Raw genomic sequence first — 72089 nt, forward strand, 5'->3', positions numbered from 1 at the left:
ATCCTGTCAGATACATATGTATATTTTCATCCAGTATCACAGTTGGTTTCATCTGAGTACTGGATGGGGGATGAACCCTAGAAAAGCAGGACTGTCCAATTTAATACCATATAAGTCACCTGCCCAGAAGCAGCCATCATTTTCCTTTAACTCCATTGTGATATGAAGCCCACAGTAGCGGAGAATGGGAATGAAGGATAGATTATGGGATTTACACTGATGTCATCTCCTCAAAGAACCAAAGTTTCTGTAGGGTAGATAACTGTTCTTTGAGTGTGTGTCAGTGTGGATTCCACCATAGGTGACTGACAAGCAGTGGTGAGCATGGGTATGGTGAGCATGAGGAGTTCCAGTTGTATCAGCTGGACAGCAACTGTAGCACTGTTCTCTCGAACCTGGCATTCAACCACACCGCTAAGCCTAAGGCATAGTACTTGACAAGGCAGTGTGTTACTCCATGTCACCACCTTGCAGATTACTAATATGGGCACATACCTGAAGTAGGCAGAAGTCACTTGAGCTCTGGTGGAATGAGTCTTGGTGTTCAGTGGGAGAAGTACTAACTGGTAACACGAGGAAATGCATTGTGTGATCCATTTTGATCTTTGAGATGAAATAGCTTGACCTATTGAACCCTGGCTATAGCGAGAAATAGGTAGGGTAGCAGTCTGAATGTTCTGTCAATATAATAAAGAAGAATCTCAGATACAGCTTTTGTGTGTGTGTGTAACTTGTTCTCTCCTGGTGCCAAATGTGGTTTTGGGAAGACAGGCAAGTTGATGGATTAGTTCAGTAACTTTCTGAGACCACCTTGGGGATGAATTTCAGGCAAGGTCTTAGCACCACTTTGTTCCTACAGAAGATTACATAGGAAGGTTCACCTATAAGGACCTGAAGCTTACTCTCCTGGACAAAGTAATAGCAACTAGGAAGATCATCTTCACCATCAGGTGGTATAAGGAGCAGTCTGACAGAGGCTCAGATGGAGGTTCCATGAGTCTCAGGAGGACTATACAGAGGTGCCAGGCAGGAATGGGTTAGTGTGTAGTAGCTGGTTAAGAAACTCCAATACCATGGAGCAAGAGAAGATAGATGACAAACTGAAATTGCTGCAGAGGAGACTTTGATAAAGCTGAGTGAGAGACTGGCCTGTTTGAGGTGCATTTTCGTTTGAGGATTATAGTGGAGTCACCATTCACCAGGCATCCCTTTGTGGACAGAGGTGTTTCTGCAGGGGCCTCCCTCTCTTTGGGGACTCTTGAGAGCACTATATAGTCTCCCTCAGGCTATCACCAGCCCTCCTCTGAGACTGTTAGTATCCCAGAGTAATTTAAAATATTCCTCAGTGCCCCAAACACAAAGGTCCATCATAATATCCCCGTAGTTCATACCCATCTCCAACTCTCCTGCCATCCACAGAGACCTTATTCTGCTCAGCTAAAGCCTAGCCTTCTGGCCCAAGCTTTCTTCCTCTGTCTTCACAGGCACTGTTCTGAGAGAGAAGGTGGTATATATACTACCCTCCTTCTGAAAGCTTCTCCTGATTGGCCAGGAGAGAGACGGCCCCTTCCCCACCCTACACTATAGGACTCCTGATCCCAGACCCTTAAAGCGACAATGTTCTGGAATCTTCCCATCCCACTGCTAGCTCCCCAGGACTATCACAACCAGGGCATGGGCAGTCAGGCCTAGTGGCCAGAGTCAGGAACTGGGAGTCAAACTGTGGGTCAGAGCCAGTAACAGGAGCAAGCAGGGAAGCAGGGCTGGAGGAGGACAGGAATAAGGCTGGAGCAAGGCAGGTAACAGAAGTGATTACTACTATGGGCACAAGCGCTGAGCAGCCAGCACCTGCTGCTGCTGCAGTTAAAAGCAGGCCTGCTAGCTCCCTTCAACCAATCAGATTCTCCTACTGTAACCTCGCTGAGCTCATTAATCTGCCTGGATGCTGGGCTATCCAGGCCTTGAGTTCTGTTGAAGGATCTCACTCTTGACAAGGACCACCCCCTTTCTTTTAGTTCCAACCAGTTCCTGAGCCTGCGCTCACAGCAACATCCCTGGAACAGGGTCATCTAGCCCCACTTAGACTTAATGGGCCAGTCCACCCTGTTACAAGGACATTTTGCATTGCTCTTGGCATAAAAGTCTGTTGTGGGGGATGTGGAATTTTATGGGATTTCTCCTGTGTGACCATCCCTTCAATGTCGATAGTCTCTGCTAGATGAACTGAAAAGCCTTAGAGTCATCATTGGTCAGGGCAGATTGAACTGCCTCATCAGGTGATGATGTTGATCCCTTTAGTAGAGGCTGAGGGTGCTGTTGTTCCTTTGCTCCTCTCTGCTCCTGGGCACCGAAGTCAGGTTCCTGGTGGTCAATGTGATGCCACCAGGGGGAGCCAGATTCTCTCTTCCTGGAACTGCAGGAAGGAGATTGCGACAGGACACTTGAGATGCTTGTCCGCAACAGGGCCAGTAAGGCCAGGGTGGAATGTTAAATGGGTACTAGCTCAGTTGTGACTGTTCAGCCTAATGCCATTTGGGCTTGTGCTGGGTTCATGACCTGTGAGAAGGGTTGCCTGCAACAGCCTTAGCACCATTCTCAAAGAGTAATGGAGAGGCATCTTTGCTCAATGTTGGGGAGAACACATAGTGAACAGATGTGATGAGAAGTAGTATTGCTCAAGTGGCAATGGTCTGGGCTTTTGTCTTGATTCCTGGTGGTGCATTGGTACCGATGAAAGGGAACCTGGCAATTCTGTGTGGGCATATCTAGGCGCTGTAATCTGCATAGCAGTTGCCAGTGTTTGTTGCTGCCAATGCTAGTGGAGTCTGCCCACAGCTATCTACCAACAGAGCAGCACACTGAGATACCCTATTCTTGGAGGAGGGATGCCTGCTCCACTCGCTGTGTTTGGAGTGATCTGGCCTCTCCTCGACTCTTCCTTTTTGTTGGCTGTGATGGTGACTTTTTGATACCAGGGGAGCCAGCGCTGATCTCTGTGCCTAGCCAGTCTGTATCAGTTCTGAGGTGGTTGCTTGTGTTAGCTGTGCCAATTGTTCCATTGTCAGGGGAGCAGTGTCAATGTGACCAGTACTAATTTTGACAGGTGTTTCTTCAGTTTTCTCTAGTTGCTGAACCTCAGGGCGCAGTGTCTTCTGGAAGGACATTTATTGAAGATGACCCTTATGGTTCCTTGAACATAGAGGTCTCCTCTGGGTATGAGGCAACATGCATTCATTTTTTGTGCAGCTGACTTCACCCACTCATCCACTGACTTTCAGTCCTCAATTAAAAAGATTTGCACACTGTACACTTGCCCAGGATGTGACTTTCCCCCAGGCAGAATAGGCACTGGCTATGCCCATCAGTCAGGGAGATGAGTGAGTCACAGGTCAGGCAGGGCTGAAATCTTGAAGGTTCAAAGTCTGCCATAGTGGTTGGCACAAAGCTCCTTTCCTCACTATTCAGCGGGATGTATCCTCATTTCCTTTTTGTGGGGAGTGGAACATCTACATTAAAGAACTATGAAGATAAGGAGGCTGAAGAAGCATTTTCTTCACTAAACAAGTTAAGAAGGGGAGTTTGAAGCTGGAGGAAAGTAGCAGGTCAGACAAGGATGAGTCTTATTGCCAAGTAAGAAGGAACTAGGGTTGCAGCCACTCCACTCTTTATACCCTGGCATGAGTGTATTAGGTGACACTGGGTCCTGACATGCATGGTCCTGACAAACTGCTATTAAAAAAAAAATCCAATCCCTTGTGCATTCATACCTATAATGGATCCTTACTGACACTCAAAGATGACCAAATCCATTTATAAAACAATTTTATAGATGTTAAATCATAGATGATTTCTATGAACAAAGCTGAAATAGCAGAATTTTTTCTAGTGACAGCACTTTTTAAGCCATCTCATGAGGCGTTTGGGTGTACTGTGAAGTGCATCAAGGACATGCCCTAATGCTTGAACCATTTGAATGGGAGCAGGGTAAAGATTCCTTTGAAACTATTCTGAATAATATGCTAAAGTAGTCTGTTCTGTGAAAGGCTTGTGTGCCTAGAACACGAACAAATCAGTAAGCTAAGAGAAACTTAATTAGGCATTTTTACAATACAAATGTTATAGGGTCCTGCTCACGTGAGGCCCATGTACACAGAAATGACTCACCAGCCAGCATGCCCTTATGATTGGGTGCAGGATTGCTTGGCCTTCCCTTTGATCACTGCATCCTGTTGATCACCTCTGGCTGAGTTTTCTGTGGTCTAGCCCTCTGGCCAGGTCACTTAAAAATTCAGTCTCCCTTCCAGGGTAAGCAAATGCAGCTGTATTTGGACAGACCCTAAGGTGGCTTCTCCCAGCTGGCCTCTTTAACATCCCTTTGCACAGCCCCCCTTGGGTCAACAGCAAAGTCCCGCCAAATCACCACAGAACTCAAACAAAAAACTAAAAAAAAAAATAATAATAATAAAAAAATCACCCTCTTCTTTCCAGAGTAGCAAGTCCTAGGGTGTTTCCTTGGGCCCCTCAGTAGAGCTCAGAGCTACAAACAAACCAAGCACTACTGAAGCATCCTCTGTTCCTCTCTGAGCTTGAGCCTCTCACCCCTCTTCAGCTCCCGGATCCTTACAGGACATTGGCCATAGGGCTGCCTACCTGAATCCTGGCCACTTGTTCCAGGGGCCTACTGCAGTTGTTCCACTCCTTTGGCTCAGCTCTGTAACCATAACTCAGCTCAACTGCTCTCCTCCACAGCCAGCCCCAAACTGGTGGGCTTCCTCCCTTTTTTAAGTCCTATACACAGCACTAGTGGCCAGTCGGGGCTGATTAAACCAGGCTGGCCAGCCCCTGGACTCTTGGCCTTTAAAGGTGAAGGCCACCCTGTAACAACATGCCAGACATGTCACTTGATAGAAATCATGGGTTCATCTGCCATCCTTTAATCTGAATGGCATAAAACTAATTTTCAAACCACCTTGCTACTATCATTTGAAAGTTAAACTGTTTGATTTTGATATTTAATTGTCACCCAGTAATATTCTCAAGAGATCAGTGACCACGATTTGGTCCATATTGTAACATGATCATTATTATTTATCCATACAAAAATAGTGACAATATTACAGGTGACGAACATATTGAGCTGTAATTCTGAAGTGCACTTTCCTTAGCTAAACTGTGCCCATCCTTCTTACTAACCTATGTAAATCCCCTAACTGCTCTTTCTGTAGTTTAACAATGATAGGATGTAACTAATAGTACTTTTCACTTGTATTAGCACCTTTCATCCAAGCTTTCATACACCTTTGTAAACATTAAGCCTCATAATACTTGTGTGAAGAAGATACTATTTGCATTTTATAAATGGGGAGATTGAGGAAGAGAGTAGTTAGATGGTGAGCCCAAAGACACACAGCAAAACACAGAAGTCCTGGCTCCCAGTTCCTTGCTTTAACCACTGAATCATAATGTCATCGATGGATTTTCATCCTAAAGCTCTGTAGAATTTTGCTTTTTTTTTCCCCTGGTACTCTTATGACTATGCCAAATTTATTGTTTAACTATATTTTTGTGAGATGGAACAGTACTGTTAGCTGAAACAGAATTTCACAATGTAGACCATATACTGATAATCTGTAAAATCTTGAAATTATAGTGATATTCTATACACTGTAGGTTGTCAATGTGATATTTATAGCCTGTATAATGTAGGTAGTCAGTACTTTCCTCTCTAAAAAACAAGAACAATTTAATATTACTGTTTTTGTGTAAACAAACAGGAATTAACAGAATATTTTATAGGATATTGGACTACCAGAAAAGATGTCCCTTTTCTGAAGAGAAATCTACTGAGGCATATATTTCTGTAAGTTATTGCCACCCCAGCTGAACACTAGGGGTCACATTTAGATAACCACTGGCATATTCAAGAACCCATCCATTCCCTCAATTAGCAGAGGAAGAGAACATCAGCATTTCTGCTGTATCTGAAAGCTGATTTGCTAAGCAACTATGCAGGGTTACAACCCTTGTGACTTCAATAGACATTCTGAGTGCAAAAGGAATGAAGGATAAGGCTCACAACATACTGAACATGGGACCAATACTTTAGCCCTTCTGGATCCCTCCTCTATTCTCAGCTCTACATCAGACCACCTGTAACCGTAACTCAGGAAGGTTGGGCACTGCTCTTTCTATTGTCGATCTACAATCCTCCTGAGATAGCTGGCGGGTTCATTGGGAGAAATGTTAAAAAGTAGCAATACATTTTTGACCCAGATATTTGTGTGTTTTATGATTTGTACATTTTTAATCTTTCTAAATTATTTAATGTTGAGAAATGGTTTCTGCACCTTTCATTACTTTTTATACTACACTATGAACAAAGCTGACAATATTTTTCAGTCAAAACAACAACAGTTCCATGATGTTGCAGTGATTTCAATGGACCTCAGGTAATGCCATTGGGGCACTATTTTTTACCATGTTAATTTTTCCATGATCTTCAGATAATGTCACTGGAAAGATTTGAAAGAAGTTTTATTCTTGTGGAGTCACATTCAGTCCTAGTACAAGAAATGCAATTCAACTTAAGTCAATGAAGTTCTGCCCACTTACACTTGGTCTAACTTTATCTTGTAATATTTTATCCCTTGCTCATTCCCTCAGCATTATTCTCTGATCACACTGTCAGGCCTCCATCCAAGTTTAAAGAACAGGAGTCCTTGTGACACCTTAGAGACTAACAAATTTATCTGAGCATAAGCTTTCGTGGGCTACAGCCCACTTCATCAGATGCACAGAATGGAAATACAGTAGGAATATATATATATATATATGCACAGAGAATATGAAACAATGGATGTTACTATACACACTATAAGGAGAGTGATCAGTTAAGATGAGCTATTATCAGCAGGAGAGAAAAAGAACTGTTTGTAGTGGTAATGAAAATGGCCCATTTCCGGCACTCATCCAAGTTTAATTTGTTTCTAAACCCAGTGACAAAGACATTAGAAAAGTTTACGGAACACTGCATTTCCAGTGACCACATGCATTTCTTTCTACCATCTCTCAACCATGGGGGAGGTTAGTTCCAAAACAAAATATAGGATGTTTAAATAATCAGAATATTTTAGATTGCTATAAACGTGGCTTTAGACCAGTTCACAGCTCTGTACTGTGAAAACATATTACAGAAATTAGAGATGGAAATTTTAGGATGACCTAATAATTTTCTCTCTTAATTTCATCTTGATATTTCTAATAATACACTTATGTAAATAATTCCTTCTGACACTTGGGTTTTGATTGTGGCTAGGCTGGCACAAATGTACAAGAGAAGGGAGGAGGGCACAATGGCTCTTCATCAGACCCCATCCTCTTGCATCCTGATGAGGCTTAATCAATCAGGGAGCATAAGCACTGCTTGTACCTTGAAAGGGTGATATTTACCTACAGGCACCAGAGTAAACTGGGAGGACATATAAAATATTCTCAGGAAGCTTATTTCATATTGGGAATCTAGTCCGATTTCAGTTTCAAGCTTAGATTCTGGAGAGCAAATGGATGTCCCAGCTACACAAAATGAAGAGCAAAATGGTGCCTAACAGACACAGAAGAGGGCACAGTGGAGCAGAGCTGGCTGCAGGGTTTTTGCTGCCCCAAGCGGCGGGGGAAAAAAACCCCGCAATCGTGATTGGCAGCAGCTCCACCGCACCGCTTTCTTCTTCAGCGGCAGGTCCTTCCCTCCGGGAGGGACTGAGGGACCCGCTGCTGAATTGCTGAAGAGCCAGACGTGCCACCCCTTCCCCTTGGCTGCCCCAAGCACCCGCCTGCTGAGCTGGTGGCTGGAGCCGGCCCTGCAGTGGAGGTGCATTACTCAAGCAGTATTTTTAGACATTGCACTGGAGCTCTGTGCTAAAATTACAACATCAAATATACATCTTCGGCGATTAAATACAGCAGCACTATCCTGTGCACAAGTTTTCTTTTAACTTATGTCTGAAGCTGCTTTTTCCACCTTAGTTTTCCTCCGTGTCTTGCATAATTCCTTATAAAAAATTCCCAACTGTTTTAGTCTGCTTTTTCCTGTGTGATTGTTACACCAAAACCTTACTGTTGGTTGCTCAGTAGGTGGCAGTCTACTCTATCAACCAACTGAGTAATGATCCAACATGATGGTAGGGGCACTGAGCTTCTGGAGGTGCTGTCTTTTAAATGACATGTTAAGCTGCTGTGATGATTCAAGATCCTAGGGCACATTTTGCAATAATACAAGGGTTAGTCCTGTTATTCTGGTCAAATTCCAATCTGGATATTTACACTCTGCTGTGCTAGCCTATCTTTCCTAAATTTCAAAGTGAATATGTAATTCTTCACTTCCCCTTCCAAACACTGTTGTGCAGCGTTACTAATGCACAGGGTCTGTTGTTTCTCCGCAGAGATAGCTGTGTTTCAGCACTAGGTGAAGCAATTGGTCTCTTGTCAATAAAAGATTTCAGGGCCTGAATCTTCTGCATGAAAGTAGGATTATAATGTAAGACTTTATGAGAAAGCCAGACACTTTAAGAGAAAGCTCTCCCAGAGAAACCAACACCTTTCTCCACACATTGTTACAGATTATAGGCCAAATTCACCCCTGATTTAATTATACTGAAATAAAAGATATCAGTTTAGATCTGAGAGGTCTTTGAACTAAGACACCTAGAACATAGACAAGAACCTACAGAAACAGAGAGGACTTCTTTTTTTAGGAGGAAAAAAATCTGTTTTTTTGTTGTTTTTTTTAACTAAAAGGAAAAGATTTTAAGATGTTCTCAGTTTCTTCAAAATATCTTTCAGCAAAAACTGACGGTTAAAAAAGGATTTTAATTTTTAAAAATAGTCCTTTTGAATGTACAGTTGTACACAACTCCCAACTGTTTAGTCTAGGTTGCTACTACAAAGGTTAGCAGAAAGTGATTTTCTTTTCCATGACATTTCCAGGTAGATCAAAGAGCTTAACATATCCATACCACTGGAGAATTCAAATGAAAATGGCTTCATTAAACTGTACTTCCTTAAACATATGGAAGGATAATAGAGCAAGTAATCAATCTGTAAGCACCTAGAATAAACTAAGGTGATAAGTAACAGTCAACATGGATTTGTCCAGAACAAATCAAGCCAACCTACTATCATTCTTTGACAGGGTAACAAGCCTTGTGAATAGAGGGAAGCAGTAGATGTGATATATTTCAACTTTGATACTCTCGCACATGATCACCTCATAAATAAACCAGAGACAGATAAGCTAGACAAAGCTACTAGAAGACAGGTGCACAAGTGGTAGGAAAAGTGTACTCAGTTTTCAGTGGTTCACAATCAAGCTGGAAGGGTATATTGAGTGGGGTCCTGGAGGGATCTCACATGAGTCTGGTTCTATTCAATATCTTCATAAATGATTGCATAATGGGATAGAGAGTACATTTATAAAGTTTGTGGATGATACCAAGCTGGGAGGGGTTGCAAGACTGACAAATCCAAAGACAGAATTAGAATTCAGAATGATCTTGACAAACTGGAGAAATGGTCTGAAATAAATAAAATGAAATTCAGTAAGGAAAAATGCAAAGTACTCCATTTAGGAAGGAATAATCAGTTGAACAAATACAAAATAAGAAGTGAATGCCTAGGAATACTGCAGAAAAGGATGTGGGGGTTATAGTGGATCACACACCAAATATGAGTCAACAATGTAATATTGTTAAAAAAAGGGGAGAGACAAAATTGTTCTGTGAGATATTGGCAGGATTCAGACAAAACTTCCTAACTGTAAAGATACTGGAATAAATTACCTAGAGAGGAGAGGGTGTAAATCTTCATCCCTGAAGGTTTTTAAGAACAGGTTAGACAGACACCTGTCAAGATTGATCTAGATAATGCTTAGCCCTGGTCTACACTGGGGAGAGGGGGGAAAATTGACCTAAGTTACGCAACTTCAGCTACATGAATAACCTCGCTGAAGTTGACATACTTAGATTGACTTACCATGGTGTCTTTGCCGCGGTGAGTCGACTGCTGCCACTCCCCCGTCAACTCTGCCTGCGCCTCTCACAGTGCTGTAGTACAGAAGTCAACGAGAGAGGGCGAGGGGGTCGATTTATCGCATCTAGACTAGACAATCCAGCGGGTAGTGAAGACTTACTCTTAGTCCTCGGTGCAGGGGACTGGACTAGATGACAGAGTTAGGTCCTTTCCACACCTATATTTCTAAGTCTGTGAATAGGTTCAGTCAATCAGGTGCACAGTAAGATAACATGCAACTTGTGCCACATGAGCAATCACAGCAAATCAATTTTGAATTTGAAGTACACCAGATCAGCAGCCCAATAAAATTTGTAGGCACTGGGATAGTGCAAGGGTGTCTAGTTTGTGGCTTGGAAGAGTCTTAAGAAGAAAATTTTCATTTGATTATGAATTGGACGCGTGGTACTTGAGCTGCAGAAGTGTTCAAATTAGCCCTGTTGCTATGGCAGAGGAGCAAAGGGGGAACCACTTCCCCTGCCAACCTTGGAACATCTTGGCTAGAAAACAGGAGCAATCAGCACAGCTGTTGTCCCTTCCCTGTTGGCTGCCTGGTACATCACAGTGCGGGGAGGAGAATATTACTGGTTCCCCTGCTAGTCTGTGGGAGCAGTGGTGCTGGAACAATTTTTACAGTGGCAGTGCTGAGAGCCATTGAACCAAACTGTAAACCCTGTATATGATGGAAAGCACTTCAAGCTAGTGGGTGTAGCAGCACCCTGAGTTTCAGCACTTATGTGTGGGAGTCCCAGTTTCACCGTCTCTGCCTAAGCCTAGGAGAACAGCTAGCATGGAAAGGTTCATTTTCCTGAGTCACTTGTATACATAAAGCAAAAAGTATTTGCTAGAAGCTTCTATGAATAGTTTCTGGAAATAAAAAATTTAGCAAACCCCTGTTGGTTTACAGACACATTTTAAATCTGAACCCAGGTAAACATTTCACACAGCTTAATCCTAAATTAGTGAATGACTTTGTATAATTCATCTTAGCGCAGGAAAATACTTGTTAGTGAGGTTTGTTTCTTATTTTTGGTCAGGCATGAGAGCATTTGGGGGTTGCTTCTCTTGTCATTTGGAAGTCGGCCTAAAGAAGTTGCTAGACTGACCTATCTGGGAGACTTGTCTGCCACTGCTGCCATTATATTATGCATGACTCTTCCCTCTTTCTTTAGGTCATCAGCAAAAAAATCTGTCACTCCTTCCTCCTAGCTTCCTCTACTTCAGCAGACTCGAGACATGTTGTGCAAGACAAATAAAATATTGTGTTCTTCCTATAGCACTCGGTTGCTCTCAGAGCCAGCTCCTCTTGTGTTTCTTGCACATATTGGCACAATTCACAAAGCCTTATTGTTAGTATTTTCATACTAATGGGATTAAGATAATTTATTGCATATCAGTATGACTCATTGTGAAACTCTGAGTGGTGCCTTTTTTAATTCTATAAAATGTGCTGCTGAAGAGGGGACAGTTCCGTGTTTATTTAGGACCAGTACATACTGGCAATTAACAAACATTTTGTTTTGTTAGTCTCCAAACTAAGAGCTAAGCTTCCAAATGAGAGGAGGATTTCGCACCCCCTCCCCTTACTTTATTATAGACAATGATTTTGCACTAAGTGTTCTGTTTATTTCAGTGCAGTCTGCTACTGGGAGTGGAGGTTATGAAAGAAGGATAAATATTAAAAGTCTTAACATTCCCACTCAAAAGCAAGAGGGAAAAAATTCTATACATACTGTATGTAGCTTTGAAAGAGAAAAGGGGACCATAGCAGAAGCCATTTACTCAGAATCAAAAATGGACAGTTTTACAAAGACTCCTTGGGGATAATTAACAGAGGGGCCTTCCCAAGTAATCTAAATTCTATATTTTTGTGTGCCTAAAAGCCAACTTGGTCACATAAAGAGCATTTATGTGCCTAAAGGCCAATTCAACATCCCAAATCAGGGTTTGGCCATCTTTCTATGCCCCGCCCCCACTCCCATTTGAAAACTGGGCTCATCACATAAAACATAGGTGACCTGTTGCCATTCTGAAACCTATCCTATGGCCAGAGGGACTGATCCTACAGTCATTATTTATACAAACATTTAAGAAAGGAATGAATATTTTGCATGAGGAAAGACTTCAGGATTGAACCCAGAAAGAAATAATTTGAACAACAACATCCATTTACCTTATCATGCCGGGGGCTCATTCCCAGCTGCAATGTAGACTTACCCTTTCAGCATCCAGTATGATCCTAGCCTCAGTGCACCTTCTTTCAGGCACTCGCTGGCTATCAACTGGGCCCCAGCCAGCTACCAGCGAACTGGGTTTTGCACCTTTTACTGCTCCCTCCAAGCTTGATCCTTCTTGCAGGTGTAGCAGGGAAGGACTGACTGGGTACACAGGCTCACATTAACCCCTTCCTGACTAGTGTGGTTTGTGTACCACATCATGCCTTCTAGTATGTGTTACTTACTGCACTTGTGATGTCGATGCAATTTGAAGACAGAGGGAACACTGTACTAGATCTTTGTAAGTGATAGTCCCATACCTGACAGCTGCATAATGAGCGACCACTACATAAATTAAAACTGTATTTCCTAATTTACCACTAAGGCCAATATAATAAGATCATGGACTGAAAGAAATTAGAGATGGGAAAGATGTGTTAGGTCATCTAGTCCAATTCCCTGCCAGTGCAGAAGTGTTTCAGCAGAATATTCTTTTCAGTATAAATTTTAAGAGTCTCAAGCAGTGGCATTTTCACCAGCTAATAGGCACAATTGTTAGGATACTTTCTGATTTTCCTGAAGTTTGTCCCCACAGTTTCACCACATAACTTCTAGTAATATCCCCCTGGGAACACTAAACTATCCAACTTTCTCCATGCTGTTCCTGCCCTGAAATGAACAAGCTATTACAATCCCTTAGGGATCTATTTGCATAAAGAAGCAATTGTAGTCATTACAGAGAGCACAATCCGGCAAACATGATTTGTTCAAGTGGATGTCAATCATCCAACACATTTTGAAGTTCATATGCATACATTAAGTTCTGCTGTGTTCTCTATTATGCTACAGAGAGGGCTCAGTCCATGGAAGAGTCATGGTGGGGTCATACAGAGAGAAAGTATCTATATCAGATTATAAGGAGGGAAACTGATTAAGCCTAAATTGGGAGGATTTGTGCCTTAATTTTTCACCTTTATTTATACATTTCCAGACAGAATCATTGTCGCTCCTCTCTCTTTTATATACCGAAATTCTTATAAAACAGAATAGATAGGAGCCCAAGTCACCAAGTTCCAGGGTACCAGGAAGCTCTTCTCCACTTAACAATGATCATCTCAATCTCTGGACAGGAATTATACAACTTGGGCCTTTGCTCACTTTCTTTTAAAATATCTTTCCATGCTGCATATTCATTATCTTTCTTCCAATCAGCATAAAGCATTGTGTCTCAGACAACTTCAGGTGGAGTGAGCGGTGACACCAGGCAGCAGTGCTTGGGGACAGAGTGCTTGGGCCTTTGAGACAGGCTGGGTGGCCTGCTGATGTGACTTAAGGGGTGGAGGTTGCACTTGCACCCCAAGCTGCACTATGTGGGGCCAGTCCAAGCTGCCTGGCATTGCCACTAGCCCCCCCAAGTGTTCCTCTCCCCTCCGCACATTTTGAAAACCTCTGTTCTAGATCCTGAGGCAAAGTGTGGGGTGGTCACGTGCCACCCCATAACCTCTAAACTGTGCCCCCCTCCACTATCAGTTACATGTCACCTCTGAATGACTGAACAGGCTGACTCACCACTGGCAGTTCCTTATTGCCAGGCATAGCATAGCAGCTTTTTCCCCATTGGGTGGCTCCTGCCAATGGCTGTTCTGTCTCTGTAGTGACCTACCTCCTCCTGTGACTTGGCCCTCCAACCAGGTCACTATAAGTATCTCCCTTTCCACGCTAGTCCATGAACAAAAATCAAGGGGAATTAACACAAATAAAGTGGGGTTTGTAAAGCCCCTCACCACAGCCCTTTTTTTTCCCCCATGTGAGTAGGAAAGTTATGGAGCACAACATGCCCCCATGTCAGCATATTCTGCTCTTTTCCAAAGATGGGTTTTCGGGGGGACTTTTCACTTGAAGTTTTGCCCCCAGCTTATAGATCATTAAAAAGTCTTCTCAGTCATTTGGCCTGTTGCATTTTGAGATGCTTCATGCAGTTTAGGGCGTATATGTTTAGTTGTTCCCCAACAAGATGCTCCCTACCCTCCATAAAACATGCTGCATGGAAGAAGAGGATGGGCTCATGAGTGAAGGGGCGAGGGCAGAGAGGAGATGTACTGAATGGTAGGCTCCATTTCCAACGGTGGCTGATCCACAGGTACATCTGCAGAAAGCTAGTGCTGTTTGAGCCAGCATTAATTCCCAGTGCACCAGCTGTAACTTCCCTATGTCATGGCTAGACAGTATGAAGCAGAACTCCCTCTGCATAGTTGGCCAGCATTAATGGGCCTGGGGGCCCAGATCCCCATACATCGCAGATTCTCCACCGTCTTCTGATGACCCATCCCTTACCACTGTAGTGGAACTGTGGAGTCTTAGCTCAGGCCTCAGGATCAGAGGGAGCTGCAGAATTTTTGTATTAATTTGTTCTCTTTATGAAAAGTTGTTCTAGACATCCCTTTTGCTGAAGTATAATATATAGCAAAACTTTAATTTCCAGTAACTTCAAAGGAAGTAGGATGGGAATCCTCAAAGCCAGAAATAGTATAGCAATAAACAACCAGCCAAACAAAAACAGCACATTTTTGGTCTCTACTAGCAATGTGAGAGGTCTTTATGAAGTGCTTAGCTTCTGCTTTATTTTCTAATCTGATATGATCTGTTTTATAACTGCAGAGTATTACAAGTCTTATCCTTTGGTGGCACAGTATTTTCATTAAGCTTGAGAAGAAGAGGGGATTCACACCAGAGAGAAAGAGAGACTAAGAGGACTGTTTATTTAGGGGATTATAGCAGCAAGTTATTGAGTGTTAACACTCTAGAGGATCTTTGTTTTAGTGATTTCTTCATCCAGCTGGATTCATTTCTGCTGCTGTAAGAGGGGAAGAAAAGTAAATCTACCCTGTAAACAAACTATAGGGAAAAATGTTTGGCCTTGTATTTAGCTGTGACACTCTGATTGCTTCTCTCATACCCCAAGCACTCTGTGTAACTCAAAAGCTTGTCTCTCTCACCAACAGAAATTAGTCCAATAAAAGACATCATTACCTCACCCATCTTGTCTCTTCATATCCTGAGACTGACAAAGCTATAACACTGCATGTAACAGCTGATGCAGCAATTTCCTATCAAATGTAATCAATTCAATATGCATAGGAAACCCAGCTATATGTAAAATTTATTATTGTATTTCAGATCTGCAATCTAAAAGCTGTCTCTACCTTTACGTAATCTTATTGTCCATATACTCAGATATAAGTATTCCTTTATACACTATATTTTAATTACTGTAGCTTTTCTGGTGTCTGGTCCAGTGTTTGAGAACACCATTACAGAAGAAATAGGAATAATGATGAATCTTATGTTCAGTAAGACATAAAACTCCTCTCTGCTCCACAGTATTCCTAGATTAATAATGATAACAAAAGTGAGGTATGTTCTTGGAAGGTGAAGAAAATCAAAGACCTTGTTGGTGATTTGTCATTTTGGCAAGGCTCAGATACCACAGTCCTTTCTGACCAGCTTCTGATCTCAAATACATTGATGTACATCCAAAATAACTCAATTAACTTAAATGAATTTACACTTGCACAACTGAAATAAGTATCTAGCTCATAGTTAGAAGTACAGAGAGTATGCTGGAATTATTCTTCTCATGTATTATAAAAATCTAAATCCATCAGGATTTAATATGTTTAAAATTAAAGAGGCAGTAAGGTACTCTAGAGCAAAAACTTAATTCACTACCAGTTGCAGCTATTTACAGTATTTCCTTAAGCAAAAACTGATTCACTTACTACCCCACAAAAGTGAATCAGTTAACTTTGGAGATGTCTATAAAAACCACTTATTTTTTGTTTTTTTAACCACTTAATTGGAACCATCTGGATTTGTTCTCATCTCAATGTGCAGATGCAACTCTTGTTAATGAGGATGCTTGTCAAGAACTGAAGCTTTTCTCTCTTTTCATGTTCACTCTCTGCTAAGTGTAAGTTTCCTTGTTATATAAGCTAACAATCTTTCCAATGTGGGCAATTTCACTGGAGCAGAATAGTGACAAATAGATCTGAAATGTGACCAACATGCTTGTCTGATAGCATGTGCTGCCATAAAGGAAGGATGAGATTTGGGAGCCCATTTTGGACCCCTTAAGCTAGTACAAAACAATTTCATTATAGAAATGACAAACTTAAAAGCCTAACAGTCCAATTATCTATTGCCCTGCTGCTTGTGCAGTCATTTACACTGGTGCAAAATGAATATGAAGTGTATGTAAAAGGCTGCCATTCTGATTTGGACTGGTGTAAATGACTCAAGATGCAAAGCAATGGAGAAGCAGACTTATGGCACCATGACCAATGAAGTTTTAATAGTGGTAGATTATCTCTTAAAAATAAAGGGCCAGTGAAAATCTTCCTTGTTAGCAGTTGCCCAATCCTATAACACGCTATTGGGCTTGTAGGGCCATATCCTATGAACACTTGTGTTTAGTGCCACTCACAAACTGTGTGTGTTTTAAGAAAAAAAAGCACAAGAGCCTTTACAAACAAACTAACCCTGTAACCCTTCCCCCTTCCACCACAATTTCTTCAGAAATGCCCATGTATTTTGTCAAATTAGTAGGCAACAATAAAATAAATCAGTTTATATGAATTCCTGTTTCTGAGTGTTAATGCCCTGGAATATTCTGGAGTTGCATATAAAGAGGATGGTCACCAATAAAGTTGACTAATCTCAGATTAATACCATTTAGGACACGCTTTGTCCTGACAATAAAGGGGAAACGTACAGCTGAAGAAATCCCAATGGCAAGACTTCTAGGCTAGTCTGAGGTTTTTCCTGTAAATGAGGGGTTTTCCTGTGCTTTAAGTTGTAATCAGTTGCTCTTCTACTAAACAATACTAGTCTAAGCAAAAGTTTTCCCTTTTTAAAAAAAAAAAAACCAAATAAACCACAATCTTTTTTTTTTTTTTGGTAGAACAGAGGAAATTTAACAGTTCTGCTTTTCTTTTCACCTAAGTAATTATTTTTGGCTAGTTAGCTTTCTTGATGCTCACTCTTTATTCACTGATAACTGCTTTGAACCACAAACCATATACTCTGCCACAAGCAAGTGTTAAATTTAAATGATCTGACAACAAAAAACTTTAAAATACATTGAGCCTAGTGCTGCAGTCTTTACTCAGGAAAAAGTTTTGTTGGAGTTAATGGTACTACTGATTGAGTATGGACCGTCCTTTGTTTAAATTGTCTGCTGTGTTCAACATTCTCCCATAGGTGACAGAACCATAGCATTTATTATTGACACTGAAAGACTTAACATTGAGCACTACATGACAGTGAAATGGTAGGTGCTCTACATAGCCAAAAAGGAGAAAATGAAGGGAATCCTCCTTTCTCTAAAGCTACTTATCTAGGAATTTGAAAAAGACAAAGAAGCATGGTCTGTTCTCGTTAACACGTGTACAGTAATGCCACTGGATTTTCAAAAGTGGAACATGGTCCCAAGTATGTGACCTATGATTATAATAAACCAGAGGTTATATTGTTAATTCAATATTTAGTAACATTAAAGGTGGGATTTTGAAAAGAAATCTCCATTAGCCCATCTCTGCTCCTACTGAATGGTAAAACTTGGACTGATTTCAGTGGGAGCAGAATTAGGCCAATGCTGAGTGGTTCTGAACATCACATCCTAACGTTTTACCAACTGAGGTCCAGAAACATTTACTGCAAAATCATAAACTAGTAGGCAAGCGTGTAATAAGACTCCACATTAGTCAGATTATCTGATTGAGGGACTAAATGAATGAATTGAAGATTAAAAGAATTTACCTAAATTCTTAACTTTGAAATTTACTGTCAAATGAAACTTCTGGGAGAAAATGCAGAAATATTTTATGACTTATGGCACAAACCAGAGAAAATTATAGTAATGCTGGAAAGTGTAGAAGGTATCATTGCACAGGATAAACATGCTTAGTAATGATCATTTGCATAAATTTCTCAGGGACACCACCTTTTACAATATTACATTTCTATACTATGTGGTAGGTAGATGGGAGAACTTCATGTTATAGTACATTGTGAACATGTCAGTAAAGAAAAATGTAGAGTGGTCACCATTGAAATATCAATGTTTATGAAGAGTGACCACTCCAGATGCACATTAATTTCTGAGTCTAACTGTACAGCAAAACTGCAGTATGCATATCAGATATTTTGGTTGTAACTGTTGATTTTTAAATGGAGAGCAACTTATAAAACTTCCAGAGAGTTTGGCAAATTTCCATGTGCTATAGATCTGCAAACACTGCAGTGAATTCAGACATATTGAACAAAACCATGTTTTCTTTCATTGTGGACCTCAGTGAGGCTCATTATCCTGTGCATATGCAGTGTGTAATGAATTCATTCATGTTACACTTGAAAACACATCCATCATACCATCTTTGTAAAGTAAGCTTGTGGTGCTATTGCTGTAATAAAGGTAATTGTAGTGACTATATAAAAGGTCTAGGAAGTCTGTCTTTGAAATGACTATAGTTAATGGAATTCACAAGAAATTAATTTGATCCTGAATGAGGGCACCTTTAAATTACTACAAGGCATTTATTTCCAGGAAATGCATCTCTTTAATAGTTTTGAGTATTTATTTCCACTCACCTCACCCCAAGAGAGTAAATTAAACTGTGGGTGCCTTGAAGGTTCAACTTGAATACCCTATTACATGCTATTAGATGTTACCTTTCCTCAAATATAAAAAGGATTTACATCGCAAGGTATTATATCTGTCAATACATATATAGTAGTGAGAATACTTTGATCATACGATTATGAGAGATAGATAGGTGGAATGAAAACTTTTCAAATATTTTTCTTTATGAGAGCTGTTCAGATAAACAAACTAAAATATTTACAGAATAGCTCTGATAACTAGATCATATTATTATCCAAAATACATTATGTATGCATATAGTATGCAGACAATGCAAGAGTCGTAATTAGACTTAACTGTCTTGATATTAATATTAGCATAAGCCTCAACGTGACATTCTTCATGCACCGGAATTTTAGAAGGGAAGTCCTTTGGATTCAAGTCTAAGTCTGTGTTCGTATTCACATTCTGATAGCTCACTCCTGAACAGCCTAAAGCAAACATTTAAACCAAATAAAAGTGAGAGAGGCATATCTGACACTGACTTACAAGAAACAATTAGATTTTTTTATGGTAGTTAGGGGAAAGGTTTATTATGTATAAATCCATGTGGTCTCCCCATCTCAAAAAAGGTATATTGGAATTGGAAAAGGTTCTGAAAAGGGCAACAAAAATGATTCACATCATATGGAAGGCATTCCATATCCCTAGATTAATAGAACTGGGACTTTTCAGCTTGGAAAAGAGACTGCTAAGGGGAGATATGATAGAGGTCTGTAAAATCATGACTGGTGTGGAGAAAGTAAATAAGGAAGTGTTGTTTACTCCTTCTCATAACACAAGAACTAGGAGTCACCAAATGAAATTAATAGGCAGCAGGTTTAAAACAAACAAAAGGAAGTATTTCTTCACACAGTGCACGGTCAACCTGTGGAACTCTTTGCCATAGGATGTTGTGAAGGCCAAGACTATAACAGGGTTCAAAAAAGAACTAGATAAATTCATGGAGGATAGGTCCATCAATGACTATTAGCCAGGATGGACAAGGATGGTGTTCCTAGCCTCTGTTTGCCAGAAGCTGGGAATGGGCGATGGGATGGATCATTTGATGATTACCTGTTCCGTTCATTCCCTCTGGGGTACCTGGCATTGGCCACTGTCAGAAGACAGGATACTGGGCTAGATGGACCTTTGGCCATTCTGGGTCAGACCATTCTTATGTTCTTATTAAGAATTACTTAAATAGTGCTTTCAGCATATATGAGGCTGGGAGGAAAGTGTTCTGATGCACTTGGCACAGGCAACTAAGACATCTAATTTTATTGTCCAACAAGATAATGTGATTGTCCAAATTTGTCGCCTGTGGTCTCATGCTGTCAAATTAAGATGAAATTGTTGCTGGTGAGATTATCTAAAGGCATTGCTCTACAGTCTGCTTGTTTTGTTGTGGACTGTTGAGACAAGGTTTCATATTTTAATTTTTTGTTGTTTTCAGCATGTCTGACTCATGCTTGGTCTGATATATTAAATTGTGTGCTCACTTTAGTGTAAGTTAAAATGTACCTGCTACCACCAGACTGAGGCTTGATCAGCATTAACAATCCTCAAAAATTTATTTCAAATTCAAGCAAAATAAATCCAATACCCAATTAATCATAGTTAGTGCCCATCTGGTTCAAATCTAGATCTGATCATACAGAACAGCATTAGTCAAGTCCTCCATTCATGCTGGCTGCAGTTGAGTGCTCATTCTGTCTCTGTCCATGAATATATTTTGTCTCCGATTCCCATTCAGGTTTATAGAGAATAGGCTGACGGGCCAGGAGCTTCTACTTTGCTGCATATATGTGAATGGTTTGTTTTGATAAATTAATTGTGGAAAGATGCATTCCACTACTGCAGCACTACAGGACAATGATAGAGTATTTCCACGGCCAGTAATATATCCTAAAAGACAGCTGCACATGGTAGTGAAAAGCTTTGTTAACTACGTATGCACATTGCCATTTGTTGTGGATTTGATTGGATCATCGTGTAATTTAAGAGGCAACCACTGAAGTAGGACATTCTCTTCTTCCTCACTCAGAAACCAAAGTATAAAGTAGTCTAGTAGACTGTCAATTTACATATTAACATAATGAGTCTTATTTTTCAGTCACTGTCTGAAGACAAAGTACGGAAGCTACGCTGTAGCCTGGTGAATCTGGAATCCTTATATTCAGTGATGGCACATAGATCTGATTTTTCTTAAGCTTCATTTCTAAAAGCATCACAAACATAGGTTTTGTCCATCCCTACGGAAATGTTTTGATAGAAGGGCCAGATTCTCTTTCACTGCTGTGGGTTACAGCACATTTTAGCTTTTGTAAAGCCTCCAAAGAAGAAAAATAAATAAATAAATCCTCTTTGAAAATTAAGACTTCAGTCACAATGAAGTTTAAGTCCATCATGAATTACAATGTGACTCATATGCCTGTCTTGACCTCTGTGAGAATGCTCCTAATAGCGTATATCAGCTCTTGACTAAGTTCTGCACTATGTTCCAAATGGGAGACAACCAAATGATTATATTTGATCACGGTCTTCAGTAGCCTGGGCTGCCTAGCAATCCTGTATAGAAGGTGGATCTCCATGAAATAACTCGGTAACAGTTTGAAAAGCTGGAAATTGTCATCATATTTTGGGACTTATACAGGACTATTGGGAAATGTTTTTCAAAATAAATATGAATTTTACTCCAACTGCTAAACTGGTGCATAATATGCCTCCATCCTCTCTTAACACACTCTCCAACATTCCTCATGCTCAGTATTTGGCGGAAATGCCATTTGGCTGAATACTCTTTCCCTGAAGACAGACTAAATACTTCTGCAACGGCACATATATTTAAAAAGTTAACCCTTGCATCCTTTGTTTTTTTATTTGCCCCCTCATTACTCTTTCATCCTTTTCACATACATCAGGAAACAACTGGTTGCATCATACTTCCAAACATCACATCTAGCACCTGCCCAGTTGTGTCAAAGCCTGACTTCCATAACTAAAGGTTTAAGTGGTTCAGAATACAAATTGAAGGTCTTTACAATCAAGTCACTGGTTGACCTCCACTACTTCTCCTGGAAATAGTACTAGTGTCATTCTGCGCATGAAGAACTGTTGCATGTCGAGAGTGCACAGTCTCAGATAGTCTGTCTACCACTTCTCATTATTGTACTGAGAAGGAAATAGCGATTTATTATTAATATAGGACTATTTACCAAATTCTACTCTCACTAGCAATGGATTTACACCACTATAACTCCATTAACTTTAATAAGGTTCATTTAAATGTATGCCCTTATAGCTGAATACAACCTTGTGTTTTTCTCTGAGAAGCCATTTGAAGCAGCATTTTGTTTTCATCTTTCATGGAGAAAGACATGTAAATGTTCATCCAAGAGCCTTCCACATTTGGCTATCACATGAGTAAACTAACAGGGCACAGAGATTACTTTTGTCCTCAATGCTTGAAGACACAGTCCAAGTAAAGACCTGAAACTCTTAATGGCATCAACATTTGTACTAGATAAACTAAAAATGTTGATAAATTCACAAATCTGTGAAAGAAAGGTAATTTTCTATTGTTTGTTATTGAGATTGGAGTTTGATAAAAGTAAGCAGCTATAAAAAATGTAAAGCGGGTCGTAGTGAGTTGACTTATATGTATGGTCATTCACTGGCTGGAATGAACTTGATTCTGCTTTTTTCCCAGTTAAGAAGCATGAAAATATATCTAGATCATGATAAATAATTCTAATTTTGATATATTAAGGTGCACTCTACATCAATCCTATGCTTTTCCATTCTTGGAAAAGCCAAATTAATCTCTGGTGTAATTCTGACTTCCGATAAATATAACCCCTACACTTTATCTATGAGACTCAAAAAGTATTTCATTTCTATAACATTCTGTAGAAGTTAAATTTGTTGATTCTTTTTAAGACACCAAGAGATTTTTCCTTTTTTTTTTTTGCATGTGTATTGTTTTTATTGTGACGTAAGATTTCTCCTTGTCTGAAGTGTAGGATTATGTTATCTGTACTTTTTTGGTTAATGGAGTTCAACATGAGATATGGGCATTTTAATCCTAGACACTACTTTTAGAAGTTTATTTGTTTTGTTGTAGTTGCACACAGAGAGCTATAAGTTAGTCCTCATGAAGCCAATAATTCAGATATAATACTTGAGGAATTCCTTTTGGTTCAATTATATTTATTTTCCCAAACATTTTGTTTGAGCAAAAATGAGATGGCTATCTACTGTTTCCTTATTTTTTTGCAGGAAAGCAAAGGGTTGTTGACTTCCTCTCCCCTCCCTTCCTTCCTTCTTTCTGAAGGTACTGTACTCATCTGAAAAAAGAGAACGAAGTGATTGTTCCTGTTCTCTTTCTTAAGTCATTTGAAACATTGTCCTTGCTAGTTTTCTAAGTTTACTGCAATCTCTACACAGGGAGCAAGAGAGATTGCCAACAGGAAAGCAGGTAGAGAGCTTAGCTCATTCCAACTTCAACAATTGGTAAGTTAACCAAGACAGCATTTTACTTAAATCTGTTATTTTTATATATATATATATACACACACACACACCTTTAAATACAGGACAGACATTTATCAGCTACCAGACAAAAGATAATGACTGTATGAATTGGCATGCAGTATATATTTTTTTTAAATATCTATAGTCAGCTTTTTAGATACTGCTATTAGTAGTATCTAGTCCATGAGGTTTAACCAATATTGAGGAATGGTTTCTCAGCGAGGTTGATAATGTCTGCAGTATTCAGTGTTGTGAATTCTTTCATATGAAGCTGAGTAGTTGACTTTACCTTTCCAGCAGGAACTGTAGCTTGTTTTAGACTTCACTGACTTTATATTGAGAGTTTCAGCAAGGTTTACTGTGACCTTCCAAAGACAGAGATAGGATAAGCAGGTTCATAATTGATAGGCTAGTATAGTTTGTTCATCTCTGACCATTACTTCAGAGATATTCAAGTGTTACATTAAGCAACTGAGCTGTCATCAACCTGTGCCATAAAAGAGAAAGAATTACTAGGGTTTTTTTTTTGGTTTTTTTTTTTAAAATGGAGCCATGTAGTGTGTGTGAGAGAGAGGGAGAGCGCGCGCGCAAGTGTTTGTATCTCAGTGCCTGTGGTATACGCAAAGCAGTGACATTTGACCAGTTAATTGAGATCCAGTTTCACTTTAAAAAGACTAAATTAAAAGGTATGTCACAAATACTAAGATTAATCACCAGTGTCAGTAAAATGATAAAATGCTGGCTACTTATTTATATTCCTTATCAGCCAGTGGCTGGTCAGCTACAGTTTCCAAGTATCAGATACAACACCTTAAGCTAGCAAAGTTTGACTGCACTGTCAGCAGGGTATGATCTAAGAATGCATTTTATTTTTATAAGGCAACTCAACAGAAATAGCAACTTTTTACACAGGAAGGTGCAGTGCGGATGAGGAGTAGAAAAGGTCATATTTCTACATAAGAGAAGCCTGAACATCTCGAGCCCACATTAACTTGCAAGTGAAACCTTCTGAGCTTTAGAGTGTTCTGTGGGACATTCGAGTCCCTGGCAGCACAGCTCCAAATGCAGGGAACCCCAGAGCTGTTATAGACAACTCTGGCTGTTGGTGGATCCTCTGAAATCCATGGATTCTGAAGGTTGAGCCTCCTTCTCAGAAGTGGGGATATATCTTTCTACAATGACTGAACAAATACATTTTTCCTCTTTGTGGCTCCTTTCTATAGCTTCCTCCCACCCTCGGTAGGGAGTGATCTCTCCTAAATTAGGAAGTTTTCTGATAAAATTATATGTTTCTCCAGCACTTTATAACTGCTAATAAATAGAAGGAGCTAATCAATTTATTGTTTAATGTGGTTTTAAGTGAACTGTATCAAGTTTGTCTAGTTTGGTGCTATGAGCATTGGTTGATAATGTTTTGTAGGTGAAGTATTTAAGGTTACCACTGTAGAGAGACCAGTTCTCAAATGCACACAGGAAAATGAGGTGTACTTTTTTATTTGGATACCCAGTTTGGCACTTAGCTGGACAAAAGGTCATTTTATGTGACCAAGTACTGATTCAGACAACCAAATGTGGGCTTTGAACATCTATGTAGCTGACTACATTTGAAAACTGGGCTCCCATTCATATGCCAAATAAGATAAACAGAGAAGTCGTTTTGTTAATTTAGCTTGTAAAGTATGCAATTTGCTCAGTCTACAGCTTCTGAGGCCACGGAATTTCTCTATTACACTGCTGTTACCACAGTAAAGATTAGCTCAAGCTGCAAATTTTGATCTGGATTGCAAACATCCCAAAGTTCTGGGAAGGTTGGATCCAGCATTTAGGTTCAATCTACAATTAAGACAGGAGCCAATTGCAAAATGTAGCTCCAGACTTCAGTTTTGACAATCTCTACAAATTCATGTATGCTTGAAATCTGGGCCCATGTTTACACATATCCTTTCTTTGAGAGCTCTGAAAAGAGGGGATTCTATGATCCTGAGGCAAAAGAGTGTGTATACTTGCTATTATAGTAGCTAATCAAAAAATAAAGTGCCGGTTCTAAACTCAGTTCCCTATTAATGTTTAAATAAAATAGCAATGCAGAATGATAGTTTATAATTTATTGTAAATATAGACCCTGAGCTTTGTACTTCATTCTCGGATTACACCTTTCAGTTACTTTATTTTTTGGTCGTTTGCAAGGTCTTTTACATTGTGCATTTTTTGTTAAAAATCAATACAACATGATTTTATATAATACAGTTGTAACAAACTAACTTTTCTTTGAGAGTTTAGGAAATCAAGTTTTGTCCTTGTCTTGTATGGCTGTGAAAAAAAATTATAGGCAGAGTAACAGGTTATGAATGCCAGCCTCCTTAAATTTATAGTATTTGTTACTTTATAGCATAAGCTTAATGTTTGTGAAATATATTTTAGTGATTAATTACTATATTATTTGAAACATTTTGTTTTCATGAAGGCAATAAAACAGGTATTTACCAGAGAGACTTTTTAAATCTTACTTAAAAGCTTATTGGTGCTTGTGTTAAAAAAAAAAAAAGACAGTTACAGAGTAGTTTTGAATTGAGCTGTTTGGCTCCCCAATTCCTATTCCACAAGCTATTTTGAATATATTTTTTAAAGTGTTCCAAAATTAGAAAGAAAGTTTGCAATTTCCCATGAAATGAAAATATTTAATTTCAATAAGGTGAAACTTTTTTTTTTAAAATGTCAACCTTTCATTTCAAGTTTAACCAACTTGACTTTTATATAACAAGTCAAGATTTCAACTTTTTTATATTACATTGTTATCTTATAAGTTATAAGAGACCATAACAAAAGTTGAAGCAAAGTTGAAATGAAATATTTCAACCTTATCTAAATGAATCATTGAGAAATTTTCAATGGAAGTTTCAACAAAAAGTGTTTAACAGAACATTTTTTGATCAGCAGTAATTTTGAACTATTATGTACTAACTAGCTAATATATGAGTTAGTATAAGGGTAAGGGCCCAGTCCTGCGGCCTTACTTCTACAAGTAGACCCATGGAAGTCACAGGAGAAAGGTTCTGATCCAAAGCCCATTGAAGTCAATGAGATTCTTTCGATAGACGATCTTCTGCTTGTAAAAATTTGTGCAAGTGGAGCCATGGTCATATACACCAGCTGAGATTTGGCTCTTGGGTTCTAAATGTTTTTTCTCTCACATTTTGGCTTATTGGGAGAACAACTCTTATAGCTGTTGTGTTGTTTGTATTTTTTGGCAATGGGAGAATTTTTACCTTGAATTATCAGGTATTTTACATACAAACCTTGAAAAATCTTGGCCTAAGTGTTCTTAAGGCAATTTGGGCATAATGTGGATACAGATAAGTTTAAGCTGTACCCACAATACTGCATATTTTGAGGCACTGCAGAATGTATATCCAGAAGATAGACGTGTTGGCACACCTATTAATTGTTTAGAATTAGAATGGAAGAAAAAACTTCTTGGCAACCTCAAACCAGTAACGCAAGATAAACCCAAAGTAGAGTGGAGACCACCACATTCCTGGAAGTAGTCCTAGACAGACCCTAAGTAGGTTGGAGAATTGATTATCCCAGGCAGATCATACTGAAATTATTACTGGGGCTCCAATACAGCAAAGGAAACTTCATGAATAGACCATTTAACCCATGCAGATCCCTTTGCAGGTTGATCCCTTAAATACAATAGCAATAGTCCTATATAAAAGATGATAATGTAGACAAAGATGAATTTATTCTTTATCGGACAGACGTTTAACAATTCTGCGTTCTGAACATTTGCATTAAGGACCTTTTTGAAAAGTGTTGTTAAATCAAATGAACCATGTATTTTTAAAACCTAGTAGCTTCTCCACTCCCACTTCCCATCCAAGAGGACAAACTGAGCATGGAGAAGTGAGATCAGAGAAGAAAAGTGTCTCAGAGAAAGGATTTTAGAAGGAAAAAATAAATGTAAGCCTTTAAAAATAAGGCAAAAGGCAGAAAAGTTTGCTTGAGAGGAAACAGACACTGGAAAAGCCTGATGTCACCCTCATTTTCATGTTGAGAAGATGACAGTTATGAAACTCAGCCTGCAGCTGTCTGCTGCTGGAAAAGGTACAATATCAATTTAAAAAAATAGATAACATTCAGCATGAGGGTTAAGAATGTTCATCCAGTCAAAAGCTCTGACTAGATGTTCACCTAATAGTTATGCAATATGTTTTGCAAGTTACATATGAATAAGATGTCTGACTTGCCTTTGTATCCATTTAGCAGGAATCACTCCTTCTTGCCTTGTATATAAAATACTAATGATTCTAGGAAAGAATCCTATATTTTTGAAAGAAAATAATGCTTTCATTTGATGCCCAGGGAACTTATACCTATGCAGTAACAGAAATGGAACTACACAGGTGTTAGTGTGATTTTTGTACAGGATGGATAGCTCAGTGGTTTGAGGATTAGCTTACTAAACTCAATGCTGTGAGTTCAGTCATTGAGGGGGCCAGTTAGATCTGGGGCAAAAATCTGTCAGGGACAGTACTTAGTCCTGCTGTGAAGGCAGGAGATTGGACTCTAATGACCTTTCAAGGTCCCTACTAGTTCTATTTATTATATGGAGATATACCTAACTCATAAATACAGTCACAACAAAGCAATTTTGCCTCTAAATTGAGAACTATAAAGATCCTGCAAGAGGGTTACATTAAATAAGTTGTATACTAAAAGAAATTGGGATACTTCTACTAAAGGTTTTTAAACTGCAGTGATATTCCCTATCTGGTGATTTAATTTCCCCTCTTCCACCATTTGCTCCTGGTTTCTTGCTGCATGGTTTAGAAGCTTATATTATACTTGAATCAGGCAGCAGTTAGTTATTATTCTGTTTCCCCAACTACCCTGAAAAACAAAAGATGCAAATACCTTTTGCTTTCACCTTTCAGAAAAGACTAGATGAAAGCCAGCAAATAGTTTGATCCCAACTGTGAAAATTCCACTGTATAAAAGATTTAGGAAAACTGTTTTTCATTAATTGGATAACAAATTTGTTTCTTTCTGGCAATTTTTGTAAATAACTAAAATTAAAACTGCCCTAGTTTTCAATGGCCTATGCTTATTGTGAATGTAGGGCACTGCTTCACATAAGCAGGATTTTGGAAGCTGTAAAAGGAATGAAATGTTTAAATGTTCATTGGACCTGAAAGTTCACAATGCTGAATTTACAAAAGCAGTCAGAGGATTTCAGTTAGTATGTAAGTTGATACTTTTCAGTGAAAAAAACTACCCTCCACTTTTCTATATTGGATTAGAAAGAAGTGCCATTGATTTGAAATCAGAAGCAAAGTGATAGTGAGATCATACATGGGTTATTTTGTGAGGCTGTACTAAAGAAGTACACTAACATTAGCAATGAGGTATCCATTGTCTGATCTTTCGCTTTGGAGAAATTGCTCCTTATTCATTGATCAAGGATGGAAACTGTATAATTTATCTGGGTTAGATTGTAATTTTACAGTCTTCTCTGAATAATGGGGTAGCACATAGCTGCACTATGCCAGGCGCAGAAAAGAGAATGATTTATGAGCCATCAAATGTCCCATTTCCTTTCCTGCTTTCTCCTTACTCTATGACGGGAGTAAATTACTTCATCCCTTTTCACAGAGCAATTTACGCCTCCCTACCCAGATACCTGAATGATTACTTTAGCTGGCAACCAAGGAGGGGTAAGGGAAGCTATGACTACTCCTATGCCTCTTCTCGCTACCCACTTGCTTGTGGGGGAGGGAGGGGAATATTGGCTAAGCAGTCTCTGCTTTTCACCCCATGACCAAAGTTGTAATTTGATGGAGTTTGTGGGCCCTAGTCGGTCATAAAATATGTTCTTGATATCTCACACTGGACCTGCTCATGCTCCTATTGAAGTAAATGGTAAAAAAAAACAAAAAAAAAACAAAACCACTGACTTCCCTTCTGGCCTTAAAGTCTATGGAACCAGGACTGGGCCCATCTGAATGAGTAAATTTGCCCTTACATAAATACTGCAAATTTAGCTATTTCACAATATTTTCTCCACACAAAGTTGTAATAGGAACATTTAAATAGTATAAATCTAGCACATTAAAAATGCACATATTTACTGCAACACCCATTCCTTTGGTATCTTGGCACCAGATAAAATCATGAGGAAGCATAAAATTTTAAAAGGATGTACTCCTCATGGCAGGTCTCCCAGAAGGTAGGTGTACCTCTTTCTACATGTGGAGATGTTTCATAAATGGATTTATTGATGCACTCTGTAGCTTTAATGAAAATATGTACTATTGAAAAATAATTTAGATTTATGGATCTCTTTTTGGAAGGCAACATTTCCCCTCTTTCTAATTAAATAAATAACTTGTTAGAACAACTTTGTGTAGGCCACCCACCCCATATTGCAATTCACTAATGCGGATTTCTGCTGTGTCTACTGAAGCCAATGCAGAATAGAGTTCTCCTGTGGAAATTGAAGCAAACCACAGGGAAGTCACTAGTAGAAGATGAATTATCTAATTGCTCCTACGTTTAAGAGATGCTCATCACAGTAAATATTTATGGAAGTGAAGGAAAAAGAACTCTGGCCACACGTGTTGTCCCTTCAAAACAGACTCAGAATACCATGCAAATTATCACCAAGTATCTCTGATTAACGCTGAACCCAAAACATTAAGTTGTTCCAGTTATGAGAAGCAGTACAGATCTGAAGGCAGAATTTTACCTGCAATCACACAGATAGCAGCACCACCTACCTATTGTCACTGGGAACAGGTTTCAAAACTTCTGAATCCCAGTATACAGGATGCCATTCTCCTATCCTAGGAGATAAGAAACACCTCTCAACTTAAATAAATCACAAATCAAGAAATTTAATTCAATGGGAGTTATTCTCTACCCACAGGATAGAATCCTGGATCATGACTTGTATCTGATGACCTTAATGAACAAGTTCACTAGTCATCCACTACGGGTAACAACGATACACATGAGCAACAGTAACATACTAGTTTGGGCATGTTGCACCACTGCACAAAGTCAGTCAAAATAATCCATGAGAGTTCTGTCTATCCTGGGTTTTATACAGATGTCCATCACTGTAGAGGATGTGCACCTTCCACATAAATGCAGTCGCAACAGTGAAGTCCCCAGTGGACTTCATGGAATTTCTGGCACTTTTCCATTCCAGGAACAAAAAAAAAACAAACAAAAACTCTGCATGGGGAAAGGTTTTTGGTTTTAACTTTATTAAGTTATTTTTGTTGTTGTTTGCTTTGTCTTTTTCAAGGTTTGTTTGTTTTAGCAGTCAGTTGTTTGATTGGATTTTTTTGGTTGGATGGAGGTTCGAGTATAAGGGTGTGTCACTTTGACCATTGTTCTTGTGATGGGAAGCACTTTTTAAATGAGGCCTTTGGGATGACTGATTAAAAGTGATTAATAGAAGGTTTAAATAATTATTAGAGCTGCTTGAAAATTGAAACTGATTAAAAACTGGATGCAATTTGTGAATATTTTTTCAAAAACCACATCCCCTTTGACAACTTCTAGTCATTATTATACTACAATGTTTGTGATGCTAAGCTAAGAGAAAGTCACCATTACCATTCTGGGCTTCATTTTTTTCCCCCAGAGTTTTGTAACAACGCCATTTAAAATTGGATTGGATTGAAACTTGTCAGCAATAGTGCATTTCTGCCCTATGATTGGATTAAAATGATGAAGCTGAATTTTAGTTCTGAAATGATAATGAAATAAAAAAACCACCACCAACAACCACGTTCCCCAAACCAACTATGGTGCCAATTTCAGATGCTTTTTGACCTGTTGCAACTAACTATTGCTTATTTTTAAAACCTTAATTTTTGCAATCACTAAAGTTAATAAAATTAAATGTTGTATGTGGGATGTACATTGGTGGATCAGAAGGAGGAAATAGCCTGTTACTCAACCAGTTACAGGATTCAACTTTGGGATCACAGGGGAAGGGAAACCACCAGTGAGGAAGTTATATTAAATTACTTTCTTGTGAGCGCTTGACCTGGTCAGTCAGAAACATTGTTCTGAGGTGGAGCTAAAGCACCGAGGATGTTGCCCTTCACCTTCACAGATGAGGGAAGAATCTGGTAGTGTAAGTTCTTCTGATAAAACTGCTTCAAATAAGAATTTTTTCTGTACATTTGTAGCCTGTATTTCTTACACCTACTTAAAGAAGAAAGAAACAATAGGATGGGAGCAAGGCCACTTTGGGATGAATCCAATATGGCTGCATACTCATCACATCTCTTGCAGCCACATTTTTGTTTACTTGCATTGAGAATTAGGCAGCACACTCTGCTGATAAATAGAAAACTCCAAGTTCAAATTTCAGGGCCAGAGTCTGCCCTCAGATATGCATGTCTCTGGAAGCACATGGACCAGAAGTTAGGAGGAGAATACAGCTCTTAACTTTCTATTTTAGTTTTCTTATATTCTATGAAGGAATTATGATTTTTAAACATGGTTTCAGTGTGGTCTTATCATGATATATGCTTGGCTTAGGGAAGTATTTCCCCTTAAAAATGGGAGAAAAGAAAGTTTAGTTAAGCTCTGGGGTAAGGCTTGCATACAATGCACCCAATTCTGGAGGGCTCTCTCTGAACTGAGAGAACAGCTAAACTACTGTACTATTGGACTGAGATCACCACTACACATTTGTTTAAAGGGTAATTGACTAAGTCACTGTTGGCCCAGGCTGAACATAGAAGTTAAAAGTAATTAGTGTTCTCAACAAAGCAGTTTCTCCAGCAAAAAGCATTTTCAAAATTAAGCAGCTTTTTCTTTTTAGAACCCTGATCAGACTCCCCACTATTTAATACCCCTTTCCTCTGCTGATGATTTCAAGATGACAACACATTGAACACTATTCTGTTAATGTCTGTGTGGACAAGTGGGATTCCAAGGTGATTCAGGAAAAAACTAATCATTGGTTCAATGTTTACACTCAATTGTACACATACCAATAGTCATATTTTTTAACAGCACCTTGGAGTACTGTAGCTCTCACCAAAATGTAGGCAACTAACAAGTGCTCACCTGAGAGGAATCCACAAAATACTGACAGACTCTCTCCATATCATTTTATTTTAAAGTGAAAGTGACATTTTCTCAATAATCATGCTTTTCAAATGAGTTAGTTTCAATAAATCATTTTAAGGATCAATTTAAGGCAGCCTTTAGTGAACCTGTTCAAGTATATTTATTGTATCTCTACTTTTCAAAATAGTTGACCATAATTGTTTTGGGGAGTTTTTAATTGCTGAGGGGCAGTATCGTCTTGCAGTTACAGTACCAGACTGGGTCTCAGGATATCTGGGTTCTGTCATTGTTCTGCCACCATGCAAAATGTTATTTTTAAAAGGTAAAGGGTTTGATTTCTATACACTAAATGTAAGACAATGGTAACTTCACTGACTTCAGTGGGAACTGAAGGCAGTTAACCGCTCACAATCAGATCTGAAGTGAGTCATGTATCCAATTGAAATAGACAGGGAAATGTAGGTAACTACCTAGATAAAAATTTGGCCAACACACTGTATTTAAGAACCTCTTATACAAAGTCAATGGGCTATTTAGCAATTGCAATATATTAAATAAAAAAATTTTAGACCTTCCAGAAGAGATTGAAGCAAACTTCAGCAACATGTTCATAACTGAAAGTGTACGCAACTAAATCCACCTAAGCTTCATAATGAAGACAGACGCATAATTTGTAAACTATTTTTAAGGAACTGGATATGAGACAGACGTGAGCAGTAGATAGGTTATATCTCCTGCTTGTCAGTATCTGGAGTTGAGTCCTCCTGTTTCAGTTCACACAAGTTCCACAGAATCTTAGTAGTAGATTGGTTCCCATCGTTTCAGCACCTCTGAATTTCACTTTGAGTTGCGTGAACCCAAAAATTCAAAGCAAAACTTTAAAAAAGGTGAAATCCTGGCAATGTTGAAGTAAATGGCAAAAAACTCCCACTGACTTCCATAGGGCCAGGTTTTCGTCTAAAAATCTCGTTTTGGAGGTGATATATGGAAACTGATCAAAGTCAGCTGAGTATCCCCACAGTAGTTTCTCTTCTCTTCACATGACTTCCCTCCACACATCCGTGCACACACACGCACACTTTACCTGGAGATCTCTTCTTTTAGGCACCTGTTTATGTGCAAATGAAGCATTCAGGAGATGGACTGTCTGGGCCAACTGGTTGGCTAGCTTGCAGACCAAGGACAGGAGTCCCCATCTACCAGCTTCTAAGACTTGGGGAGATGGGAGGTTACCAGGCCACTCCCTGGCTCTCTATCGGATAGTAGCAGGAGTGAAACTATGGTGGGAAGGAAGGATCTTAAGCCAACCTAAGTGCCCTTGAAAGGGTCCATAAGTAGCAGTGAAAGGTTGACTTTTGCAACAAAGCCCTGAAGCAGAAGTGTTTAGCCAAGGTTAGTTTTTCATTCTGGACTCTCTGCAGCGCTCCATTATTTATCTAAAAATTCAAAATGCTAAAACAGTCTAAGAAGATTTTGTAAGTGGAATTTCACATATATAGTATGTAATTGTTATGTCTGGTAAGTTACACTATTCTGTCTGAAGTCTTCCTTTGAGGAAACCACAGGAACTGCACTCAACTGATGCAATTTTATCACTGAAGTCCTTTTCCTTCAAAAGTTAAAGTCATTTATTTGCCCTCAATTTATCTCCACTAACTTTAGTTCCTGGAGAAAAGTTTCCTAAAAAGTTGTTAACTTAATTTGATAATATTCCAAAGGAAAACTGTTTGGTATGTACAATGATCTGATGCCAAAAGTGTGATATTTTCAGTTGCCAGTGATATATATGGAAGTAGGCAGGAAATAAGGATGGAATGAGATGAGCAGTGATTTAAAATCATAAGCAGTGATTTAAAAAACTATTTTGTACATTTTATAAAGGTGGTGACAAACTCCTTGTTCCAGATTTTGACATGAGTACTGTTATGATTCTTTATGTAAGAGTCTGAAGGAATGTATCTTTTTGACATCAGATCATAGCTTGATCTCAAAGCCCAGATAATGCCCTCAGTTACAGCTATACTAGTCCACTAATTGTGTAAACAGATGTAACTGAGGGCAAAATTTGGTCCATTACACATTAGTGATTGTATAGGCTTTTCACACATACACACAAAGTTTGTTTGACACGATATAAATCTTCATAAGGAAAAATACTGCAATGTGTCCAAGCAGATTTTAACAACAAAAGTTAATGAAAGATGGTGTGACAAAGTTCCTCCTCTACCTTGGTGGGTCCTGAGCTTATTAGGAGATTTGCTCGCCTCAGAGATTCACCATGTGGGTCAGAAAACAGCCCAGAGACCTTCCCTTCTGGTAGAAGCCACAGTCCAGGTCAAATCCTCCTGTGTTTGATCAGGAGTTGGGAGGTTTGGGGGAGGGGAAACCCAGGCCAACTCCCTACTCCAGGTTCCAGCCTAGGGCCCTGTGGACTACAGCTGTCTAGAGTGCCTCCTTTACAGCTGCTTGACAGCTACAACTCCCTGGGCTACTTCCCCATGGCCTCCTCCCAACAGCTTCTTTATGCTCACCACAGGACTTTTCTCCTGGTGTCTGATAATGTTTGTACTCCTCAGTCCTCCAGCAATACGTCTTCTCACTCTCAGCTCCTCTTGCTCCCAGCTCCTCACATACATGCTACAAACTGAAGTGAGGTCCTTTTTAACTCAGGTGCCCTGATTAGCCAGCCTGTCCTAATTGATTCTAGCAGTTTCTTCTTAAATGGCTCCAGGTGTCGTAATTAGCCTGCCTGCCTTAGTTGGTTCCAGCAAGTTCCTGCTTGTTCTGGAACTGCCCCTGTTACCTTATCCAGGGGAAAGGGATCTACTTAATCTGGGACTAATGTATGTGCCTTCTAACACTCTCCTGTAGCCATCTGGCCTGACCCTGTCACAATGGACAGATCCCACACAGCAGAAAGGCTGCAGTATTGGTACATATGGGAAAGCATAGTAAAGAATATACATGGGGCCAAATTTTCCCTAGAGTATTTTCATTTATTTTAAATGAGCTATATATAGGGTGATGAATTTGTATAACTGTTTAATAAAGTACTTCATCCTGATACCTGGATCCATATTTATACTAATAATTTTGATTAATAGATATAAATGTGGATTAAGCTATTAAGAATAAGTATTATAGTACTAGATCAGAGATGTTCTCTCTCTCTCTCCCCCTCCCTCGGACTACTAGCTTGTAGGCTAGCCCTCCTCTCCTGATGACCATCTCCAAAGACATCCTTCTCCCCACAAGAGCTTTCTCAAAAATGTAAATAAATATCCAGAAAATGCAGAAGTGCCAAACACTGTATTCAGCCTACTTGAGGTACAACTATGGCCTGCACGACATATTCAGATGGTGCATAATTTAAGCTTTTATTTAATAAAACAAAGTTTCTAGCCCTCATATTTGTGAAGAAAACCTACCAAATGTGATCTAGGTGTAACTATCTTTCTGAGTCTGCAGACAGGCTGAAACAATAGTTCTGAGACTGAACTGCCTGATCCCCTATAGCGGAGTGTCCGCTATAAAGCCCAGTGATGACACTTCACTATCAACATTAATTATTTTAATTGCTGATCATTTTAACAGATAAAATGGGGAAGGGGTTAGAAGTGAACCCTTTGGGGAAGAATATGCAGAGGGAAGAACAGAGGAAACAAACAAAGAGGAAGAAAAAGCAGAGAAAGAAGGATGTGGAAAAGGAGAGAAACAAAGGGCAAAAACAGCAGTGGACCTAAACTGAATGCAAAGGCCACTTTGTGTCACTGACACATTAAAGTGGCTGGAGATGGTCAGTTAAGGATCTCCCAATAAGGGGTAGAGGCATGGTAAGAGGTGCACTGGGGATAAGATTACAAAGCTCAATGTAAGCTTGACATAGAAGTCCACAGCACCCTGTTCACTGAACCAAACTACACTGCACAGTGTCCTGTACCCAGTTGCCTTGGGAAACAATGTAAAAGTGTAATAGGAATGATAATGAATCATTCTGCCAAATTAAGGGCAAACTACTCATCTCTGGAGGAAAGGAACTGCAACATAGACCAGGAGAAAAACACAAAACGAATAAAAAAGCAGAAAAGCAGTGATAACACATAAAGACCTGCACACCTAGCCATCCATCTAAACAATTTTCTTTTAACATATTCACTAGCACCATCCATGTCCAAATTATGCCATAACCATGTTTTCTGGCAAGGTCAAGGCATCAGATTCAGCCCATAGACTACCTGAATTCTGACAGTGAAACAACAGATTTATTCCAGATATGCACCTGTGGGAATGATCTCAGAATCTGGCTCTACATCTTTAATAATTATTTAAAAATATATGAAAATAATGGTACATTGATTTATTTCAGAGTAGATTTTTTAAAATTCCCTGGTATAGAGAGTGACAAAAATAAATGTACTCTGCAAAGTGTTTTAAGCAAATATCTGTCTGCCAGGGTATGAAAAACAAATAATGGACATGCATGCCCAAAATGACTCAGAAACCTTACAATCTGTATAGCCAGATAGTATAGTGCAAATAGACTATTTCCCAAACATAGTGAGAGGTGATTGATTGGCATAAAACAAATATTTTTAAAGCCACAGTGAAACAACAGAGATGTGGCTCAAGTAATGAAAACCTATCTGCTTTTCCGTTTGACTAGAGATGACCTGTCTCTCATTCTTAGCATCATTTTCACAGGTGAGACAAATGCAGATGTGCTGCTTTGGGAAACTCAGACTATGGAGATAGCTCTGAGAGCCTGAGGAATAACTTAAAAGCTTAAGCATCAATCCTGAAGTGAGTCAGGTATGTGCTAAAAACAGATCCAGTGAAACTAACATGGAATACAGTATTGTTACTTAACCCAAGAAACCAATATTATTTAATTGCGTACAACTATCAGTGAAAACCACGTGTTTCTATTAGAGCTGTTTTACTGTGTTGTGTTAAACAGTTCAAATCCTTCAGAAAATAAAATTTTTCAGCAGAGTGGCTTATACATGTAACTGATAAAAAATTATTGGAGGCTCTTCTTCTGCATAAAAAGTGTTAAGTGACATGTTAAGTGACATGTCAAGAATGCCACCTGTTAAATCTAAATCACAGTGAATCAAGTGAATGTAAAAAGAAAAAAGTTACCAGTGGAGAACCAGCCTTGTGGCAAATTACATGGAAAATCATAAAGGATCTAACCCATTAGAGTCCTTCCATTGACTTCAATGAGTTTTGGATCAAGCTCTAGAAGAGCTGTCAAATCATCAGTTCCACTTTACAGGATAATGCTGATGAGAAATGTTTCTTGCTGGAAAGAAGAAGTTTTATCCTGCAGCCCTTAATCAGCACATGAAGGTAATTTCCCAGGCAGAAGTGAAAAGACAGCAAACCTCTCAACAGTATCATGTTCATGCAGGGAGAGAAACCTGATCCTGTCCACTTCCTGATTTCAAATCATTCCAGATCATGTTCATGAGCAACTGTTTACATGTTTCCAATTCCAATGCCATTAACAGCAAACAGAAAAAGGGAAGAGAGATAAACTAGCTAAGGTGACCACCTGTCTTGTGTCTTAAAGATATCCATAATTTAGCAAGACACTTAGGGTATGGCTACACTTGGAATTTCAAGCGTGAGTGTGGTCGGAGCGGCAGCGCTGGGAGAGAGCTCTCCCAGTGCTGCATGTAAACCACATCCTTTATGAGTGTAGCGTGCAGCGCTGGGAGCACTTGACGCTTTACAGCGCTGTATCTTTCAGCGCTCAGGGGGGTGTTTTTTCACACCCCGGAGCGCGAAAGTTGCAGTGCTGTAAAGTGTGAGTGTAGCCGTACCCTTAGGTTCAATTCATGAAAACAGCCCTCTTCAACAAAGCACTTAAGCACCTGGTTAAATTTAAGCTGTTGCTCAAGTCCTATAGACTTTCCTGTAGACAAAGGAGGGGGTGTGTGTGAGAGAGAGGGCGAGAGTGAAAGGGCGGTTGGTACTAAAAGAAGAGATTTATTAAAGCTCCAGAAAGTTTACATTTCTCAACTCTGCCCTTTCATTCCCCCAGGTCTCCCATTTTATGACTCCCTAATGCATCTCTACGTCCAACGTTTTTTGAGGAGTTTCCTACCCCCATCCTCACCTCTGCCTGATGTTAGCACAATTTCTCTCTCACACACACCCCTGCCAAGTGTAGGACAAAATGCTTTTGTTCTACATTAAAGATCTCTCTTCTGGATTCAGTCCACATGGTGCAGGTTTACACCACAAGTGTTTTAGGGTGAAATGGGACACACTCAGCAATAAGGCTGCCACAGCCCATTTTCCATATTCATGTGCTTGCATGTGTGGTTACTTCAGCAAGGACAGCATAGACGGAAAGTGCATCCTGCTGTACCTTCCACGCATATGAAATAATGTGACATCAGGGGTGAAAAAGAGATAGTTGGCATAAAAGGAAAGGGAATTAGCCTGGCAGCAGCAAGAAGATCTGAGATACCACACAAAGGACTGGGAAACTGGAGCTACAGTTGCTCCTTGTCCTCTCCAGTGAGTGGCATATCTGAAGCCCACACAGTGGCATATCTGAAGCCCACACCATCATTTTTTCACAGCTTTGTGCTTTAAGGGGACGAGAAAGAGCAATGGTTTGATAATCTGGCATTTGGGTACCAAACAGTGAGATGAGCTGCCTCCACATTAGCTAGGTGCAAATTGCACCTGTGTCTGTTTGTACATCAAGGGAGATGATTGGGAGGTGGGGGAGAAATACTGAACACATGACATTTACAAAGTTACAGCTAGAGAGGGGTCTGACGTGGCACATCAGATGAGACCATCCTCAGACTTTAGGGAAGTTCAGATCTGGATCTAAATTTGAACTTTGCACCTCAGACCTATCTCTGCTTACTACATCTCCCTCAAGCATGCAGCAGAAATGAAGGAAATAGTACATCTAATAGAGCTTGAGGAATGGGGAAACAGCCAAGTATTGAGCAAGACGTGCAGTGAGAAATAATACTAAACATCAAATCCTGAAATTATTCTCTTTAGTTAAGTATTGAAAATGTGTTCCATTTTTGTTCCAATTGTGGTCTTTACAGAAGAAGTGGGGCTTTAGGAGAGATCTGAATGAAGAGAGGCACACATGGGAGTGGGAGGTTAATCCATGCATAGGAGGCAGCATGAAGGTAGGAATGGGAGAAGGAAATGAAGAGGTCATTGTTGCTGAAGCAAAGGAGAAGTGGGAAATGTGAGGCGAGATCAGATATATAGGCTCAGGCAGAGCTTTGCAAATTCATTCACATTAATTAAATGAAAGCTTGTAGCCAATGGTAATACGCAAATTCAAATTTGTCTGAATATTCTTAATACTTTCACTGATTCAAATTGTACTCAGCAAAATATTTTGCTAATATTCTGTAGGGAACAATTCTACATGGGCCTGAATGACCAAATGGGTCTTTTACAGGTCTAATTTCTAATCAATCGAATCCTAAGGTCGATAGAAGATTTGCCCAAACTAGGAATGATTAAAAACTAGTAAGGACTTCAGGGTTTGGCCCAAACAAAACAAAACTTAGGGGCAAGTTATGTAAAGGAAAGTCTCATGAAACCTACTGAGTCAGCAATAACTTGGTCATTAAAATAATTGCTTTCAAATGTCCACTGTTGAAAAGCAGATGTGTGCACAGTGAGATCTGAGAAGCTTTCACCTGCTCAGCTGGAGTGAAGGAGAATAGTAGTATTTTATTTGTGGGTTGACTCTCTTCATAATGTACCCAAAACAAAGTAATTAAATAAAAGAAATGCAGTTACAATTAATTCTTTCCTCCCAAATCCCAGCATCAGTATTTCAACCCCCACAGGGAGAAGAGGAATGAATTGATAGGGTACATTCAGCTATGTTTTTGAATCAGATGTGGTTGTTTAAACACACAGTTCCTATTAGTGCTAACCAGGGGCGGCTCTAGACATTTCACCGCCCCAAGCACGGCATCATGCTGCAGGGAGTGCTCTGCCGGTCGCCAGTACCGCGGCTCCGGTGAACCTCCCGCAGGCGTGCCTGTGGAGGGTGCGCTGGTCCCGCGGCTTCAGTGGAGGCTTCGTCCATGCCACCGAAGGCACCCTGCCTGCCACCTTCCTGGTGACCGGCAGAGCGCCCCTCATGCTAACAGGAGCTGTGCCCAAATCTACCACCTTTATATTCTCCATGCTAGCCTCCGTTTCGTGCTTGTTTCCAGATCTTTGACCCAAGCTCCACTCGAACATCAAACTAGTATGGGTTTCCTATCTTAAAGGGTTTTTAATTGTTCAGTTCTCACTCATTCTGGTCTCATTTCTATTTTTATCGTCTCTGTCAGTAGTAGCAGTAGCAGAACAATTGTGAAGCAAAGGGGTAGTTATAGTCTAAGCTGGAGCTACTTGGAACACTCGCATTTATACTGGTGTCCTTATGCCTCTCCAAATAATTGGTGATGGCTTCCATATATGGAGTTTTGCCATTGACTTCAATAGGATCAGGATCTCACCGATGGGACTCTGAAGATATATACGCTGGTACAATGAGTTGCATGATATATGTACAAGTTTGGTTTTTTTCTTCTGGGGAAATATTATGCCTGGAGATGAGAAAATAAGAGGTAATTCATTTTCTGTGTTAAAGACTCTCTTCCTCTTTCAAGGAAGTTCATTCAATAACAACGTTACTTACAAATAGCAGTACAGAAGCTTTGTTCGGGAAGAATCTCAACAGCTTTCCCAACTCACTGTAGAGATGCTTTACGTGGTTCTATTTTGGATCTAATACATCATATTCCAATATATTCATGTATAGAAATTAAAAACAGAAATTAAGGAGACATACGTTTGTATTCCATTGGTGATGGGCAGACTATTTGGGAAAATAAGAATCCCTAGAAACTCTCTACTCATTTCTAGACTCTAACTGAAATGGAATCTTTTTTAAGCTATGAAGTGTCTTGATATATGTTTTTTAAAACTTTCAAGTGCCAAGATAGCATGAGAAGTTCTGTCCTGGTGAGATTTCCAGACTGTGTTTTCAAACTCAAGAAGCTTAGATAGCTCAGATAAATACTCAGGCTTTTAGATGTTTATCCAGACTTAAACCAAAATAATTTGTAAAGCTTATTGATCACTATTATGCATAGAACACAAATATTTAGGTGAAGAGTGAGGAAAGGAGATATGCTGTGATTATGTGCTAAAAATGATAGACATCTATGAAATAATTAAGGTGAGGGTGATAAAAAATGTATTTAAGCTGCTGAGGGATCTTCTAAAGAGAAATAAAGTAAAGTAATGAGGAAATATGTTTTTTAAAGGTACTGTAACATGATGTCTTCTAGCACAGTTATTTAAAGCAGAAGGCACTACACCTTATGTCTGTGAAGGAATTAATCCTTAAATCTGTTATCAAGTCTGGAGTCCCTTCTATAATTTGGTTATCCATTGAAAGGTTTAGCAATATTTTATTGAGTGAGATTATGACCAAGGGCAGATCATGCTCCCACTGAGTTAATGGGAGTTTTGCCATTGACTTCAGAGGCAGTAGGAGCAGGCCCCAGGTTTGTCACTTGTCTTGAACAACAAAAATGTTTGATTTCTATAGTATAAGACTTGACAGAACTATAATAACGAGCCAGAAATGACAAGATGATCCATAGCAAAACTTGGATTGCAAATTTATACAGTCAGGGGTGTGTCTCCCCCTATGTTTGTACAGAGTCTAAGAGTCACAGAGCCTGATTTGGGGCCCTTAGATGCTATTTTATTATTTATGAGAAGTGGTACTGCAGGTATATTCTATTTGATTTTCTTTTATTCTCCCTCTCATCTCAGATCCTTCATTCACCTCAGTCTGACTGCACCCAACCTCTGTGTTAATGGTGGTTCTTGAATAATTGAACTCCCTATTTCCCAGGTATACCTGATCCAATGATTTATATGGTAATCCATTATAGGATAATATGACATAAGCTTTTTGTGCAAGTGACTAATGCTTTTGTTGAGTAATAAAAGGATTCCTCTCCAGTAATGCTCCTTTTACCTCAAGGAAAAGACTCTCAAACATTCTGCCACTACTTCAGTCTCAGGATGGTTTGAAATCCTCAGACACCAATGAAGATAATACAAGCTGAGAGAAGCAGGCAACACAGAGACAAAAGAGCAATGAGCACCTATCAAGGCACTTACTCATTGTAACTTCTATAGATTCTTGACAGCATTACAATAATGACAACAGGGCCTAATTTGCTACTGCCTGGCACTTGTTTAACATTTTATGTACTTCACACAGATGTAAATGACTATACAAGGAGCAGGACAATGGAAAGTTGGGCCCACAATGTTGAGGGAAGACTTATATTTTGAGACCTAAGTGGATTTCAAATTAAAAGTACATACATTTAGAATAACTTAAAATAAGTTCAAATTTGCCTGACATTTACCCCTTGAAAATGTGGGGAGAGGGAGTCATCTAAGTCCCTCTTGGGTCTCAAAGGATTTCCCATTTTTATAAACCAAACCATTGTGTGTTCCCAAAAGAGGGACTGGATTTGGGTGGGAGTTCAGCTCTAGGTGATGATAGCCCCTATAATTCCTGTCTTAATGAGTTTTTTCAGGCTAGAACATTAGATTCTGCTATTACTATTCTGTTTTTACTAAATATAAGTCTAGAGGCCCCAGGACTTGTTCCTCCTTCATGCACTGAGGCATTCCCATTAGTTCTACTACCATCATTGAGGATTCTTATCCTAAAAGTTTGTCTGTTTTATCTGCCGGGTGTCTGAAAAGTAGCATCACCTAGCCTTTTGCCTCAGAGATCTCCCCGGAACTCCTCAGATTTTGCTCCTGTATATTCTAAAAAGATTTGACTTATCTGCTTGCGACCAAGTCTTTTAGATGACTTCTGCTTGCCACACCCTCTCTAGGCCATGTACAGGTTCTTCCATCTATTTTTACAAGCAAGTTTCTCCAAACTGGAGCTTCTGGATAAAGAAACTGGAGCTTCTTTAGCACTGTTTGATCATCTCCATGCCTCCCAAGAATAGGGTTATTAATAGCTATCAACAAATTAACTTCCCTCAGCATGTAATAGGTGGAAAAGCGAAAATGTGTCTGGTTCTTTCTTTTAACCTCACCCTGGACAGACAGCAGTACTCCAAAAAAGCATGTACCATTGTAAGGTCAATATGAAATCCCAGTGATCTAATTTAAATAGATCAAATTCTGAAATCCTTGATATTTTACTGTATCTTTATTCAGGCGAAACTCCCACTGGAGACAATAGCATAAAATCTGCATGTGGATTTCGGGATTTTGCCTAATGACTTTATTGCATGAAAAGGCAGTGAAATGTTGCCAAAGTAGAGCTGGCAAACTCAGGTTGTCAGCTGCTTTGGAAAGCTGAAGGGGTAGTTGATATTATTCTAAGTTAAATATGTTTTCTTTGTTTAAACGCTGCCATACTTACCTGACAATCTTCAGGTAAAAAAACAATATATATATTGCCCACATGAATTCCATTCAACATTTTAGCTTTTTTTTCTTTTTAAAAAACAGAAGACCACTTCACTCCCTAACCACATATACAATGTTTATCTCCACCTTTTGGGAACCAGGAAATCCAGTGTGAAAGCTGATGGTACACAGTGTTCTGAACTCACTTTGCCATTGTTTTCTCCACTGCAGCATGAGTTAATGATATAAAGAAGTTCAAACTTCAAACATTTTGGCTTTGAATTTTTATGTCACAACGATACTGCAATATATGCATTCTTGTTTGTATTGTTGTATCCTTTAGTTACAGAGTTAAACTCTAGTGCCTGTGCATGCACATTTAAGGAAAGGATTTGGCCCACAAGTGGGTTGGCTGAATTACACAGCAATATTACAATATATGCTGAACAATGTATCCAAGTACAGTACCATTAGATCATAAAGCTAATGTTTGATCTGAGCTTGATTTAAAGCATTAATTTCAAAGCTTCTTATTTTCCACTAACAGACAGATTTTGTATAGCTGAAGTAAATTGGTATCTTATTTGGTCATGAGACTATTTTATAAATGCTTAATTTTTTAAAAAAATATAAACTACACAATAAAATACAGGCCTTAGGAGAACATGAGAAAAAATAAAGGAATTTCTTTATTATTATTTTTCAAGGCAGGCAGACAATGCAGAAGGAATTAAATGCGATGAAAAATGAGGATGTATGTTTCAATGTTGACAAAACACACACATCACACTGCCTGCAGCCAATGGACCCTGATGTGAAGTCTCACAGAACTGCACCACTCAGTGAAGAATTCAGGGCACAGCTTGCACAGTTCCAGTATGGTCCTTCCCTAAGGGATATAGAAACCTTTCACGGATCCTTTGAAGGAGGTTCCCGGAAACGCAAAAGCATGCCCACAAAAATGCCTCACACTATCCCCACAGGAGATCCTACGTCACCATCACACAGATCTGAAAACAACAACGTATGCTCCCCCAGTCTTTCTTTGATGTACCAACAACCCACACAGTCCAAATACAACTCCCAAATGATTGATCTATGTAACATTAGCTTTCAGTTCTACAGAAATCTGGAGCATTTTGGAGCCAAGCCCATTAAACAAGAACCAATAAAGCCCAACATGATGTGGCCCAACACTCCTGCATTTGTGCAAACTCCATACTCTTATTACCCAAAAGTCCACCCTGGCCTGATGTTTCCTTTTATTATGCCCTCAAACTTCCATTTCAGGAATTCCTTCCAACTGAAAAGACCCCCGGAGCCAGGATTCAGGAGGACTGAACCAAGGGAAAGTGGTGACAATAAACAGAAGGTGGAAAGAGTGGATGTCAACCTCCAGATTGATGACAGCTATTATGTTGATGTAGGGGGAGAACAAAAACGATGGCAATGCCCAATGTGTGAAAAGTCCTACACTTCCAAGTACAACCTCGTCACCCACATCTTGGGACATAGTGGCATCAAACCTCATGCTTGCACTCGGTGTGGCAAGCTTTTCAAGCAGTTGAGTCACTTGCACACTCATATGTTGACACACCAGGGCACTCGACCACATAAGTGCCAGGTCTGTCACAAGGCTTTCACCCAAACCAGTCACCTGAAGAGACATATGATGCAACACAGTGACATCAAGCCCTACAACTGTAGGATTTGTGGCAGAGGTTTTGCCTATCCAAGTGAGCTGAAAGCCCACGAGTCCAAGCATGAGAGTGGCCGAGATAACATTTGTGTGGAGTGTGGTCTTGACTTTCCAACCCTGGCCCAGCTGAAGAGACATTTAACAACCCATCGAGGTCCTATACAATACAATTGCACAGAATGTGATAAAACTTTCCAGTACCCAAGCCAGCTGCAAAATCACATGATGAAGCACAAAGACATCCGTCCATACATCTGTACTGAATGTGGCATGGAGTTTGTGCAGCCCCACCATCTCAAGCAACACTCTTTAACCCACAAGGTAAGACACTAATGATTAAATTTGCCCAGGCTCTGAAGGCCAGCACAAGGATTATGCACCATTAAAGTCTCATTTAAGTCCCCCAAAAGAACTGACATGGTATACAGGCCCTTGTAGAGGCCCTTTGTATGGGTCTGAATTTTATGCAAAGAGAACCAGAACAGTCTGGCCACTAACAGAAACTGGCTCTAGTCTTAACAAAGGCAATGCAAGAAAAAGACCATAACCAGGAGTTCAATCAAGTAGTTTGTATTGCTTCCCAAATTTCAGTTCAGATCCTCTTCTCCAGTTTGGTTTTTATCTTCATGAAAACCACAGTTTTGTATAATAATCTTTAGCAGTGAAACTGCTACAGAACTTTTTTTATACCTGTGCATAGGCAAGTATATTACTGCTTGGCAGATTTTGTATAAGCAGCTTTTGCCCTATATTTAGAAAAACCAAACCAACCTCGACCATGTTATGTAGAAATAATCCAGAGTACAAGTAACTAGAGCTGGGCAAAAAAGGACCTGATCCAAAGTCCTTTGCACTGGGTGTCTTTGCACTGGCATCATTAGGTTTTGGATTAGGTCTATAATTTGGAATGAATAACTGAAAATTGTTCTAAAACAGAAAAGAGTTTTCAACGTGATGCGTAACAAGTGAAATCAGAATTATCCCATCATCACAAACATATTGTAAAGATCAATTTTAATCTAACAATCAAAATGCATTTTAATAAACTAGTGCTGATAAACTAATGAACACACACATATGTTTTATGAATAATTGCTTTCAGATTTGTGTTTTTTCTCCCCACGGGTCTACTTTGGGTTAACGTTTAAATTTAAACATTAAGAACAGAGAAAATTGCAAAATTTAAGAATTATAAGATAATTTTTTAAAGAATAATCTCTGTTTTCACTTCTGATTTTCTTCCCAATTCCCCTGCTGTCGCTTCTGTAGAATCAACCCTTCTTTGGATTTACTCTATAATTTTAAACTTACCTAAAAGTCTAATAAAAACTTGCAACTGAAAAATGCAACACCCTCTTGTCCAAGAAAGAGCCTCTACTTTTCACTCACAGTTAGTCAGGTGTGGTCAGTTGTGAGCACAGTTTAAGTACTTAGCTGTCTAGCTGCCTGAGTGCAGCTCAGATCAAGCAGTTGGGTATCTCAAAGCTATCATTTGTATCCACAGTTAATGTCTTATGCCCAGGGAGAGTCAATAATCCCCATGAAATGCCCAGTGCCACTAATATTATTGCTTAATTGCATGACTCTTTGCTTCTTACAAAAATTCAGCAGGTACTATTTTTCCATATTTTTCTTCAAAATAGAGGCAGGCTCTTTCTTTGTAACATAGGGCTTGATTCAATACCCACTGAAGTCAAAGTCTTACCATTGACTTCAACAGGGATTATCCCAGGCTCAATGTTATCAGATGTTGGCAAGTTATTTTATATCTCACTTAATAAGTTTATACATGTTTGACATGCTATTTGTATACATGCAATTGGTAGTTAAGCTATACAGTGGGGTAGCAGAATGTTGCCATTGGTTTGTCATTTGGGTGTCCTAGTGATATTAATATAGTCACCTGAAGAGACATATGATGCAACACAGTGACAGGGTAAAATTTTCAAAAGCAAGTGAAAGGCTACTACAACCCATTTTCTAAAAGGACTTAGATCAGGGGTTCTCAGACTGGAGGTCGGGACCTCTCAGGGGGTCGCAAGGATATTACTTGGAGGGTCGTGACCTGTCAGCCTCCACCCCAAACCTCGCTTTGCCTCCAGCATTTATAATGGCATTAAATATATTTAAAAAGTATTTTTAATTTATAAGGGGGGGGGTCATACTAAGAGGCTGGCTATGTGAAAGGCGTTACTAGCAGAAAAATTTGAGAACCACTGAGTTAGATACTTCTGAAAATTTTTGCCACAGTGTTGTATAATCATTTCTCACCACTAATAAAATCATATGATGCTCTTGTAGCCTACAGGATGGTCTTGTGCCTAAGGCACAGAACAGAAATCAGGAGACCTGGGTTCAGTTTAATGACTCTGCCACAGACTTCCTGTGGGACCTTGGGAAAGTGATTTCACTTCCCCATGTTTTGGTTTTCCCCCCATGTGTGAAATGGAGAACATGCTCCCCTACATTAATGTTCATAAAGTGCTCTGTGATCCTTGGATGAAAGCACCATAGAAATGCAAAAGATTAGCTAAACAGAGTTTGAAAGCTGAGGCAGAATAACCTGATATGACTGCTCTGTAAAACTTATTGAGGGAAGTGACACTTATTGTTCCTCAGTGCTATTTATACTGTTTTGTGATATAAACATTTTATGGTTTCTTTTTCCACTTTTTTAGAATCTTACAGAAATTGACCAGAAGAAAAAAAATATCCAAATGTCTACCACTTCAGCAGGGTGATATTAACAAGAATTGAATTTATTCATTGCTTCACTAGCACAGCTTGAATATATATTCATATAATGGCTTTGAAAATAAATGACTGACACAGGCACACCTATTCAGTTTTCTGACTCTCTGTTTCCATAAGGGTGTGAAAGAGCACAAATGTGGGATCTGTGGCCGGGAGTTTACTCTGCTAGCCAACATGAAGAGACATGTGTTGATCCACACCAATATCCGAGCCTACCAGTGTCACCTGTGCTTCAAAAGCTTTGTGCAGAAACAGACTCTGAAGGCACACATGATTGTTCACTCTGATGTCAAGCCCTTTAAATGCAAGGTAAGCATTTCTCATGAGTTTGCAGAGGTACATCATCAGTGAATTCTCCCAAGATTTCATTACGTGTGGCCGGATGCAATTGGAAAAGCAATGCCTAAAAGAATATTACATCTTTTTTCAAATTCACTTTTCAAAATAATTGTTTGGTTTCTTTTCTTAAGCCAAGTAGTTTCAGGGCAGGAATAACACTCAAAAAAAGGGGCAGGAGAACTTCCAGATTATTTTTCATTCTCCCCGACACACACACACCCCCTTAAATATTATCCTTATTCTCAATCTTGAAATTGTAGTTTTGACTTAGTGAGTACTGAACGTAGTTGCTAGTCTGATAATAATAAAAATACCTGACATTTATCTGGCATATTTCATTCTAAAGGAAGACAAAGTGCTCAACAACCTGATGCACCTATTAAACACACAGATCAAGGCATTGACCCTGGGAGTCACAGAAATGTACCAACAGTAACAGTGCACCATAATTCTACACCATAGCTGGTGCAGGACACAAAATACATCATAGCAAAACAGAACTACAGGGAGATTTTGAATAGGCCAAATGTAATTGCCTCAAACTGAAATTTGGCCAGGACATTAGTATGCTAACAAAACAGACTTCTGAAAAATACTTGTCTGCCTATTCATGGTGTCAACCAAATAACATAGGATCATCTTAGGCAGGACTGCTACCTCCATCAAGACAGCACACAGGAAATTAAAGGGATGTAAAACACACCTGGATCTGAACTTCCCCTAAGTTTGGAGGCATTTAGATTTGTGGTTCTGGTTTACACCCACCTCTAATTCATAGGGAAGATGTTATTCAAGTTTCTTTTCCTGCTTAAGGCTGGCCTGTACAATCATCCTTTTCGATTCTTTTATGTATTACTTCTTTTAACTGACCACATGGCTTAGTAATACAGATTTATCTTGAAATGCCCAAACTTGCATGTTTCCTTCTCACTTCTCACTAATGGGTAGCTATTAAAACACACAGTAACTGAGTGCAGCATAAATGCCTAGCAAGCAATATTTTCCAGTTTCTGCATAAACACTTGGAGATTGATCTGGATGCAATCTCTGTAAATTCTTCATTCAACAGTCTGGAATTAGATTGGTTCTTAAGGGAAATCGAGAGTAGAGCTAATCAAAAAAATTTCAATTAAATAGTTTTCTGTTGGAAACTGCAATTTTGTCAAAATCAAAATGTTTAACAGGAATATAATCATTTCAATTAAAATTTTAAAAGGGAAAAGGTCTAAACAAATTGTTTAAACTTTCTTGTTTTGTTTCAATAATGTTGAAACATTTTGTTTTGACTTTATCATTTCATTTCTGCTTGTTCATATTTTTATATATTATTTCATTTTATTACAGTGATATTTAACATTATAGCATATTGTATTTAATGTTATATTCCACTGTCCTGATATTACCAAAACAAAATGTTTTTTACCTTATCAAAACAAAATATTTTGATGGCACCAAATCATTAATTTCTAAATTTTTGACCTATGGGAAATTTCAAAACTTTCAGCCTTTAGTTCTGATTCAGAACAAACTGGAGTAGTAAGCAACATGTTTTTCAGATAGTAGCAAAATCTTCAGTGGAACACTTGTTTTTTTCCTATCTCCACCCAATGTCCCCTCTCAGAACAGAAACAAGTATGTGGACCAGATTCTTCCCACAACACTGGTGAGAATAAGAAGTAATGCCTCTGAAATCAAATGGAGTTGTACTGCTATAAGTGAGGGGTATAGCAGGACCCTAGCTTTTGGGATCTACCTTGCCTGTCTGGCAGAATCTCCAAAGGAAACTTGGATTAGTCAAGCCCTTTTGGATGGTATTCAGAGGGTTAAGGCAATGACCAGATAGCAGCCTTTTGGCACCAAGCTCCTCCTCAGCAGAAGGAAGGATATAGCTGCATGAACTGCCTGCTTAACAATGGCTCATATGTCCCTAGGGAACCGCCTGCAAATAGATTTCATCTTGCTTTCTCTTGTACTTTTCAAAGTTTCCTGTTTTCTCACGGTCCTTTTGGACAGTTTACAGTCTTTCTCCCTCTCCCTCTCTCTCTCTCTGTGAGGAAAGGAACACCCTTCTTATGAAGAAAAAAAAATAAAAGAAGAAGAATGTAAGGGAAGGACAGCAGAGCAGTGGCCTTTCTATCTCACTGCAGGCTGCAATTTTCATGGCTTTTTTCTCATAGCAAAAGAAAACAAGGCTTTCCTATATGTCTAATCACAGCCACACACAGACTATGTGGTGCTAGGGAGTAGAAAATAGCTGTGCCTTGTGTTTCCTCACCCAGCTGCAGCTTGTAATCTCATTTGGCTCGCTCTCTGAAGGGTGAAGATCCTTGCAGCTTTTAAAAAATAAAGTCTAGGCTTCCTTATTAGCAAAAAAAATACTACAGTAATCTACAGCAATTGCTCCCGCTGATACACTATTGCTATAGTAAAATGTGAGGACTGCTTCTACTGAAATTAATAGGAGGTTTGTCATTGGCACTGAAATCAATAGCATTTGGACCTTTAATATAGAACAATACGGTTTTCTCTCCAATACTGCCAAGTACACTTGGTAGCTTCCATCTCGGAGTAAGAGATTAATTCATGCTCATTCAGTCCTTGGCTTCTCTTCCAGGACTGCCCACAAGGGTGCTAGTGTGTACAAGCTTCCCCATTACATCCAAGAGCATTGTTTCAAACCAGTATCCAATGACAATGAAATAATGCTATAAAAACTTCTCAAAGACTCATAAAATGTTTGAGAGATTCTAATAGCAAGACTTTGGAGGGTGGTGCTTTCTGCTATGGGTTACTGCACAGCATGAGCAAATGGCTCAGCTTACTCTAAGTTTTGTAATGAAGTACCTGTAAATCAGTGGGCCAAACTCGCTGGCCAGTGCATCAAAGCAGCAGCTCTCTCAGCAGCTATAGGAGTTCAGTTCCTTTTTGTCAGGGACAGAGTTTTATTTCTCACAAATAAACCAGTTTAACATAAGTTCCACATGTAAACCATGTCCTTTCCCCTGACCTGGGATCTCTCACAGTAAACTGTCTGCTCCCTGTTGATCTCACTGCCTGGGAATTAAAAGCCTCTTAACTATATTCCGCTGGAGTTTTCTTCCAACAGACTGGCTTCCAGCCTTCCTACCCAGCTCCCAGCAGGCATCCATTCTCAGGCTGTCTGCCTGGGACTTAAGGAGAGCCTCTTTGATCCCTTTTTCTCTCTGGCCTCCTCCCTGAACTCAAGCTGTCATTTATATCCCCACAGACCTGACTCTGAGTCACAATCTTCTACCATGTGACCCTGGAACTTATTCCTTTCAGTTGAGAAGGTAGGCTAAACCTGGCAGAGAGTGGAACTGAGCCCGAAACCCCACAGACGACCAGTTCATCCTGTAATAGTGCCCCTCACTGCCACCCTCTCTCCCCAAAAGATATAATTTTATTTCCCTTGTTTTATTTTCCTGTAGCACCTCTCCCATGGGTTTTCTCTTGGCATCACTTCCCCCCGCTCCCATCACAGATTCAGTTCCAACTACATTCCTCAGCGCTTGCGAAAAGTGGCTTTAGGGTCAGTAGCAAATTTAGCTGTATTCCATCCCTGAAACTGTGAATGATTCAAGGAAATGGAAATCCTGCTCTCTTTGTCCAGAAACTAAAACCCATGTTGTGCCACATCGTATGTCCTTTTGTTTCCTCCAGAGTAAAGAAAAAGAAATATGTACTACTGGCCAAAAAGGCTCTTACAGAACTCATTTTTATACCCAATACCCTATAAAGATTCCTAGATAAAATAACTACTTTCATTATTCAGACTAGTGTTTTACTTCCATTTCTTTGGTTAGTGTTTTAGATGTATAGGTACTAATATCTACCAGGCTGAGAAACAGATTAGCCATAACACGAACAATAGATGAGCTCATGCTAAAAAATATCTGTTTGGCAAAACACAGTTCATCACTATAAAGGGTTTTTAAATTCAGAGAATCATCGATATATCATAGGCCATTCCAGCTGCTGTCAAGAGCAGCTATTGCCCTTCACGGACTTTACTATGCTAATCAACACTCCTTTGCCTCTCCATTCCCCTCCCAACATATTTAGGATCCTTTTTGCAGCATTGATTTCAATAGGGATTGCTCACTGAATGTGAATGAGAGCAGAGTTTGATCCTGTAGTATTTGATCACACAGATTATGGTAAGTCAATTGCTGCAGTCACTGCCACTACAAAAGATTAGCAAAAAACTAAATTAAAAAAGCATCAGATAGCAATCTGAGGATGGAAGGGATCTAGATCATGGTGAAATCTGCGTATGTTGTTATTTCCATATACTGTCTGCTGTGAATAGAGGTGGTCAAGTAGTGGGCAACTATTCAACTGACAAAACAAGATTTCACAAGCAGAAAATGAGTCAGTTGTCTATGAACAGTTTATAATTCTCGAATGTATAGGTCTGAAATGATTTGTCACAATTTCTACAAATAATTCTTGACCGATAAATGGTGCATAGCCTGTTCATTGCAAATATTCAATAATCAACATTTGAAATATAACCCATGAGGTTTATTACCTTTCTTGGATGCACAGTACATCCTAATTGGATGAATAACTCTTAGAATCAAGTGTCCTGTGTGAATACTCACAGTTACAAACTAATAATTCATTTTCTGTGAGTATTCTGAAGTATTTAGTTAAAACTGTTTTTTTCTGTGAACACTTTTGCCAATAAATTTGCTAGCATATTTGCAGAAGGCAAAACAAGGACTAACACAGCAGAGGCAAATCATTTAAAAATGCAAGTGACTATTTTCAGATTTTTTTCAATATTCATTCAACTCTGTCATCGTAGATTTTAAAATACTCAGATATCATGCAGTTTTTAATAGTCCAGTTAACTTTTCTGTGAGGAAAGTGGGGAGCAGTTATAGTGTCTAAAAAAAGGGGAGGGCCAAGAGAGGGAAGAGTATTCTACCCAAGATCAACTCACAAATTTAAACTTCCCCCACAACAGCAGGTATTCTGGTAGACAGCTTGACAAATTTGAATAATCCCTCAAACAATGGTATAGCAGATTTCCCAAAACTGTGTTAAATATCTTAATTCAAATTCAAATGAAACCAAAGTTTCTAGTTTAAATCTAGTGAAATGCTCTTTTAGCATTTTCTCCCTATAGAAAGCACTATATTTAGCTAAGGAGTCCCTGGGCTCATGTAATATGAGGATGCTGATTAATCAGTTCAACTGGGAAAAGTCTTTGGCTAAAATTCTTCCAAAAAGGAGTTCAAATGGACAGCATGCAGCAGGTTGTACAGCTGCTGGAAACATTCCTGACGGGGGGAGACACCAATCCAAAAGAAAGAAATAAAGTTACTTTTACATCCTTATCAGGAAGTAGAAGTCTATAACAGGGTTAACAAATGCCTGTGTGTTTGAGAGCACATTTTGTTTATAGGGGAAGAGGTAATGAAAGGAGACATCTAGAAACAAAACAAAAACACAACATATTGTTTCATCAGATGGAAACCTGCTGGATCAATGGCTGGTGTTGGCACTAACATGCTCCAGGGAAACCTGAGTCATTGTTGCAGCCACAAGACTGTATAAACTCCAGCTTACTCATCACAGGCATAAAATACAGAAGCTAGTACACAGAAGAGGAGAGGATCAGAGAAGAATGGAGGGGATAGGGAGGGAAGGAATTGCTTTTACTATCTTTCAGCTAAAAGCTTCTGTTATTTGAAGTCCATGGATATGGAAGCTATACACTGGTTCACTGCTTTACTGATACCTTTCACCTTTCTGATCTTTCATCAGAAGTTCTCCACATTCCATCATGGAATGGTGTTGTTCCTGATTAAGGTCTAGATTTAAAAAGCAGAAAGGACATGCCCTGACTGAACAGAATTTTGCACTTGTGATTTGTCTAGGCCTATAGAACTGAGCCTCTTATCTCCATTCTATGGGTTTTTTGATTCTGAAGGGGCCTTGATTTTGATTCTTACATCATTAAAAAAAACCCAAAATCAAAGTCTTTGCTTAGCTGCGTCTGAATGTGTTTGGACAAAATAAGCCCAAGCACACATTCGTATAGTGACAGTTTGTTTTTGTTCTTCGGACACAGTTTGGAATGATAAAATGACGTTCCTGGCAGAAGCTGTCTGAGCTGCAGTACATTCTCATCTCAAGGGGAGATTGTATTTACCTGCTTGCCTTGTAGGTACATCTACAAAATAAATCATTTTAATTTCCATTATTCTTGACAGTTGTGCGGAAAGGAATTTAACAGAATGCACAATTTAATGGGACACATGCACTTGCATTCAGACAGCAAACCATTCAAGTGTCTCTACTGTCCCAGCAAATTCACCTTGAAGGGAAACCTCACCAGACACATGAAGGTCAAACACGGGGTCATGGAAAGAGGATTTCATTCTCAAGGTAATAACTAGCAAGAAGGTTGTTCTTGCAATGTTTTGAATGCACAGAACAACACTGTAAAAGGCACAGTAACATAGATCTCAGAAGATACAGTTCTTTCTCTGCTTTTGATATTAGAAGTTACTGAACCTCATATTGCTGGGAGATTATATTAAAGTGAGAGAGATTTATTGAACCACATCAATAATTTCTAAATATTACCACCAGCCTGACCTGTCACTGTTCCCCAATACCCACCATCCTTGTATCTCCATCTTATCGAGCCTGGACAGTGCAGTAGATTTTCTCCCTCACTAATAAGTTTGGGCCATGGATGGGAGAGAGTTGGTTGGGAGTCAATCCTGATAAAACCAAGGTGATCATGGCGGGGTTGAAGAAACAATTGTAGGACATAGCTGAGATTAGATTGACCCTCCTGATTGAAGGTGTAGTTCCATTATTTTTGAGTATAATTTGCAACTTCATTTGGTGGGATTCCCAGCTGTTTTTAAACATGCAGTGGCCAGGAGGACTTTGTTCCAGCTTCATCTGGTCAGGAGATTACAACTTTTTCCTCTCGGATTTTGACCATGCTGTTATGAGCCGTATCCTTCAGAGGCTCAAAGCTGGTACAAGATATAGCAGATTTCTTGTTGCAGTATCTCACAGGGAAGCATTGGGCACCAGCACCCCATGATCCTCACTGACTGCTTATTGGCTTCCAAAGTGTCGGTTTGACATATAAAGCCCCAAATATTCTGGAATCTTCCCACCTGAGAGATAGCTGGATCAAGCTGGGCAGAGATCAGAGGAGGAGCTCAAGCTAGAGCTCTCTCAGTTTACAGGGAAATGAACATTCATGAGAGTTTTCTCCATTAGGGCCCATACCTTTGAAATCTACTCCCCATCGTGGTCTGAACAATCTACATTTGTTAACCCTTGAAGAATATGCTGCAAAGCCCGTTTCTTCAAACAGGCATTTGGGCAGAATTGAGGTGGTTGGGACGTGGGTTTCATTTGGGAAGCTGGGTGGCAGAGAGATTTTATTAAGTTAGATTTTCTTAATAACTGGCTTTTTTAGCCAGGTGGAATTTGTTGGTGTGTTTTTAATAGTTGCTAGGATGCCTATAGCCTGTAATACATGATTTTAATAATGTCTTAAAATGAAACAGAAGTGGATCATAACATGTAACAGTTTAGCTGACCTGATATTTACAGTACAGGGTTTTCTCCCCCATGTTTGTCTCTTACACTACAATGGAGTTTAGTTTACCCATAACTATAAGCAGGTTATGTGCATTTCAGTGCATACAGATTCTTCACCCCCTCTGGCTTATCAGCCATGAAACAGATGAATTTATAAGAGTTGCTGCCAGGCAATAAACCCTTTCAACAAACACAACCTGTCACACAGTAACTGCTGCATGCATTCTGTGGAAGTTGTTGCCAGGTACAGAGGAAATAGAACCAATGGGTGAAATACTGGCCCCACTGAAGTCAATGGAAGTTTTGCTATTGACTTCAGTCGGACTAGGATTTCACTCAATGATTTAAAAAAAAAAGATGGGCCCCAACTGCAAAGTTGGAATCCTGATTTGAGCTTCCTCACAGTTGGAGGGTTTTGGGATCTGAGGTTATAGTCTGGGCTCACTTCTGTTTTCAAACAAGCAGAAGAGAAACACACAGAGCAGACACTCAGGCAAATATCGAGACAAGACAATATGAGTATTGTTATGGAGAGAAAGAAACTAAGACAGTTCAAAAATATCAAATGATTATGATTTCCCCAGTAACTTAGCAGAAGTACTGAATAATGCATAGCAGGTTCTCAGCACCACTAAATGAGGAAGAGCAAACTAAATGGAGATGTATTATTTAGAAATGATCAGGTCTACCATTTTAATAACATTGCCTTGGAAACAGAGTAGCCACAAAATGTGTTAACAGGTTTTTATACCCTTTTTTCCTCCCTGCAAATGGGCAGATATTAGAACTTTGATTGTGATGTAGACAATCAAGATCAAGGTGTACATAAAAATATGAAAGGGGAAAGAAGTGGGTAAATCTAGTAGCAAAAGTAGTCAACTGGAGGTCAGGACTACTGGTTTTTGTTCCTAGCTGTGTTACTAAGTGACTGTGACTAGTTCAATAATCTATTGTGTGCTTCAGTTTACTCATCTGTAAAAGGGTACAATAGTGCTTTTCTACAGTAACTCTTGGGCTGCCAAGAGACAAATGTTTATTAAGTGCTTGGAGTTAATTGGGTGAAGGATACTCTGTAAGGGCCCTCAATGTTTAAATATTCTGCCATCTCACACAAATTGCATTATTTTATTTTTTTAAATCTAAGCCCAAGCCATGCTTTGACTAGAAAGGCAGTATTAAATAAACTTGTTATGTATAAATTGTAACTTTTTTTTTTTAAAAAACCATCATAAGGTTTTGGAAGAGGAAGAATTACACTGTCCCAAACAGGTGTCTTGAGAAACTTGGAACAGGAAGAACCTTTTGACCTTTCCCAGAAAAGCCAAGGGAAAGGAATTTCATTTCATTCTGATGGTGAGAGTGCCAAGGGAAGCTCATGTCAGGAGGAAGAGGAGGACAACTGCTATGAAGCAGAGCAGTACAGTCCTGTCATGTACCATCATGAAAACAACAAGCTGTATATGCCCCGAGATCTATCTAGCAAACCAGACTACGTGATGAAAGATTTCAAAGAGTCCTACTGTGATGAGAAGGAGGAAATGTTGAGAGAAGGAGGACTGGAGACGGGGAAAGGAAATCAAGACAAAGAAGAGAACCAAGAGGAGAGAGGCTTTGAGAATAACAAGGAATGCCTGAGCTTTAGACCCTTTGAAAAGGCCAGACTCAGCCATTCTCTCTCTGATTACCTATACTTCAAACACAGGAAGAAGAGTTTAAAAGAATTATTGGAAAGGAAAATGGAAAAACAAGCAATGCTTATAGGCATCTAAATTGACCACTTTTAAGTTACACTTGGAAACTGAAAACTAGGCAGTACTGTTGTGGCTCTTAACATGAATTGTGATTGCCAAAGATTGGCAGCTTGTAAAAGTCTTTCAGGATGAACAAGCAAAATCAATACAGATCATTTTAAGGTAAAAAAATATAAAATGTTGTATTTTCTGGTGTAATTTGACTGCTTTGTTCTTCTGATGTACATCAACATTTTCATATGTATTCATTTGATATATAAGCAGACAATAGGGTTGGAACCGAGGTTTTATTTCCTTTATCTAGGACAGTGGTTCCCAAACTGGGGTTCATAAAATGTTACAGGGGGTTCTAATGGCGGACACAGCTGTCCCTAGGAACTCCAGGCGCCATGAGGCCAGCAGCCTGGAGCCCCTGGACTTCCAAAAGCTAAGCAGATCAAAGCAAGCATATCACACTTAGGCGTAGGGTGACCAGATACCCTGATTTTATAGGGATAGTCCTGATTTTGGGGGCTTTTTCTTACATAGGCACCTATTACTCCCCACCCCCTGTTCTGATTTTTTATACTTGCTGTCTGGTCACCCTACTGAGGAGATTTAAACTTCAAGACTCCTTATAAGAAATGGAAAGGGAGATGGATATTTTGCTGTTTTTAAAATTAAATAGGCAGCTAATATTGTTTTTTAAATTATTATGATGAACAAGTTTAAGCTTTGTTGTAACCTGCGTTGTTTGCCTGGACTGCTCAAGACCTGAATGCTTGTGTAGGAGGAACTTTTTGAGTTGGCTTCTTAAATACTTTCATGCTGGGGGTTTCACATGATACTCCTTGATGAAACATATTAAGACAAGGCTCCTAACAGGCTTAATCAAAGTGATACAAGCTATGAAAGTGAGATCTTGGAAGAGTGTTGCAGTTTTCATACTGTAATAAAAATACTGTAATGATTATTAGTGTGTAATAAGCATGTCATAAAAACAATTTTTATATTTCCATGATCACTGCTTTTTTAATTTATACTCAGGTAAAGGAGAAAATCCCTGGCAATATTCATTTTTAGAAGGGGATTCGTGAGACTTGACAGTTTAGTGAAAGGGGTTCACAGGTTGTTAAGGTTTGGGAACCACTGATCTAGGACAATACCAACTTATACACAATTTTCTAGTTATCAAAAAGCAGTGTACTGTAGTGTTTGAGGTATTAGCTGACTAAAGAATAAATAAGAACACTTATTTCTGCAGGTTTTAAAAGCTCAAAATATGCTAAGTATTTTACAGCATATGCATGATGAAAATACTACCTGTCACTGATCTCAGAACTAACACAACCAAGAGGTTCTGAGTTATTGGAAATGATTGCTTTAATGCATCTGTTTACAATGGGAAATGGGAAACAAAATAAAATGAAACTCTAATGTCTTGTCAGATGGACAACAACTTTATAATTCACACTCTTGTGAAAGGACTAGAATTGGTTTAGAGGTAGGGTGATCAGTTATCCTGATTTTATAGGAACGGTCCCAATTTTTGGATCTTTTTCTTATATAGGCTCCTATTACCCCCCATCCCGTCCCGATTTTTCACACTTGCTGTCTGGTCACCTTATTTAGAGGCCTTTTTTCTGTGACATAGGGTATAGTAATGCTTTGCTGCATCTCTATCAGCATGGGAGCATTTAACAATTCTTGACATTAAATAGCATGGACTAAGCGGACATTTTATTTTATTGTTTGTTCAGGCCAATACATATGAGAAGCAGCAGCACATTGTATTTGCAAGTTTTGCTATAATGGCACATAAGCAATAAGAATGAGAGAGAATTAATTTAGCTGACCGCAATGGTAAATTTTTCCCATTCATCTCTCACCTTGATTTTGGAGAGCTGTGCTAATTTGAAATCCAATATCTGAACTGCTTTTGGTTTAAAAGAAACATCAAAAAAAAATACCCATCACCCTGCCCAAAAACACCCCACAAAAACACTGGGGTCTTGTTGTACTTCAAATATCCCTTGATTTGACACATAAACTTTCTCCTATTAATATAACTGACCAATAGGATCCAACCCTTTCAAGTGATTAATAGAAAACAGAGCGCTACTCAGGCTATTCTTAATACCTCAGTCCCAAATTTTCATCCTTGGACTCATGCCTTATTATATTGTATCAGGTCCCAGACAGGGAGCACATTATTTTTAAGCAGTATTAGTAGGTATTCATGTAGTCTACGTGGAATATTTTGACAGAGCACCCTATGTCCTTTTTTCTGGCCACTAGTAAAAGCATTTCTCAAAGCACATTCCTTTAAAAGTAGATTTCTTTTTTCAATCAGTGCCCTGTAATTTTGAGAGATATGGCAAAGAGCGCAAAGCCATACTCTCATTTGAAAAGGAAATGATAATGTTCTAATACATTTTTAATTAACTGTGTCCTTTTGAGTTTCAAAATCAATAACCTAATATGTTTAGATTTACATATGGATACATATATTTTGAAAAATGTATGAAAATGATATTCCCTTATCTACCTGACAAGCCCTCAATTTAGGATTGTGTTTTACTCCTGCAATATTTCATGCCTACAGCACATGAATTTGTTACAAGAGACACAACTATTATAGAAAATATGTTCTTGGGTTATTAGGAACACATGCTGATTGCGTCTGCTTCAAAATCTCAGTCTTCTACTACTAAAGGAAACCCTCTTGGCTCACGGAAGTAGTTCTCACATCCTTTCTGTTGGCCACCCACTACAGGGAAATACCACTCATTTATGGTGTAGCATGCTGGGTTTGTGCAGTTTGACTCCATCTGAAAAGATATGCTGTCATTTCTGTCCACCTCCCAAGGCCCATATATGGGACACAATATATAACAAAGATTCTGAATGAGGAGCACAAAAATATTACTCCTCCAGGAAACTTAAGGATGGCGGATCCATTTCTATAGTGTAATTAACTCTTTCTGATGTGAATAATTTTGACAATAAAAGCCAGGGTACACCAAATTTGTGTGGCATGCAGGTAACTTTGGGACTAAAATGAATGATGCCACCCAAAATGAGGTACATTTGAAAGAACATAAGAATGGCCACATTGGGTCAGACCAAAGGTCTATCTAGCCCAGTATCCTGTCTTCCGACAGCAGCCAATGCCAGGTGCCCCAGAAGGAATTAACAGAACAGGTAATCATCAAGTGATCCATCCCGTCTTCCATTCCCAGCTTCTGGCAAACAGAGGCTAAGGACACCATCCTTGCCTATCCTGGCTAATAGTCATTGATGGACTATGAACTTATATAGTTCAGTCTTGGCCTTCACAACATCCTCTGGCAAAGAGTTCCACAGGATGACTGTGCAGTATGACCTGCAGACATTCAGTGATGGGTCCATGCCCTTTTATCATATGCGTAAGTTGTACATTCTTTCATTATGAGACCATCCATTCTAGTCATTACATTAAAAAGGGGGCCTTAGGTTTAGGTGTCTATCTTGACAACAGCATGGCTGCATAGCTAGCATGGCCTAGTGCATAAAATAATGGGCTTGCATGATCAGACTGCAGTTCTGTTCCTGGCTTTACCACCAGACTGCTGGGTCACACTGAGCAAGAACTACAGATGAAGAAACCTACTTAAAAGCTAGGTATTATTATTATGTGATAAGAGACAAAAGGTCACATGAAGTGCACCAGTCAAAAGATACAAGACAGCAACTACTCACTCAAACACAATCTTATGCAATATGGACCAGATTTTTTTATAGCTCATTACTCACAGTCAGCCAGATTTTCAAGAGAACTCACTTCCCAGGTAGGCATCAAAGTAAGTGACCAGATTTTCAAGAGTGCCCAGAGTGCTGGTGACTGTTTTTAAACATCTAGCCCTGACTGGAGAATGCTGAAATCTGGCCCTGAGCTCTTCTGAAAATTTGGCTACAAAGGTGTGGATGCTGAATTAGTGACATAACCACTAAAATGTTGGCTGTGGGAGAGGTTGCAACAAAATTACATAGTCTTAGAGCCCACCAAATGCAATTGCCAAGTGGGCCCTTTGTAAAATAAGTCACTGCAACTACATCAACTTGCCTGGCTGAGTAGCCCAAAGCTTCCAACAACACCTTCATTGTCACCAGCTTTCCCCCTTCCTGCTCATATAATCCCATTTCCCCTCAGAACAACAATCAGATGCAATCCTGGCATTATCATTTGGGAACCAGCAGTATAGTTTGAAACCTGATATAAACCCCTCTTCTCACAGCTGTCCCACAAAGCAAAGATCACCACAGTTTTCTTTCCATGAGGTTTGCAAGCAATCCCAGTCTACTCATTCCCTCAGCCATCAACCATCCCATGCTAAAGCATCCATGAATCAGAGAATATATAACAGAGGAATTGCAAACAAAACCATTACTGAGATAATGATAAGGGTATGGTACAAAGTGACACAAGCAAAGAGATGCAGAAAGAATAGTCCACCTGTAGATGCCTCCATATTGCAGGATATAGTGTAGTTGGAGCTGTGAAATCTGCCATACGTGGGTCCAAAGGAACAAATTAAGGAGAGTCTCCATTGTGAAATACCTTGCTTTTCTTTTAACTGATCTTCACATTATTTACGTTGCCATTTTTGAAGGATGGATATTAAGAGTCTTTAATAGTTTTAAAATTTCTTGTAGAAATAAAAATTGCACTGACAAGGAAGGTCTTTTCCAGATGTAATTTCTATGTGCTCAACTTTGCTCATCTGCTCTGCCTACAGGCATGGAACTGCTCTAGGTTTAGATTATAAAGGAGACCTACAGTGCAAGGTGGCACAGGAAGCTTCACTTTATTCATTTTCTAAAACCTGTACCTTTATAATTATATGATATTTTAAAAACTCTTTAGAGGATGCCTTGATGTGGCCTCTACCTGATTCTCCCACATTGCCTCAGTGGCCACTTTGGCACAGCAGGTCAAATTAAAGCTCAGTCACCATGAAAGCTATAGATCCTATTAGGTCATACTTGTTTCCTTGGTCATTATGGGAATCCGATTCCACCCTTCAGAACTGATTAATAGTGAGTTCAAAGTGTCTACACATTTACTTGACTGAAATTCTTTGCAGAGCACTTGCTCAAGGAGCTCCATTGAAGCCTACTGAAGAACAGAAGATTGGCAACGTCATCAGGAGTGTGGGCAGGAGAGGGGTCAGGACATATATAGGTTATGAGTAGGTAGTTTTACTATCAGGGCAGCACTGGGATGTTTGAGTTTTGCAAGGTACTGTACAGAGCAGATTAAGCAAGCAACAAATTCAGGTGTCAAACTAAACTCAGGATGAAGAGCTATGGCACATCCACTGAGAAATTTGGTTATTGATAATGTGCTGCTGCCTGGGCAAGCATTGAACTTTGTTTTGAAGAATTAGGTAAAATCTTTTATGGCCTCAATTTTTCAGGCTGCTGAGCAGCTCCTAGAAGGGCTTTACCATGCACTTCCTGGCTTTTATAGCATGTTAGCTATTGCTTGTTTATCAGACAGGCCAAGTGGTCTTCTGATGCTGCCATTGCATTCCTCTTTTTAGAGCTCTGTGCTGGTTGTGTAGCCAATTATCTGATCTCCTAATTCATCTGGTGCTGCTGGACTCAGGTGCAGCTGGTGTATAATTAAGAAGTGTAATGTAAGTACTGTATTTATTGTGCCAAAAAAGTATTTAATAAAGTATTAACATTTTTTTGGTAGTAAGTTGTGTCTGCTTAGCTGAACAAGATGTAACAGAGCTAACATTTTGTACTCAGCAGATTTTGAAAAAATGTTGCAGTAGATGTTTATTTCATACAGAATGCTGGTTTGCTATTTAAAAACAAAAACTCAAAAGAATGAATCAATTTAAGTTGTGAATGTTCAGCTTGCGGCATTATATCTCGATAGCAAAAGCAGTTCACCTGAAAATAACATGTAAAATGTATTTTGTTAATTTAAGCAAATAAAGATATATGGAAGATGCTGCTGTAGTTCTTGTTAAACCATTGAAACCCATCAGGATGTAAACAACTAAACATTTATGTTGTACAGTAACGCACACAATGTACTCGGACCCTGATCTGACAGGGAAGAGCCTCACTTTATTCCACAGCGACTCCTCCTGGCCACTGAAAGTATTAGCGACTCTAACTGTTCTGAAACCCAGTAGCACCATGGTAGTGATGAGACACCTACAGGAAAGGAGGAGAGGTAAATAAGGAGCAGAGGGAATAGGACCTTCAAAATTCCTTCAGATATGTGGAGCACCTCACCATCGCAGACTGCAGAGAGAGAATTATACAATGCTGTTCTTGTTTATTATTTAATTACTGACAACATGCTCAGCCCTGTGCAAGACACGAAAGACAGTCCTCACCCCAAGATAATTTACAATCAAAGGTTCAATCCTGCAAAGACTTCTACATTTCCTTAAAGATCAGATTAAAGCATGTGTGAAAGTATCTTCAGGTTCAAGGCCTAAATAAGTAGACTAAGCATGGTTAGTGAAAATGCCCTGAGAAACCCAGGAGATGGTTATACTGTAAACCATCACTTTAAATAGGTTGTTAGTTTTTCTTTTTTTCTGGTGAGATGCTGAGATGAGAGGATTTTTAGAGACCAGGGTTAGTAATTGCAGACTTTGCAGAGCCTATTTAAGGAGTGATTTGAATGGAGAGTTGGCATCTCTTATGCTATGCAGAGAGGGAATTCAAACAATGAAGGAAAACATGAACAGATATGTTTGTGTTCTGACTGTCAGAGGAATAAGTTTATTCTGTGGTGATTTAGAAGTCAATATCCCTTAAAATGTGGGACTTATGCATATGACTCAACAATATAAATCTAGAGATCTCATAGATCAGAAGCAAAGCCTTTTTTCTAATTGTAGATAACCATTACGAGCATTATAAACTGGCTCTGCATGTGGAGGAAGATATGACTCTTTGATAGCTGGGGAGTGACCTAGTTCATTCCCTTGTGGCTCAGTATCAGTGGCTCTCAACACTTCCTCTTTGCTAGATGCAACAATATATTTTAGAAAAAATTATGGTTGGCCCTTTTCACAATTTGCCTTGTAATTTTCAGTGAAAATGACCTGGTTCATTTGTGTCTTCAAACAAATAAAAGAGGAAATGAAAGAGAAAGAGTTTCTCTTAGATTCCCCCAGGAGGTTGCTATGTTTGCAGTGAAATGTGGGGAAAGTCCTGGGATAGCTACAGTATTGTCATGTAGCACCAGAAAAACAAAACAAAACAAAAACAACAACAAAAACTTTCAGAGAAAACCATCTTTACACCAAACATAAGAGAAAGGTGAGGACACTATTTAAAACAAAAACAGTTGCATTTGTCAACTATCTTAGCTGTAGTTACTGCAAAAAATGTACAAAGATAGTCATTATTGAGCATAACAATAATTAAAGCCAGTGTCATTACAAGTTATAAAGGGTCAAATCTTCACTAGGTTTAAATTTCATCACATGTGCAAAACATGCACATAGAGTTGGACTCCTTCATGTTCATTCTCTATTGCGTCACTCACTCACACAGCTGCATGTTAAAGTATGGCTGCACCCACATTTTATAAAGTGACAGTGGCTGCGGTTATTTTTTAGAATTTGGTCCAAAGGGTATGTGAGTGTTGGCAAGGTTGGTATTTGCATGTAGTGCAACACCTGGTAGAGAAAATCGATTAAAGATTCCTATGAAATAATATCTCCCCACAATCCACAAACCTTTCAGATGAAAATCCTCCAAAGAAGGTATAAATGGGGGGGGGGGAAACTTTGAGAATAAGCCTTTTGGTCCGTGGCACTACCAATGGGTGTCTGAAATATATTGTCTGTTCAGGGTATGTCCCAGTCCTGTAACAGACTCCACAAGGGGATCCCTGCACCTGCATGAAGCTCCATGGACTTCAGTGGGGGTCTGCCCACAGTGTCACTTGTTGGATTGAGATTTTAAGGGGCAAACTCTTCTAGTGTAAATTAGCACAGTTCCACTGAGTACACAGGCACTGTGCCAATTCACATTAGCAGAGATTTTGACCTTAAATTCTTTGGGGCAGGGATCATATCTTACCTATTATGTAAAATGTTGCACACACCACTGGCACTCAATAGCAAAAATAACAAATAATTGAGATACTAATTGACATATCTAGACATAGGATTTGGTAAACTAAAAGGATTAAGATGGATGATAATAAGCAGGCTGTTCATACCTTTATGGGAAAGTACTATATAATTTAATAATGATGAAACCAGTTATTCTATTGAAGTTAACGTACTACAGAAATTAGTATAAAAGGTGTGGAGATACATTGGTGTTTGGAGGAAGGGGACACTGAGTATCCATAAAGGTAGGACAGAAAAATCTACAGATTTTAATACAAATTATATCATTCTATGGAATTCTACACGTTGGTTTAAAAACTCAACAGAAAAATTATTCTCTATTAAATCCTACAGGACTTTTTCATAAGCATATGACTATTGATTATTGAAAATCATTTTTTAACTCAGTGTAAAACACATATTTGTGTGAGAGAATTAATTCCCCAACCATCCAAATAAATATAAAGAAAACCAGCAATGACAGAATCCTTCTGTAAACAAAGTCACAGTAAAATTGAAGAAGGATTATGCACGCTATTTGGAATTCTATTAAAATGATACTGAAGGAACTGTTGTCCAAGATGATATTATTTTTGAAGATGGACGTGTATATATTAGCTGGGAGCTGGAAAAGAAACTAAATCCTACTGGACGCAAAAAATTTCAAAGTTACCCCCTCATGATGGCGTGTATTAGATCAGTTATCCAGGATTCTGATTAAGCAAAGAACTTAAGCACATGTCTAACTTCACGCATGCGTGTAGTCCCATTTAAGCCACTGGGACTATTCACATGCCCGAAGTTAGACACATACTTACATTTCTTGTGGAAATCAGGACCAATATGTCCAGCGCGTCCTTCTAACTTTGGAGCTGTATTTCTACATTTTTGATCTCCACACAGCATTAACCCATCCTAATACCTGTACTCTGCTGGGTTAATAAGAATGACTAGGTTTTTGTGGCTACAGAAGACGTGCTGTAATAGAGACTAATATGAAAAATAACACATGTAGTTTAGGGACAGAAATATACCTACATGACAGGCATTAGGATTCAGTGAACTCCTTTTCTCAGTTCCTCATAATCACATATTACTAGAAAATAGAGTTGTCCAACATTTTAAATCTGTATTTCTGGTGCTCCTGAAAGATCTAATATAGTAACCAATTTTCACACTGGACTACCTCCTGCATTCTGATGAAAATTACCCGTAGTAAGCAATTAGTCCCAGGCCTTTTTTGGCTGCTGCTGCTGCTAAAATAGTAAAATATAATTTCTCTTGCTTCTGGTTCCTTTTTTAAAGAAATATTTCCCTTTTGCATTTCACTTTCTCATATTAACTGTTTAACAGTTTGCTGCATGAGACACTTAAGCAGCTTTCTGCAGAACACAACCACTCCAAGGTGAAATATTCTTGACCCACATCTGCATTGTCATTTGTATTCTTTGCATGTGAATTCCATAAAGTACCGCTCAAGGGAAGAGAACACACCATAACAGTGATGGACAAAAAGACAGAGTTACAGAGACAGTTGCTCTCCAATATTCTCAAGTACCAGCACCAAGATTATAGCAAACTAGTTCTGACTTAAAGTGAGACACAAATTTAATTTTTTTAGGAAACTTAGAAGGAATGGTTTTTTACTATGTAGGTTAAAAGAACAAGAATGCGTGATCACAAATACACAGTGCAAGATTTTGATTTGTAGTATTTGCTCATATTATAAAGATTTCTTCTTTTGTTTTTAAGATATCTATACCTGAGTTTATGGGATAGTTTGCTAAAGGATCTATACATTTACAATGCATCAACAGTATTCCCACATAAAATGGATTGATTAAAATTTGTGCAAAAAATGCAGACTAGACTGATATCCACCATAAAATACACTCAACTGATCAGGGCTGCTAACTTTCCCCATATCCCATTCATACCATCCCATGGCAAAAGCCTGGCAAAATAGTTAAAGTCAGCCAACTCAGCTTCTTGGAACAAGGGAGTGAATTAAATTCCAGTGTCAAGGACCCATCTTTGAAAATAACATGTTCCCTCCTTAAGCCAGAGAATGTGTTGGTTCAAGCATCTGAACTGCTGTGGTGTCACAGATGGATAGTGTCAGTGACTGAGGTGTGCATGGTCATGCCTAGTAATCAGAGCCGGAGTCAATGGCCAGGAGCCAGAGACAAGGGTCAGAGCCAACCCTGATATTCTGTGATTCTAAGGCTGGGTCTGAAAAAGGCGCTATTGCAGCCATAGACAAATGCTTTGAGCAACCACTGAACTGGTGCTGCTTTTAGTCTTAAGAACCAGACTACCAACTCTTCCAACCAACAGAGCAGTGTGGCCAATCAGGCACCCTAGAACAAGCCAGCTGTGCTTGATAGGTTGCACGGAGCTTAACAGAAGGAAAGCATTTTCATGTTATATTAAAGGTGGAGACAGAGGTGGATTACAGTTTTATGGGGTCATGGGCCAGAACAAGTGGGGGCCCTCTCCACCCCTTCTGCTTGCAGTCTCTTCCCACTACCCCGGCTGAGGAGCAGGGGCAGGGCATGGGGAGCAGGGTTGGGGCACAGGGGGCTTGCCCTGCTCTGCCCACCCAGTGCTTCCGCTAGGAAATGGAGCAAACCCCTGAACCCCAACCTCGCTGCCTCCTGGCAGGCACACCAGGTGGATGGAGTGGGTCAGGGCACGGGGGTGCCCATTTTTATGGGGCTCCCAAATTAGCTGGGACCCCTGGGCACAGGTCGCATTGACCCAATAGCTAATCTACCACTGGGTGGAGAGGGAGCTTCACCTATATTAATGTTTCCAAGACTTCCAATTACGATCCTCTGTTTTCAATTGTTTATAACTTTGGCAAAAACCAAACAATTCAGGCTGATTTTTTTAATGCTAGATCATTGCCTGAAACGACTACTTTTGTTGTTGTTGTTGGTGGTGGTGGTGGTGGTGGAAAGTTTAAGCAAAAATGGTGTAACCATTTTAGAGAACAAGGCTGATAAAAAATTAGGTCATTCTGACAATTTTAATATTTTTGACTCATTTTTTGAACAGCTATAACACTCCCATTATTTGGAGCAGGATCTTGACATTTGACAGAGTCTCACCTTCAGGGCCGTCCTTAGGATTTATGGGGCCCTACACAGTATTATTAAACTGAGACAGCAAAGGATACCGAGACACCTGGTCCGACTCATGGTGGCAGAGAGTCACAGTTCCCCACAGAGATCCCCATACCCTCTCCCTCACACAGAATATGTGGCGCCGGCACATTCGGCTCTGTGAATATGGCCCCTGCCTAAGGAGACTGCAGTGTGCGCTGGGTGTGTGGGAGCCAACTCGTTCTTACCTGCTGTCATGGGTGGTGTCTGAAGCTCCCCAGCCCACCTCTTCTGCCTGTGGCCCCACCCGTACTCCACCCCTACTCTGTCCCAGGCCCCGCTCACCCCACCCAGGCCCTGCCCTCTCCTCACTGTCTCCTTCCCCTCCCCCCTATGCTGGTCTGCCCTTTCCAGCCAAATCCCTCAACCCAAAGGAAGCAAATGACATTTGGAAAAAAAAACCTTTTCTGCTATTTCTTTCTAAAGAAAATGAAGCATGTTTTCCACTGCATGAAAGATGGTGAAGACTGGACTTGCAGCAGGTACCTAATTAAAAGAACCAAATGTTGGAATAAAAAATGTCAGGCACAGGTTTTTTGATATACCCTGAAGTTTGTCAGAGATTTATTTGCAAAAACTTTGTAGTAAGGATGAGTCAGCTGTCTTGCTGAATACAATATTAAATATTATGGAATACATGATGCAGCTCTTCTATGTTTTATATTTTCTTAATCAGTATTCCTAAACTGATTTTATGTTTTAAATGTACTCTTAAGCCTTCATAAAGTAATCACTTCAGATTGAATGACATTATTTTAAATTAATCAGTCACAGAGGTTTAGGGTGTTCATAACAATGTTCATTGCTTTTAGAAAAAGAGAACACTAATTTACTTTGTGTGATCTCCATAACAATAGACATGTTTATGAAATGTCACAAACTTTAAAAAATATGACAAAGAGTCCTGTAGCACCTTATAGACTAAGCTTTTATGCTCCAATACGTCTGTTAGTCTATAAGGTGCCAGAGGACTCTGTTGCTTCCTACAGATCCAGACTAACACGGCTACCCCTCTGATACTTTAAAAGATATGTTTCCACAGATTTTAGGCATAACAAAGGATTTTATATCTTACTAAGGCACTGATTTTTCTGGAGGGTTCTCTTAAAACTAGTTCATCAGATAGAAGTAAAGAAAGGGAAACTTTGTCCAGACATATGGAAGGACAGGGGTGCTGTCTTTAAGGCAGGGGTCTCAAACACATGGCCCGCAGGGCTATTTCCTGCGGCCTGCCAAGCGGCCCATGCCTACCCCCCTGGCCTACCTCCAGGCCAGGGATGGGCAAACTACAGCCTCAGGATTGCCCACCTCAAGCCCCGTGCTGAAGCGGCTGGCATCATGTCCTTGAGGCCGGGGAGGGGAAGAAGCAGAGGGCTCTGTCCATATGTTGCCCTGGCTTCCAGGCACCGACCTCCTCCCCGCCCTGCCCTCCCCCCCGCAGCTCCCATTGGCCAGGAATGGCGGCCAATGGGAGCTGTGGGGGAGGTACCTGGAGGCGTGACAAGCAGCGCGCGGAGCCCTGCGTCGCCCTCCCCCAGGGGCCACAGAGACATGGTTCCAGCTACTTTCTGGAGCAGAGCAGGGCCAGGGCCAGCAGCCTGTCCTGGCCCCGGTGTGCGCCGCTGCCACCCTGGAGCCCGAAGTCCTCCTGCCCCCCAATTCCCTGCCCTGAGCCCCTGTCTGCACGTCAACCCCCTGCTGCACCCCACACGTCAACCCCATGCCCTGAGCTCCCTGCTGCATCCCACAACCCTTCTGCACCCCAATCCCCTGCCCTGAACCCCCTGCTGCATCCCACACTCCTTCTGCACCCTGAGCCCCCTGCCTGCACCTCAATCCCCTGCTGCACCTCAACTCCCTGCCCTGAGCCCCAGTCACACTCCTCATGCACCCTCTGGGGGCAGGGAGAGGGCAGAGTTGGGGATGGGACTTCAGGGAAGGGGTTGGAATGGGGGCAGGGAAGGGGTGGGAAGAGGCGGGGCCTCATGGAAGGGGTGGAGTTGGGGAGGGGCCCGGGGCAGCGAGGTGGTGTGTGTCAGTGATGCAGCCCTCAGGCCAATGAACTAGCCCTCATATGGCCCTCGTCGTCATTTGAGTTTGAGACCCCTGCTTTAACGGCTCTCTTCAATGTGGGTGTGCATGTGAAGGGAGAAAGGGATGGACATAAAGAACAGGTAGACTTTGGAAGCAAGGTTTTTTTTTACTATAGTCATTAAAATTAAAATGTGTATTTTAGATAAGGGTGGTCTTTTGAAGGATTTATTTTAAAAACTATATGTCTGGAGATCCAAGCATTTAAGGCTAAAGATGATTGTGCATCTAAAAATCTATGCAAGGATTTTTTTAGAGATGTGATTTTATAATCTTCACCGACTCACTAATGAAATATTTTTAAAGCAAATTTTAAAAAAAGGTCCTGTAGACTAACATGTTCTGAGTAAATATTGCAGTAATGCACAACTGTTTTTGTCAGTAAATTCAGAAACTGACAGTATATACCAGGGGGTTGGCAAATGCCTGTTAAATGGCTTCATTACCACTTGAATGGCTCTTTAACAGTTTCAGTATTGTGCTAATAGGTCTGGCAGGCAGGAAGGCT

General features: G+C 39.6%; 1 protein-coding gene across 2 annotated transcripts; it reads left to right on the forward strand.

Annotated features, from left to right (window-relative positions):
* The first annotated feature begins 23347 nt into the window (after nt 1–23347).
* ZNF366 (zinc finger protein 366) lies at nt 23348–58521 on the forward strand. 2 transcript variants are annotated; one of them, XM_032771670.2, is made up of 6 exons: nt 23348–23472; nt 42436–42517; nt 44763–46075; nt 48626–48817; nt 55093–55267; nt 57686–58521. In XM_032771670.2, exons 3-6 carry the CDS (start codon nt 44774–44776, stop codon nt 58219–58221), a joined length of 2205 nt encoding a protein of 734 aa, XP_032627561.1. In that variant the 5' UTR covers nt 23348–23472; nt 42436–42517; nt 44763–44773; the 3' UTR covers nt 58222–58521. The 2 variants fall into 2 exon arrangements, with proteins under 2 accessions (XP_032627561.1, XP_032627562.1); XM_032771671.2 differs by having other exon boundaries at nt 44767–46075.
* Nucleotides 58522–72089: the final 13568 nt, after the last annotated feature.

This window comes from Chelonoidis abingdonii, chromosome 6 (genome assembly GCF_003597395.2).
Source record: "Chelonoidis abingdonii isolate Lonesome George chromosome 6, CheloAbing_2.0, whole genome shotgun sequence".
NCBI classification, from domain to species: domain Eukaryota; kingdom Metazoa; phylum Chordata; order Testudines; family Testudinidae; genus Chelonoidis; species Chelonoidis abingdonii.

Excerpts from the sequence above, each read along its gene's own strand:
- ZNF366 (XM_032771670.2), top strand. The coding sequence starts at position 44,774 with ATGCAGAAGGAATTAAATGCGATGAAAAATGAGGATGTATGTTTCAAT. Across the intron at positions 46,076-48,625 it reads AACACTCTTTAACCCACAAG|GGTGTGAAAGAGCACAAATG; the intron begins GTAAGACACTAA and ends TGTTTCCATAAG. Across the intron at positions 55,268-57,685 it reads AAGAGGATTTCATTCTCAAG|GTTTTGGAAGAGGAAGAATT; the intron begins GTAATAACTAGC and ends AACCATCATAAG.